Source organism: Vicugna pacos, unplaced genomic scaffold, assembly GCF_048564905.1.
Source record: "Vicugna pacos unplaced genomic scaffold, VicPac4 scaffold_20, whole genome shotgun sequence".
NCBI classification, from domain to species: Eukaryota; Metazoa; Chordata; class Mammalia; order Artiodactyla; family Camelidae; genus Vicugna; species Vicugna pacos.
This window is the reverse complement of record NW_027328741.1, coordinates 41,860,863-41,932,399: the sequence shown is the minus strand read 5'-3', so window position 1 is coordinate 41,932,399 and position 71,537 is coordinate 41,860,863. Positions and strand designations below refer to the sequence as shown.

Below are 71,537 nucleotides of genomic sequence, written 5' to 3'. Positions count from 1 at the left end.
ACAGCCCAGGTCAAAGCTGGCTGGCTGGGATGTGGAGAGCCGGGGAATGGTCCTGCTGCCCGAGGTGCAGCCCATGCTCTCTGGGTATGTCTTTTCCCTCCCGGGTGTCTGAGCTGAACAAGGTCCCAGTCTGATCTGGCAGAAGAGGGTCGAGTGGACAGAATCAGCAGTGTTCCTGGCCGAGCAGGGCTCTGAGATTTCCAGTCCTGGTCAGCTGCTGGTCACTGTCATTGCAGAGTCAGATACCACATACTGAACAGAAGCTAATGAATAAGAACACCAACGCCACCTCCCCAACTGAAGGGCTGGTGTGCCACTCTTCTGAGGGCCAGCACAGGCTCCAGGTGGGTCTGGATATGGAGGGGTCCCCATCACCATGGCCCACAAATCAGTGAGGCAGGCCTCCGACCCAGACATCACCCAGGGCTCTCCCAGGGACCTACCCGGGGCTGACGGGTAGCTCAGCACACCCGGCTCTGACCTGGAGCACATTGCCCACCTCGCTGTATGTCAGGTGGAGGACCAGGAGCCCCCGAAGTAGATCCCAAAGGTCAGAAATGCAGGACTGGTGCCTATGTGTAGGCGAGGGAGGGGTGAGGGCTGGGCCACACAGGGAGGTGTCCCCAGAGGCTACTGTTGGGACCAGAGCAAAGAATGGTCTCAGACCACCTCTCTGGAATAATTCAGTCACAGAACACATCCTGTGGGCACTTTCTGGGTGGGAGCTGTCTGGAAATGTCTGTGAAGGTTTCTGTCTTTCAAGAGGCACATGGAAAAGGAGGCAGGTGGATAAATTTTTCCTCTCTCACAGCATAAGCTCTTCCACAAGACTTAAAACTCTCTCCACATCCAATAGTTACAGAGGAGGCAAGGGCAGGGGAAGATGTCAGAGACCAAAAAAGGGCGATCTGTATTCAGCAGGAGACCACGAGCTCCCTCCTGCCGCTCCTGCAGCTTCTCCTGAACCTGCTTCTGCACCTGGACTGCTGGGCAACCGAGATCCAGTTCAGGCATCACCACCACCATGGGTAGAGCCCCTCTGCACCCACCCACACCTTCTTCTCCAAAATGTTCTCCAAAATCCCACCCTCAGTTCCCCCCAAAACTTGACGTCCCTTCCGCTGGAGATGTATTTGTTTGGTTTTCTTTAGTTTCCTTTGTTTGTTTCACATCATTTATGGCATCCTTTATTTTTCTTTTTAGACTTTCATGTAATAAAATATAGACTTTTCCCCTTTTAAATTGTGCAATTCAGGAGAATTAGGGGCATTCACAATGTTGTGCGACCATCACTACCATCCAGTTTCACACTATTTCTTTCCTCAAAGTGAAACCATGGATCCAGAGAGCGCTCTCCCCTCCCTCCTCACCCAGTCCCTGACAACCCCAAGTCCTCTTTCTCTCTGCGTGTCTTTACCTCTCCTGGGTGTTCCCTTTCAATGAAACTTTATGAAAGTTGGCTTTTTGTGCCTTCCCACATGTATTCACCTGGGGCTGGTGATTTTTTTGTTTTCACTTGAAACAGCATTTTTATTATTTTAAGGGGATATCCAGGGGGATTAAAGATGTGATGTACAAAATGAAGCCCTTTTAGTAACTCTGTGCATAATCTCAGTGTAGACACTGCTGTTCCCCCTGTGACACCACAGCCAGAAGACAGAAGGGAGATGCTTAGCTCTTCCTGTGATGAAAACAAAACCAAACAAATCAAAAAAATTACAAAAAGCCCAGAAAAAATGCTTGAAAGACAAACCACATTCTGGAAAAAGCATTATTCATAACCCAAGGTTGAGGAAAATTTTCCCATCCCTGTAGTCCAAAAATCTTTCAAAACCCAGTGTTCTAAACAGAAACAGAACAGGCATGGGCAGTTCCAATGAGGGGCAATACAGGTGGCCAGTGTGTGTTAGAGATGCTTGACCTCTCAGGGGAAAACACAGGCAGACGGAAACACTGCAGAGACAGCACCAGTCACCATAACACTGGTGGGTCTTTAGTCAGGTGACAACCAGCCCTGGTGACAATGTAAGCAGGCAGAGGCTCCAGCAGATCCCCTGGAGGGAAGAGTGAAGGGACGCTCCTCTTCAGTAAAACAGGGTGCAGGAAATATCAAAGGGCCACAGATGAATCTCTTCCCCAGAAGTTCTGATCCTTATAGTTCATCCCACTAAAATCCTTACACACCTATTCAAAGATGCCTTTTCAAGGGTGTTCATCACAGCACTGGTTGAAACAGTCGGAATTAAAGCAACACTAATGTTGATGGAGAGGGGATGGGGTCCATTCGTTCTGGTTCATGTGGATGAATGAATGCTTTGCAGTTGGAAAAGTCGGTGCCTGGTCTCAACCCAACGTCAAGGGAGGCCTCAGGGTGGAAGTATGCAGACCCGTCTGCACCCAGGGTCCCATCTGCATGACCACATATGTGTGAAATCAGCATAGATGGAAACTGATCTAATTGTGAGTGTGTGAGAGAAAGAGATGGAGAGAGACATACTGAGAGACACAGAGACTGAGACATAAGCACCAAATCATTCATGACAGTCACTTCTGAGGGTGGAAATTACAAATCTCTTCTCTTTTAGGCAATATTTCCATTTTTTGTACTGTGTCTGTATTACTCTACTAATTCTAAAAGGATTAAAATCCTATGTTAATGTGACCCATTCATTACTCATCTATGGAGTAATTAAAGTACATTAATCCTATTTTTAAAAGAATTTGAAGCCTTCTTAGGACTCAGTTCCATGTCAGCTCCATGGCAGCAGAGGTTCTCCAGGAGGTCGTGTCTCTTCTGAATCAGCATCCAAAAGGGGTGATGAAGAAGTACCAGACTTGGACACTGAAGACTACAATAGATTAGAGATTCTGTTGAGAGAAATTAAGACCTACATTTACAGAGAATAATCCCATATTCATGGAGCAGAAGGCTTCATTCTATTAAGATGACAATAGTCCACGAATAGATCTAAGGACTCAAAGAATGCCTACCCAGATCCCAGGTGGTCTTTTGCAGGAATTGACAATCACTCTAAAATTCACGTGGAAAATCCAGGGGCTCAGAATACATGAGTGAATCTTGAAAAAGAACAAATTTCGAGGAATGGAAAGTCAGATGGAACACATGGTTATTACAAAAGCACTTTAGCTGAAGATAGCTGAGATTCAATAGATGTAGAAGAAAACCTGTCATGGAATCCAATTCTCTCCTCTCCCTTTGCCTTATTATGTTAGTTTGATAACAAAGCCTTTAACTTTCACCATTTAACATGGTAGTTACTTTTCTGGTTGGCTCCTGTGTGTGTATAAATAAACCGTTTCTTTCGTTTATCTCCTCTTTATTTCTGTGGGCTCTGTGGGAGGGACTCTGGATGATGGGGACCTGCTCTTTTCTCACCTCCTTTAGTGATATCTTTTGTCCACGGTGAAGTGATTAAAAAAAAGAAAAGACGCATTGGTTTTGGGTCAGGATTAGAAAATGTATACCTTTGGGGACCCCCTGGAGGAACAAGGGGGTTTAATACTGCTGGGAGAATTTACTGGTTGTCTTGTCCAAATGCCTAACAAGTCACTATTTGCAAGTTTTTTTTTAAAGATTCTTACCCAAAAACAGATACCCTATCTAAACCACTTGGATGACCAAATAGAAAGAAAAAAGGAGAATCATGTCTGGCCTAAGAACACTTCCTTAACAAAACGGAAGGACACAATCAGATTCAGAGCAAAAATTAAAATCCATTTATACAATCTACCCTCCCACTCTTTTGTACACTGTCCTTAGGTTACCTGCCAGATGGCGCCCTGGAGAAGGCCTTTTGCCCGGAACTCGTGCTCATTTTCAGAGCTCGGCCAAGTGGGAGGTTGGCCCCAGGGTCTGAGAGGGGCTATGTGTGAAACCTTCTCTGCTGAGACCCAGTGGACTGAAGGGAACTGTGTGCTCTGAGGGAGAGAGAGCACACAGATCCTCTGTGGAGGCATCTCTGAGACCACCCCAAAGGCACACAGCTCTGACTCTGGACACGGGAATTTTTGATTGGCATCTTAAGTGGAAATCTCCTGGATAGAAAGAAGCAGATTCAAGATGTTGCAATTGGACGGGCAGGTCGGCCTCTCGAATATGTCGATGAGGAGGACACGCAATTTTCTGCAGAAATAGGAACAACCATCCCTCCTCTGCTGACTTCATCTACAGAGAAACAGAGACGCGGCTCTAGGGGGAATTCAACACCCACCAACACTTCTTACCGACGTCAACGTCCCCACATTATTCTCCTGTCAGGTCTCTGCACAAAAACTGTGGCTCAGCCCAAAATATCACATACCCATTACCCTGAACCACTCTGTGTCTGTGTCCAACTTGAGCATTAAGACCTGTGACACCTGGCCAGTCTGCAACATCTGACTGCGGCATCCGGAGGGGCAGTGACCCGCCCACCCGCAGCAGAGGAGAGCTGCATCTGACCCCGTGTTAGGAGGAGGCGAGATCTGCTTGCCGACAGGTGCTGGGAGCAGTAAAGGAGAGGGCACCAACGGAGGGCATATGAAAACAAGCTGAGCTTCCAAAACAGGACGAAGAAAGAAGGACATCGCATTAAAAGCACACAGACTCCAGGAGAACACCGACAACCCCCTTTTTTTGTTGTTGTTGTTGTTTATTTTTTGTTTGTTTGTTTTTCTTTAAATCTGTTTTTACCTGTTCTATTTTCAATTACTCTCTTAATTTTTACTTCTTAATTCATTTCTATTTCTCTTGGGTTTTAATGTCCTGTTATTGATTAGACACAAGCTTCAAATACATCTATTCATCTCCCCACCCCCCTTTTTTTTTAAAGGTTTTAAAAGGACGTCTCAACCCGATTAATTCTCTGCTTCAACTCGCTCTTCTATTATTCATTATACACTGTTTTCAAACCTTCTTTCTCCCTTCTTTAAAAATCTTTCTCTCTCTCGCTTATTATTTTTTCTTTTTTCCCTAAGTTCTATTCCTAAATAGGCATTAGATAGATAAAATTCTTAAGATCCAAAATAGACAACTGATACTCTATAAACCACAGTGCCAGAGAGGTATGAGCAACATGAAGAAGCAGAGAAACCTTTCCCAATTAAAAGAACAAGAGGAATCCCCTGAAAGAAAGATCAATGAAATAGACATCGATAGCCTACTAGATCAAGATTTCAAAAAAGGAGTGAGCAAATTGCTGAAGGAATTAAAAGAGATAGTGCTTAGAGATATAAAATATGTCAAAAATGAAATTGAAGCTATAAAGAAGAGCCAAGCAGAATGGATAAACTCATTGACAGAGATGAGGAATGACCTAATAGCTGTGCAAAGCCGACTAGTTAATGCAGAGGGACAAATTAGTGATCTACAAGACAGGGCAATAGAAAGCACCCATTCAGAAAAACTACAAGATAAGCAAATAAAAAATAATCATAATAGCATAAGGAACATATGGGATAATATAAAGCGTCCCAATATTCACATAATAGGGGTCCCAGAAGGGGAAGAAGGATCAAAGGGGATTGAAAAGGTTTTTGAAGAAATCATGACTGAAAACTTCCCAAACTTAAAGAAGGAATCAGATATCCAAGTACAGGAAGCTCAGAGGGTCCCAAACAGGAAGAATCCAAATAGACCCACACAAAGACATATCATAATCAAGATGGCCAGAGTCAAGGATAAAGAAATGATTCTAAAGGCAGCAAAAGAATAGCAAAGAGTGAATTTCAAGGGAACCCCCATAAGGCTCTCAGCTGATTTCTCTACACAAACACTACTGGCCAGAAGGGAGTAGCAAGATATATACAAAGCCCTGAAAGAAAAAAAAGATGCAGCCTAGGATACTTTATCCAGCAAGGCTATCTTTTAGGATAAAAGGAGAAATAAAGAGTTTCATAGACAAAAAAAAAACTGCAGTAGTTTAGCAACACTAAACCCATGCTAAAAGTAATATTGAAAGGGCTATTCAAAATAGAAAACCAACAGGATGCTACAGAAATGAGAAACTCACAACTGGAAAGGTGATAACTCATGAACTACAAATAAAGAAAACACGAAATTATAAAAGAAAACATACAAATCACTGAGAGTGGGAGAGGGAGGCAGGGAAATATGGAATTTTTTTTTGTTTTTTAAACTTTTTTTAAAATTAGGATGGGTTTGAGATCATGTTACTACCAGTTTAATGAAAACAGTTATAGTAATGGGTGAATAGATTTACAAAAAATGGTAACCACAAGTCAAAAATTTACAAGGGAGTCACAAAAATTAAATAAAATCCATGATAATACAAAGGAAAATTACCAAACCACAAAAGGAAGAAGAAAGGAACAAAGAGGATATACCAATTCAACAGCAAAGATAAGTTCAAAATGGCAATAAACACACATCTATCATTAATTACTGTAAATGTTAATGGACTAAATGCTCCAGTCAAAAGACATAGAGTGGCAGACTGGATAATAATGCAAGAACTTTCAATATGCTGCATACAAGAGACCCACATTAGGGGGAAGGACACATATAGATTTAGAGTGAAAGGATGGAAAAGGATATTCCATGCAAATGGAAAAGCCAAAAAAGCAGGTGTTGCAGTACTGATTTCAGACTAAATAGACTTTAAAACAAAGGCCATAAAGAAAGATAAAGAGGGACATTTTATAATGACTAAAGGAGTGATACAAGATGAAGATACTACACTCGTTAATATATATGCACCCAATATAGGAGCACCTAAGTACATACAAGAATTACTAACAGAGATAAAGGGGGATATTGATGGGAATACAATCATAGTTGGAGATTTTAACACTGCATTAACATCACTAAACAGATCTTCCAGACAGAAAATAAACAAGGCAACATAGAAATTAAATACTACAATAGAAAAACTAGATTTGGTGGATAATTTCAGAGCATTTCACCACCCAAAAATAGAATATACATTCTTTTCAAGTGCACATGGAACATTTTCCAGGATCGATCATGTCCATGGACACAAAAGAAACCTCAACAAACTTAAGAAGATAGAAATTATCTCAAGCATCTTTACTGACCACAATGCCATGAAACTGGAAATCAACAACAGAGAAACAAAGGAGAAAAAAGAAAAGCATGGAGATTAAACAATATGTTATTGAAAAAAGAATGGATCAATGAGGAAATCAAAGCTGAAATTAAAAAATACCTTGAGACAAATGATAATAAAAACACAACCACTCAAAACCTATGGGACACAGCAAAGGTAGTGCTAAGAGGGAAGTTTATAGCGATACAGGCCTTCCTCAAAAAAGAAGAAAAATCTCAAATAAACAAGTTAACCCACCAACTGAATCAATTAGAAAAGAAGAACAAAAAGCCCCAAAAAGCAGCAGAAGGCAGGAAATAATAAAGATCAGAGAGGAATTAAATACAATAGAGATTAACAAGACCATAGAAAAAATCAACCAAACCAAAAGCTGGTTTTTTGAAAAAGTAAATAAAATCGACAAACCTCTGGCCAAACTCACAAAGAAGAAAAAAGAGAGAGCACAAATTAGCAAAATAAGAAAGGAAAATGAAGAAATTACAACAAACAAAATAGAAATACAGTATATCATACGAGAATATTATGAAAAACTATATGGAAACAAACTGGATAACCTAGAGGAGATGGACAAGTTTCTGGAAACATACTGTCCACCAAAACTGAATCAAGAAGAAACTGAACAGTTGAACAATCCGATCACTAGAAAGGAAATAGAAATAGCAATTAAAACCCTCCCTACAAATAAAAGTCCAGGACTGGACGGCTTCACCGTGGAATTCTAACAAACATACAAAGAAGAACTCATACCAGTCTTTCTCAAACTCTTCCAGACAATTGAAAAGGAGGGAATACTCCCAAACTCATTCTATGAAGCCACCATCACCCTGATACCAAAACCAGGCAAAGGCACTACAAAAAAAGGGAATTATCGGCCAATATCACTGATGAACATAGACGCCAAAATCCTCACCAAAATTTTAGCAAATAGAATCTAACAACACATAAAAAAGATTATATATCATGACAAAGAGGGGTTCATCCCAGGGACACAAGGCGGGTTCAGCATACGCAAATCAATCAATGTAATACATCACATCAACAAGAGAAAGGACAAAAACCACATGATCATCTCAATTGATGCAGAGAAAGCATTTGATAAAATTCAACATTCATTTATGATAAAAACTCTCGCCAAAGTGGGTATAGAGGGAACTTATATCAACATAGTAAAAGCTATATATGACAAACCTACAGCCAGCATAGTTCTGAAGAGTGAAAAACTAAAAAGATTCCCACTAAAATCTGGGACAAGACAAGGATGTCCACTATCACCACTCCTATTCAACATAGTCCTGGAAGTCCTTGCCACAGCAGTCAGGCAAAAGAAAGAAATAAAAGGGATCCAAATTGGAAAAGAAGAGGTAAAATTGTCATTATATGCTGATGAAAGGTTACTACATATACAAAACCCTAAAAAGTCCACACAAAAGCTACTAGAGCTGATTGAAGAATTCAGCAATGTAGCAGGTTAGAAAATTAACGTTCAAAAATCAGTTGCATTTCTTTACACTAATGATAAATCAAAAGAAAAAGAAAGTAAAGAAACAATCCCCTTTAAAATAGCACACAAAGTAATAAAATATCAGGGAATAAATCTAACCAAGGAGGTGAAAAATTTATACAGAAAAAACTATGAACCATTGATGAAGGAAATTAATGAAGACTTTAAAAAATGGAAAGATATTCCATGCTCTTGGATTGGAAGAATCAATATTGTTAAAATGGTCACACTGCCCAAAGCAATCTATGGATTTAATGCAACCCCTATGCAATTACCCTGGACATATTTCACAGAAGTAGAACAAATCATAATAAAATTTATATGGAACCATCAAAGACCTAGAATTGCTAAAGTATTACTGAAGAGAAAGAAAGAGGCTGGAGGAATAACTCTCCCAGACTTCAGACAATACTATAGAGCTACCGTCATCAAGACAGCATGGTATTGGTACCAAAACAGACCTATAGATCAATGGAACAGAATAGAGAGCCCAGAAATGAACCCACAAACCTTTGGTCAACTAATCTTCGACAAAGGAGGTAAGAATATACAATGGAATAAAGACAGTCTCTTCAGCAAATGTTGTTGGGAAAACTGGACAGCAGCATATAGAACAATGAAGCTAGAACACATCCTTACACTATATACAAAAATCAACTCAAAATGGATTAAAGACTTAAACATAAGACAAGATACAATAAACCTCCTAGAGGAAAACATATGCAAAACATTATCTGATATACATTTGAAAAATTTTCTCCTAGAAGAAATAAAAGCAAGAATAAACAAATGGGACCTAATGAAACTTACAAGCTTCTGCAGAGCAAAGGAAACCAGAAATAAAACAGGAAGAAAACCTAAGGAATGGAAGAAAATTTTTGCAAGTGAAACCAACAAAGGCTTGATCTCCAAAATATATAAGCAGCTCATAAGACTCAATAAGGAAAAAAATAAACAACCCTATCCAAAATGGGCAGAAGACCTAAACAAGCAATTCTCCAAGGAAGTCATACAAATGATCAAAAAGCACATGAAAAAATGTTCAATATCACTAATTATGAGAGAAATGCAAATCAAAACTACAATGAGGTATCACCTCACACCAGTCAGAATGGCCGTCATTCAAAAATCCAAAAATGACAAATGCTGGAGAGGATGCGGAGAAAGGGGAACCCTCCTACACTGCTGGTGGGAATGCAGTTTGGTGCAGTCACTATGGAAAACAGTGTGGAGATTCCTCAAAAGACTAGGAATAGACTTACCATATGACCCAGGAATCCCACTTCTGGGCTTGAATCCAGAAGGAAATCTACTTCAGGATGACACCTGCACTCCAATGTTCATAGCAGCACTATTTACAATAGCCAAAACATGGAAACAGCCTAAATGTCCACCAACAGGTGACTGGATAAAGAAGATGTTGTATATTTATACAATGGAATACTACTCAGCCATTAAAACCGACAACATAATGCCATTTGCAGCAACATGGATGATCCTAGAGAATGTCATTCTAAGTGAAGTAAGCCAGAAAGAGAAAGAAAAATACCATATGAGATCGCTCACATGTGGAATCTAAAAAACAAAAACAAAAACAAACAAACAAACAGAAACAAAGCATAAATACAGGACAGATATAGACTCATGGAAAGAGAATATAGACTTGTGGTTACCAGGAGGTAGAGGGTGGGAAGGAATAGACTGGGATTTCAAAATTGTAGAATAGATAAACAAGATTACACTGTATAGCACAGGGAAATATACACAAAATGTTATGATAAATCACAGAGAAAAAAAGTGACAATGATTGTGTATATGTCCATGAATGACTGAAAAATTGTGCTGAACACTGGAATTTGACACAAAATTGTAAAATGATTATAAATCTATAAAAAATGTTAAAAAAAAGACCTGTGACCGTTACTGTGAAATCGTGTCCCCCTTTCAGCCCATCTCCCACCATCATCCCAGCCCAACCTCGGTGTCTCTCTCCAGGTCAGCAGCACTCTTCCCACTGGCTTTCCATCAGCTTACCTTGCCCTGCTTCCATTGCTTATTCCCCATATGTTACCCAAAGCGGTCTTATTAAATTATGAATCAGATCAAGTCGTTCCACTTTGCAAAATACTCTCGTGATTTTCCATTGTATTCAGAAGGATATCCAGAGTCCCTACCAAGGCCCCGTGTGATCCGGCCCCTCACCCATCTCTGCAGCCTCAGGTCTCACCATTCTGCTCCAGCCCATCTTCACCGCCCAACGGTCCCCACCAGGACAACTGTGTTTGTAATTCCAAGTCTCGTACTTACACTTCTCCCGGCCTGGGAGGCTTTTCTTGTCTGTTACCTACGTGGCTTATTCTTTTGCTTCACTCAGGACTTTGTTCAAATTATTTTACCCTCAGAGAGGACTTATCTGACCACATTATTTAAAATAGCACACACATATTTCCTATTCAATCATTTTCTCTCCTATTATATTTTATGTTTCTTTGTGGCAATTATTAGTACTTGGTAGTACATAATATATTTATTTGCTTACTGATTTATTGTCTATCTTTCTTACTAGACCTATATTCACGGAATCACAAATAAATGTTTTAAGCAGTAACTTTCAAACCACCTTTAAATGAATTCTTTTATAAGTTGAGAATTTCAGAGTTTTTCACGGGTTGCTTAGGGGAAAAAAGAGAAAGGATTCAGGTGAACTATGTTATTAAGGACCTGGGAGTTTATTATTTATTTTATTCATAGTAGTGTGTATCTGTTAATCCCAAACTCCTAATCTAGCAAAAGACAGAGCTTATTACTATGTATAAAATGTTTCTTTTTGCTTTTAAAGTTGGATTTTTTGAGATCGCTTTTCTTCTTTGTTCATTTTCTTTTTTTGAAAAAGAATTTTTCTTATTATTTTTTTACGTTGAGTTACTGGAAATTGAACCCAGCACGTATACTACCCCTTGAACTATACCCTTCCTTCCAAAGACAATTATTTTTATACTTTGACAATACCATACTGAATTAAGAATTTTTTACTCCATTTTCCCTTCAGAGTGTTTATAACTGAGGGAGAGAGTCAGAGGAAGCCCTGGGCCATCCCTTCCTTCTCAGCGGTATACTACACAGCAGAGGAGCTTGGCTGTCTCCAGGCCCAGCTCACCTTTCTGCTCTGAGGGCCAGGCCACTTCTCTAAACAGAGGCGTGTTGGAAGCAGCAGAAAGCCAACTAGAGGGCAACAATGACAAAACTAACCCACCTGCAGTTGGACATAATCTGCTCTGAAACGAACCTCTTAAATCTCTTCTTCCTTTAGTGGATGGTTTTCAAAAATATTCCCAAGGAGATGACTCTCACTCTATTTTTCTGGATTTCTTGGGCCTTCTATGACTTTAACTACAGGCTTGATTTTCTGCACAACGTCTGCAGGGAAGCCAGGCAGAAAACTTGAACAGACCCTGCAGGCCATGGCTGAGGCCTCCGGTCAAAGCATCCTTGTTGTGCAGAGCCTACATTCATGGGGTCATTTTCATGACTGCTGTAATTAGTTCTCATCCAAGTGTCCAACCGGAAATGTTTCTAGATGGAAGGTGGTCTGACGCAGATGAGCAGTGGGGATATGGGATGCAGATGGCAGACAGACTGGAAGGAGAGAAGGGAAATGTTTCCTCAGGCCTCAGTTTGGAAGATTTCTGATTTTCATATGGACATTAAACTGGGTCTGGCTGAAGCGCCATTTGCTCTAAGATGGCGTGATGTACACGTATCCTTACAACTTCTAAAAAATATGTTGAAGTTGGACGTGACAGCCTAGGGGACAGACAGCTTAGAGTGACACGTTCCAGGATGCCTATGATCTCGGGCTCAAAAAGAGGAAAAGAATACACATATTTTGCCTCTGTAGTTCTATGTGAAATTATTTTGACCCCTGCCGGATGGTGTAAGATCAGAGTTCATGTAGTCTTTCTTACGTCGCAAAGACGACAATTCTTTTTGATGAATCAGCAGACTTTTTCCGATGGCCCGGGGTCTGTGCCAGACATTAGCTGTCTAGACAAATACCACACAGCCCCCCATCCCTCAAGGAGATCATAGTGTGTCGTGGAAGAGACAAATTTAAATAGGTTTTCAAAACAATGTGGTAAGACTCACTTGGCTTCATATATATTGCATGTTCAGAGGGGCTTTTGCACTGCCTGGGGCAGGGTTCTCTAGAAGGTAAGGAAGGTGTCAGAGAGGAAATGCTTTCTGCACTGACATCTGAAGGATTCCAGCAAATCTCTAGACCAGGAAAGTGTGTGGTGGGGACGGGATACTCCGCAGCTTCTGTGTCTCGTGCAGAGGTCTGGTCGTGTCTAAGAGCACTTTGCACTTAGGGAAGGAAGGTCAGTGAGGCTAGAGGCTGTGGGGAACTAACGGAAGCTGAGGCTGAAAAAAAGCAGCAACTAGATGATTAGAAGGTGTGACATTAAATCAGGGAGCGTGGACTTCCTCACATACGCCGCGGGGAATTCTTTGGGGTTTTAAGGAGGAGAGTGACACAGATTAGTCATTAAAAGTGAGCAAAGTGGATTGTTCACTCTAAAGAACAGCACTGGGGAGACTAGCAAGGGGTGTAAATTAATGCAGTGGGAATCAAGAAGCAGGGACTTAGTTGGGGGATATTGAAGAATAGAATTGTAGTACTGACAGGGGTAAGGGAGTAGAAAACTCCCAGATGTATGTCACGGAAAACAGATGGGATAGTGATGCCATTGTTTGAAGAAGTAAACCTAGTTCTGAGCGAGTGTAAATTCAAACACACAGAGCTTCAGATTTTTATGGGCTAATGAAGTGGGAATGTCTACTTGTCAATTATAAGTATATTTCTGGGACTGAAATGAAATGTCCTTGCTGGAAAAGATTTGACAGTTAATCAGTGGACAGAGAGAAGTTGAAGCCACGGGAATAAATGCCACCCACTGACAGTTTATCAGAGAAAAGGGAAGGAGGGCACTTCTGGTTCAGAAAATATGGCAGACCAGAATCTTGAAGACCCACTCACTAAAGACACATAAAATCATAGGACACAATGCCGCCAATCTTTTGTTTTTTTTTTTTTATACAGTCACCTTTATTGTGGTATGATTCCTGTATAGTAAATTACACATATTTTACATGTACTATTTGATAAATTTGATAGATGTCTACACCCAGAAAACCATCACCACAATCAAGATAGCTAACATTTCCATAACTTCCCAAGAGGGAAACTATTCCAATTCCCATATTTATCCCTTCTCATCCCCTTCTCTCCCTGGTAACCGTAAGTTTCTTTCTCTATGTCTGTGGGTCTGTTTCTCTTTTGTATTTAAGTTCATTTGTGTCCTTTTCTAGATTCCACATATAAGTGATATCATATGGCATTTTTCTCTTTTTCTGGCTTACTTTACTTAGAATGACTATCTCTACATCCATTCATGCTGCTGCAAATGGCATTATTTTGTTCTTTTTAATGGCTGAGTAGTATTCCTTTGTATAAATATACTACTACATTTTTATCCAGTCAACTGTCGATGGACACTTGGGTTGTTGCCATGTCCTGGCTATTATAAATAGTGCTGCTGTGAGAATTGAGGTGCATGTGGCTTTTTAAATTAGAGTTTTCTTCTGACATATGCCCAGGAGTGGGAAGTCTGGATCATGAGTTAAGTCTATTTTCAGTTTTTAAAGGAAATTCCACACTGTCTTCACTAGTGACAATGCAACCCGTTTTGTGAAAGCAGAGCCATGCTCAGAAAGTAACGGGTATTTCTAGGGGCCAGACATGAATCGCAGTGAGTGTGGCTTGTTCAAGAATCAGAGGGCAGTCTGTCAGGGCTGGAGGAGAGTGACAAGGGAAGTGTGGTACAGGTAGGAGTCAGACCACGTGGGGACATGGCAGGCTGGGATAAGGAGCCTGGACTTCCAGTCATCCCTTGGTAACCATGGGGCACTGGTTCCAGGACTCCCCCCTGATATCAACATCCATGGATGCTGATGCTTCTTGTAGAAAATGGCATAGGACTTGCATGGAACTTATGTGTACCCTCCCATGTACTTTATATATATATATATATATATATATATATATATATATATATATATATATAAACATTTTTTATTGAGTTATAGTCATTTTACAATGTTGCATCAAATTCAAGCTTAGAGCACAATTTTTCAGTTATACATGAATACACACGTACATTCATTGTCACATTCTCTTTTGCTGTGTTCTCCTGTGCACTTTAAATCATCTCTAGATTACTCACTGTATCTAATACAACATGAATGCTATGTAAGTAGTTGTCAGTGCATGGCAAATTCAAGTGTTGCTTTTTGAAACTTTCTGTTTTTTCAAGAATATTTTCAAATAACAGTTAGTTGAATCTGCTGGATAGGGAGCCCCTAGATACAGAGAAACCCCAAGCTCTTCCTTTCCACCTCCTAAATTTCCACTGCAAACACAGAAGGAGTCCAAACATAGAACAGCGCCATCTACCAGCTGGAAATGCTGAGGAATTCCTTTAGCTTATGTAGCGCAGGAGAGAAGGTATAGGGACAACTAGTGGGAAAGGAGGGCCTGCCTGGAGAGGAAGGAGGAAGGACCGCAGTGGAAGCCAGCTATTACCCTTACTGGAGCTAGCTGATAGCAGTGAGGGATGCCGAGGAACTGGAGACACGTCACGTGGGGGGCAACCCTGGCCACCATGTGCAGGGTTCGCATAGCTGGGACCCAGTTTGCAAGATCAAAATAACAAGGGTGGAGAGGGGCTGCCTCAGCCCCGGGATCCTGACAACGGCCACAGCGCCGTGACCCCAGCTAATGCAGCTCCCTTAGGAAGCCAGAAAAAGGAAACTCTGAGCCAAAATATTGCAGATTCCACCGCAGCCACACGGATAACTAGATCTCTAAGCTGACAAAATGTAACCACCAGAAACAGGAATCTTTCCTTTTCTCTTCATTTGGACCTTTGGACAGGGAGCCACACATCTCTGAAGGGAACCATCTTTAATCCAATAGAGAGCTCACTTTTTCAGGAATAAGCATGGAGAAAAAGAGTGGGGTGATGTTTTAAAGCGGAAGTCAAAGCGGAAGCCCATCTGAGAAATTGTAAAAACATGCATCTCAATGAATCCGAGTTATGGCGAAAAGAAGGAGGAAGGTTAAGGAAATCTCTATCCACCAGACAAGACTAGCCAGCCACACAAAGACAGCACTTTAAATGAAGAAATCTTTTTTGTTTTTTTGGTGATAAAAAAATGCCATATTTTAAAACAAGGCTTGGGCCACAACAACACGCTGAGAGTTGTTGAGGAGGAGAACATAAAGCTGCATATGGACATGAAAGTGTTCCAAGTCCACTGCTCGAAAAAACTTAGTGAATCTTACGTCCAGTTGATTTGAAACTCCCGATAAGGAAATAACTCAAAAGTGGGAAAGACATATTATTAAATAGTGGTAGTGAGCAATGAAATCCAAGAAGGTTATACCTATATTTTCATTGTTAATATAACAAACTGAAAGCAACTGTCTAAAAAGTAGCAACTGGAGGACACATACACACACACACACACACACACAAACGCACACACACACAATCTGGAACAGCAGAGAGTTAAAATATGCTAAATTTATCATTATTGAGGAACAGGATCTAATAGATTATTTCATTTTTGATAGTGTTATAGGAATACTGGTCCAATTACATATAAAGTTATGAACTTAGAGATGATTTATAAAAATTTAGAGAGAATTTTCATTAAAAGGCAATATAGCTCCAAATCATTTAGGAGAAAATTAACAATAAAAAAATTATTCAATCCAGCTAATATGGAATAACAGAGACCATATTTACCATCCTAAAATAAACCACTAAATGGATACAATATATGAAGCAATGATTTTTAAGAGAGGTGAAAACGATCATCCACTAGGACCTTGTCCTGCCACCCCCATACCAAGGCTGCTAGGCCTCCTACTGCCATCACCAAGAATGTCCACCAAGAGGCGACATTTCCTTCCTCTGTTCCTACTGCAGAGCAGTCCTTTTTCAGGTTTTGGCAGGCAGCTCCCAGAAGTGCTCTCGTGGGCCTTGGTCCCTTTTGGCCACCAGCAAAGGGATCAAGGATGAGCAGTAAGCCTCCTTACTCATCCAAGACCTAGGAACCTATCTGAATTCTGAGCAGGACTTCACTCTTGTCTGCTGTCTGGTACTCTCTGCCCAGCTTCCCGAGCCCCAGGCTTGGGCAGCCTGCACGCTGGCCACAGCCCATCAGAATCTGTTCCCCCGCCAAGAGGCCACGCGTGATCATGAGCAGGGCTCCAGGCCTCTGGAGCAGCATGGCTTGGACTGCGTCCTGGCCCTGGGCGCGCGAGCTCCATGCCCTTGGTTGAGTCAGTTAGCATCTCTAAGCTAAGTTTCCTTATCAGTAAAGTGAAGACATATCAATATGGAAAAAAAATCAGACTCGGGGGGGAATAAATTTCTGGTGACTGAGATTTTTTAAAATTTTAATTATACAGCAAAAGACATCATACAAATTTTACTACTTCAGAAATCTAAAGGACAGCTTCTACTGTTAAAACTAATGCATGTACGTACACAAACACACGTGCAGACACACTGACTCGGCTCCACATACTTCCCTACACACAAACGTACATGGACTCATGTATCACACACACACCTACCATACACACAACCACACACGTCCTCAGACGCACACACAAACATAGCATACTCACAACCACATACATCCCCAGGCGCAAGCGCTCACAGCCACACACACACTCACAGTCATGTACCACACAATTCCTCAGGAGCGTATGTGAGCACACACACGTCATACACACCTTTGGCGTTATTCTAAATCAATTTACAATTGAGGGTCTCAGTGTCCATCGTTTTATCCGCTCAGAAGATCCTGTCTTCGGGGAGTGAAGCAGGAGCCCCTCCTCTCTGGAGATGGTCTTTACCACTTATAGTCTCAGTAGAGCCAACATAACTGCTCTGGACCTTTGGAAGTGCAGTTCCAGAGCATACCTGGGAGCTCACATCCTATATATCTAAACATTTTAATTGCAGGAGGTTGTAAGTTCCTGCCTTTACAAATATACATTCATTGTAAGGGGAAAACCAGGTTCAAAATTAGAATTCCCAGACCCCGGGGAGTCCTGCAAAGAAAGTGAGCGTGCGGGGAGAGCTGATTCTCAGTCTCTGATCACTAGCCTGACCCTTTTCTTCCCAATGCTGGGTCCATCCCTTGCCACAAGGGGCCTTGGATGTGCACAGGGGGACACTCAGATTTCACGTCAGGGCTCTGCATATACCCTCCATGCAAACAGCTGCCCTTTGGCCTCTCTGTGGGTCCTGGGAATTTGAACTCCAGGGAGAGCCGGTGCAGGCACTACAAATGGGTCAGGGGCTGCTGAGACGGGGCAATCGGGGTCCTGGGTTTCTAGAGCACAGGATGGAGCCAATGACCATGTCCCATTGGCCCTGCTGACCCCACCCGATGGAGGGCACGGCCAGAGGAAGTGTCAGGGCCAGGGGGACCCTCTGCAGTGCAGGACCCAGGGTAGAGGGCCCCCTTGCCGGGGTCTAAGGAGAGAAGCCCTAAGGAAAGGTCTGAGGAGGCTGTAAGGTATCCAAATTCCCATTAATTAAAAAAAAAAGCTTACCACAGGCGTGCGAGGGAAGGGTTTTGTTATAACAAGGGAAGGCACTTGCCAAGGTCTGGCCATAGAGGGCTGGTGGGTTTGCCAGGTTGATGAGGAACTGAGAGGCCGTTAGCCTCCCCTGGGTCTAAACACTGCCTGAATTCCTCCAGGTGACACTTAAATGCAGTGAGACTTGGAACCCTCTCAAGTTGTTAAAATATTCATGGTGAGCCAGTCAACTCTCTCCTCATTTTTGGCTATGAAAGCACGATAAACACAGGTGGGAATCTCCTCAGCCTGTTGGTTGGTTCATTGTTCATCTGGCCCCCCCTTATTGTAGGAGCCTTTATCACATCACCCAGGGCTGACCCATCTCAGGATTACAGCTGATTTTCCGCAGGTGGCATCACTTGCTTTTGACACGAAGGAGGCATGTTAGCCACCTCCCAAACACTGAGGCTTCTCCTGGGAGGAGCCTGCAGACACCCAGTCCAGCCTCTGCACAATGATACTCCTCAGTGTCACTCCCAGCTTGCTGCCCTGGTCTCTAACTCTGGCCAGAACCTCGCTGGATTGTCAGTAAATGTCACCCATTACACCACGTCTAAGCTTGGGGTCCAGATGTGACCATGGTTCTTATTTTCTTTCCATAGATGGATTGTTTGATCTTCGTGTAATCGTGTCTGCAGGAAGGCCAGTACCGCCCTCTTGAGGCCTCCCTGAGCCGCCTCTGTCTATAACTGTCCTAGCGCCCCAGGGGATCGGGTCTGAAGCCTGGCATTCAGACACGAGGATGACAGCTGGAGAGACAGTAATCCACTCCTGCTGTGGCTTCTGCTGAGGTTCGATGTGGCCATGAAAACGGATCCCACAGGCCCTGACTTCACTTTACTCGCTGCAGGGATGCTCCCTCACTGCCACGTTCCCCCCAGAGACCGAGGGCTTTCTGCTTGTTCCCGAAGGCCCCACCACTGAGGCGGCACTGGGTCCAGTGGAATGTCCAGCCTGGTTCTCCGCCAGCCCTTAGGGCTTTCGTGGGGCCTGGAATATCAACTACCCTCCCCTTAGGGGCCAGTTTGTCCTTTCCAGCCAACAGACCTAGGTCATAAGCACTTTAACTCACCTGAAGGTGTTTTTCTCACTTCAGGTGCAGTGAGGACTGGGTTTCTTCACACTTCAAGTGCCCCCGGTCTGGATGCAGACAGTCTGGCTCTCCCCCCAGGCCTGCAGGTCCCGGCCACACCTGCTGCTGGTCACTGAGTCTGTGCTGTGTTCTCTTCCAGGACAAAAGGTGCACTCTGCCCCCACCCCACCCCACCAGCGGTGGCAGAGGCGGCAGACAGGCAGGTGAGCTGGGGCATGAGACCTTGCCCGCAAATCAGTGCCCCAGAGGCCGCTGGTGACTAGAGGGACCCCGGGGCAGAAGGCAGCATGGGAAGGGTGGAGGAGGAAGGTTCAGGATAAGGAGATGAAAGGGGGAACTGATAGCACTGTGAGGACCTCGACCATAAAAGGGAAGAGAAAAGACAGTGACAGCTGGAGCGGTGTCGGCGTTAAAAATTGCAGGCTATTTTTTTAAATTTTACTAATTACCAATATAATTGACAGATTTCTTATTTTATTAAAGATAATGTGCCATGTCGTATAACAGGATATAGTATGTTATTATTTATTAAATAACACATAATAGAAGATATACTAGCATATTATGTTCTGTTTATTTATCAGATTGTATATAATACATATATAGGTGTTTTTATACATAATATATAATTCATGCATCTATATAATATATAACCCATAATAAATAATGTAAGATTATGATTAATATATAACAAGATTACATAACAATAATGATGTAATTTTACCCATTGTATATCTTGGTTCATGACACATTCTCATCTTAGTTGTCTGTCAGAGATATTTACGTATTAAAATTAATATTATAAGACACAGTTATGAACATATTACCCAGCATCATAACAGGAATATTGACAGTGACATACTGTGTCCTCTTTCCCTATCCTGCTCTTGGCCTCTTCTCAGAGGAAGTAACCAGCATCCTGAATCCTGGCTTACCCTTCTCTTATGTTATATTCACACACACAATATTTAAGATCGGTTAAAACAAATGAACTGCAGGTACGTGCAACTAAATGGATGAATCATACACTCTATGTTAAATTGAAAAAGTAAGCCCTAGAAGGTAGCCTATAGTGTGCTATGCTTTTAACTTTGTAAATATATGTCAACTAAACTCACTAAATTAAGAACAACTACAGCTAGAGTCCAGGTGGGAGAGGGACAGATAAAAGGTGAGGTGAGCAGATTTGCTGCAGGTGAGCGAGTTCCCTTCAAGTAACATGTCATTCTCTCTGAAGCAGGAGGCAAGGCCATCTGCTGGGAGTCAGGGAAGAGACAGAGGGAAGCTTAGAGGTGTGCAGAGAGCAGAGAATGTTGACACCACTGAGTGATAAGTGGGGAAATGTGCTCACTAGAGAAATCCTGGAGGATTACAAGGCAGTGGCAACATGATGGGCATTGATTTGTCGTCTTAGAAATCTGTGCTGGGAGAGCCTGCTGCCTGCAGGCTCAGAACAAATAGAGCTGGGTGAACCGAGATAGAAGTCGTCCTGGTGAGGAACTGGAAAGATCAAGGGTCAAGGGGGTTTTGTTTGTCATAGAGTGCTGACTGTGGATGCAGAGATGGAAGTTGAGGAAGTGGAAGTAAGAGCAATGTGGACAGGCAGGAAAGTAGAGGAGTCAGTGCTTGATGCCCCAGTGAGGGTGAAGGAGGGCCAGGGGGGCTGGTGGAGAAGCAGCCGGATGGCTAGAGGTGGGCACTTAAAGGAGAGAGGCTGGAACTGGTATGGAGACACGCCCGGGTATGAGCCCGGGGGTAGGGTGAATGGGGGGTGGCTGGCTCAGGCTGACGGAGAGGAAGACCCTAAAATGACCATACTGGGTGGTGGAGGGAGAATCAACTTTGAAGTCTTGCTGGTAGGAGGTGAGGCAATACAGAGTTGGTGGTCCAGGTGCTCCTGACTGAGGCAGATGAGCAGGGAGGCCAGGGTGGCAGGCACTGCTAGGAAAGGATCTGGGTTTTCTAGGTGCTCCCAAGAGAGGAGGAGCAGTGATCTGAAGGTGGAAAGTGAGCACAAGGAGGTCAATCCAGGCACCTGATCAAACAGGGGGGTGTGAGGGGGCAAAGCGTCAACTCCAGAGATGGTGGCCCAGGAAGCAGGGGCCACAGGTGAAGTGAGGGGAAACTCAGAGAAGAGAGGGAGAAAAGGCTTCTGGGTGTAGGGGGAAGAGAGGCCCCAGGACAAAGGAGCACAGAGGCACCGTGATGAGGATGGACAGGCTCTATGGTGACACTGCAGGGGTGGCTGGATCTTTGTCCTGAGGGCTTAGTTTGGGGGGACTACTGACCTCATGAGGACACCCCTCTCAGCAGCCTGGACATAGGCTCTCGCTCCTGAGAGCTGTGTGGCCACCACTATTCCCAGAGGGGCTCTGCCTCCATCTTCTCTTATCAGACTTTCCTGCCCAGCCCCCGACCACCAGTGAGGGAGCCTGGGCCTCGCAGCTGCTTCCCATGGAGGGACACAGGCTCCTCGGAGAAGCAGGCTGATCTTACTTTTCTCCGTAACCTAGGGCCTAGCAAAGCGCCAGGCCAGGTGTGGGCCATGTAGGGGCTCAGATACTTACCAAACTAACTCAAAGCAGTAGAATAGCAGAGTAGGAGGAAGTGACCACTGAGCTCACAGAGTTCACTGCCCACACCCCCATTCTACAGATGAGGAATCAGAGACAAAGCGGTGAAGTAGCCTTGGCCAAGGTCACACTGCTCTTAAATGCTGGCTGTGTTGGGCATGCCAAGTGATGAGCTGCAGTGAAGGGGCTGAGAGGGGGCTCTGGGGCCAGACAGCTTGAGTTCAAGTCCCATCTCTGCCATTTATTAGCAGTGTGATTAATGAATGTCCTTACCTTTAAAGTGGAATTCATACTGGTGCCAACTCATTGAATTGTCGTGAAAAGAGCGTTCCTGCAACAATAGGACAGAGTTCTCTAAGGGTTTGCTGTTGCTTTGTTTACTATTATTGTCACCAAGTGAACCCTGAAATGAAGAACAAAGGCAGCAAGAATTTTTATTTTAAAGGATTTTAAAATCCTCTGATGAATGTTTCATTTCATCTATTCAAGTTTGCATTTGACCCTTATTAAGGACTACACAATGGATGACTTTTGACGCAATCTTGCTTCATGTCTTTAATTCTCACTAACGACACAGGCTATTTAACAGGCAGCAGTTTCTTTTCCAGGAAGAGGGACAAAAGGCTAAAAATGACTCAGTGTCTCTCGGTCCCCAGTGAGTTGGTTCTGACCTGCCAACCCAGCTTTGGGGATGTGCCCGCTCCCCCTGGGTTCGCTGAGCTGCCCCGCAGCCTCCAAGGGGCACTATATCCCCACACGAATCCAGTCTCTTGGTTCCTATCTTTGCTTCAGATCCCTCAAGGACTGCCCATGACCCAGGGCCCCATCTGCCCCACCAACCTTGGCTGCTGGACTCCAGGACACTATCCTGGGTCTCAACCATCCTCTGTTCCTATGACAGTCCCACTATTCTACATTTTGTCCTTCATGTGTGGGCTCCTGTGGCTTGCCACACAGCAGGGGTCTCCCCGTCCTCCACCTTGGGTAACTGCATTTTCCTGCATGGTGCCTAGCGAACCCGTGTGGAGGCAGGAAGAACACAGAACAACAAGTGCTCAGAGGGGCTGCCTTTCCCACTGCAAGGGCCCTAGAGAGCTTTCTCCCAGCTGGTTATTCACAGGCACTGAAGCTGTGGAATCTCGATCTCACCAATTTAAAGGGCATCATCACTAATTACAAAAGCAATCATTTCTTCAGAAGCAAAAGGAGAAAAGACTTTGTGTTCCTCACCTCCAACTTTTTCCTTCCACCTTCAGATGTTCCTCATCTCCGGGCAAGGGTAGAAAGCAACTCACAGAATATTATTTTTGAATGTTTTTTCCCACTTTGAAGATTGCTTTCCCAGTACCGATGAAGGCTAGAATGGTTTAGCTTTCCAGGACTGAGTATTCAGAGGCTTGGGGGGGGAGGTGAGATAACTCAGCAATATTGAACCTAACAGAGACATTAAAGGTTCTATTCTAACCAGAAAGGAAGCAGGACGCTATAGAAACAGGAAAACCATAATTGGAAATGCAGTAACGATTTACAAGAGAATAAACTTAAAGATGTAAAAATGAAAAAGGATATCAAAATAAAAAAATGTGGGAATGGGAGAGGGGAGCAAGAAAATATAAATTTTTTTCTTTTTTTTTTCTTCGTTATTCTTAGGATGTGTTGGAGCCTATGTGATTATTAGTCTAAAGGAAATAGATATAGTAATGGATTGATATATTTGAAGAATAAGGTAACCACAAATCAAAAGCATACAATAGAGTCGTAAAAAAACCAAAAAGAAACACTCAAAATGGCTTAAAGACTTAAATATTAGACAAGACACTATAAACTTCTAACAAGAAAACATAGGCAAAACACTATTTGACATACATCTCAGGAATGTTTCCCTAGGGCAAACTAAGCAACCCAAGCAACAGAAATAAAAGCCAAAATAAATAAATGAGACATAATTAAACTTATAAACTTTTGCACAGCAATAGAAACCATAAGTAAAACAAAAAGACAACCTATGGAGTGGGAGAAAATATTTGCAAAACATGAGACTGACCATGGCTTAATTTCTAGACTATATAAATAGTTCATACAACTTAATGAGAAAAAAATAAACAACCAAATCCAAAAATGGGCAGAAAAACTAAACAAGCAATTCTCCAATGAAGACACACAAATGGCCAATAGGCATATAAAAAAATGCTCAATATCGCTCAATTATCAGAGAAATGCAGCTCAAAACTACAATGTTATCATCTCACAACAGTCTGAATGGCCATCATTGAAAAGTCCACAAACCATTAATGCCGGAGAGGCTGTGAAGAAAAGGAAACTCTCCTACATTGTTGGTGGGAATGTAGTTTGGTGCAGCCACTGTGAAGAACAGTATGGAGATTCCTCAAAAGACAAACAAAACAAAACAAAACAAAAAAAAAACCTTATCACCTAATCCAGCAATCCCACTCCTGGGCATATATCCAGAGGGAACCTTAATTCCAAAAGATACCTGCACCGCAATGTCCACAGGAGCACTGTTTACAATGGCCAAGACATAGAAGCAATCTAAACGTCCACTGACAGATGACTGGATAAAGATGTGGTATTTAGATATAACAGAATATTACTCAGTCATAACAAAGAAGGAAATAAGGCCATTTACAGCATCTTGAATGGAACTGGAGATGATCTCAATAAGTGAAATAAGTCATACAAAGACAAGTATCATATGATATCATTTATATGTGGAATTTTTAAAAAATGTTGCAAATGAACTTATTTATAAAACAAAAACAGACTCACAGACTTATAAACAAAACTTAGGAGTTTGGGATCAACAGATAAAAATTACTATATGAAAAACAGACAAACGACAAGGATTCACTGTAGAACACAGGGAACAGTATTCAGTATCTTGCAACCTATAATGGAAAAGAACCTGAAAAAGAATAGGCTATGTATATGTACAACTGAATCACTATGCTGTATACCTGAAACTAACAAAACAGCTGTATATCTGAAACTAACAAAACATTGTAAATCAAACACATTTCAACTTAAAAAAATTGATAAGCTCTAAATAACTTTATTCGGAGAAAATCTTGAACTCTTCCTTCTTAAAAAACTTAAAATGGGTAACTTGAGCAGGACCAAATTATACTGGATGGGCAGTTACATATCTTCTCTAGCACGGGTCCGTTGCTACACACACACATTGTGTTTGCCTACAGGTAAGAACAGCCCTGAGTGCACAGGGAGTGAGTCCTTCTCGGACAAGGCCTCAGTGGCAGTGGCCTCCTTGTCACCGCTCCATCTCACCAGGAGGCCAGGGTTTTGACAGGTGAGGGGACATAGAGCTCATACATTTCAAATTGATTTCCCGAAAATACTATGGAAAAACCAAATTCACCTGCAGTGTGGGAAACATGAGCAGGGCCCCTAAGCAGACAGACAAGCCCAAAGTAAGATGGCCCGATGTTCAGATCAGAACCAGGACAACGACAACCTGGCCCCAGTTAAATGACCACCACCTCACCTGCAATGAACTGCTCGTATTCAATGTCAGGGATGTTTCTATTGAGACTTGGGAGGTCAAAGGAGTCGGACCAGGGAATCCAGACCTCGTTGATGTCGGGGCTCTGCCAGTGGTAGAGGTGGCCCCAAGGGGATAGCACCAGTACCGGCTCCTCCATCTTCAGCAGGGTCTTCAGGAGGAAGGCAATGTGGATGCAGACGTTCCTATGGAGGCTGATGCCCTCTGGAGGGTTCAAGTCACACAGAAGGTACCTGGCAGGGAGCAAAGGAGAGCGGGTCTTCAGGGCCAGGCCTCTGCACAGGAATCCTGGCTTAGATAGAACAGATACAACGGGAATCCCTGCATAGCCCATGGCCTAGACTCCAGAAACATTCAGCAGCTTCTGGTTTATAAAGTGGAGGCACTGCCCACCCATCTCCATGTGGTCAATTACTTCAAGTCCGGGAACAGTTGCGGAAGAAATCTTGGTGTCTGTCTAACACCACTAAGCACCTGACTAGCACCTGAGCACCCGTTCCCCAGGGGCTCTCAAACTTCTTGTTCTACAGAACCGTATACAATCTTAACAATTACTGAGAACTCCAAAAGGCTGTCATTTATGTGAGTTAAATCTATCAATATTTCCTGTGTTATAAGTTGAATAAGAAGTTAGAAAAAGTGTATGAATTCACTTAAAAATATTAACAATCTACTGTATGTTACCATTAATACTCTTAAACTAAATTTAATTCTATTTTTCAAAACAAAAATCATTAGTGAGAAGAATAGCAGTGATTTTAATTTCTGCAAATCTCTTATGGACTGGTGAGAGCTGAATTCTCCTATCTGCCACTGCATTCCCTGTTTTGTGATATCACAGGCCAGGGTTTCCCTGCAAAACCCCACAGGAACTCGGGAGAGCAAGAGTATGCAAAAGGCAGGTGACATCCCGGCGTTTCTTTGAAAATGGTCTTGCACCTCAGTGGCCTTGGATACACTTTGATAACTGCTGCCCTATCCTAGGCGAGACTCTTCTACACTAGAGCCAGGCAAGGGTCCTGGATTCTGTAATTAGTTACGGCCACCACAACCCTCCCTTCTCTGTGTGTTTCTCACAACCTCCATTACTGCAGATGAGGATGTAATCCTCAGCCGGGGCCTCTAATCCCAGAAGACTGCTAAATTCAAGAGAGAGCGTCCAATCTGCCATCCCTACATCCCGCACAGTTTGAGTCAAGCCCTAGATAACTGCTTACCGGCACTAACCCTTGTCTTACTCCTGAGGTTGACAGAAGGAATCAAGATCTGGATGGGACTGAAATTTCCCTGCAGATAAACAAGGCTGATAAACAACCCCATTCCAACATCTGATTCTGGGGCTCTTCAAAACCCGGGTAAGGCCCCGCTTCATCTAAGATGGGTCCTCCGCCTGCCCTTCCCGGGGGGTTCTGGGAGGCCACGGCCACCAAGGGCGACCCAGACTCGCGGCCCTAGCCCCAGGGCCTGATGGGGAGGAAAGCTTGAGGCTGTGCCCAAGCCCTGCCCCGCCCCGCCCCAACACACTCCCAGGCACCACAGCCCTCCCCGGCCAACACCCCTACCCCGATCCCATCCCGGTTCATGTCCACCTGCCCCGCTGACGGCGCGGAAGTACGTTTACCGTCTGTGGGACGCCGCCCCAGACAGGATGTCGGCCGCCGACTGACCAGGCCAGAACTAGTCGCCAGGCCAAGCAAGCCGCCATCCCCAGCAGCAAATGCCGCCATGGGTCCCAGGCAGTTACACACTTCCGGAGCCCGCTCCCCGCCCCAGAAGCGCACGCTGGCCCGCGCGGCGCGCGGTGCCTGTAACCATGGTAACGCCGCGGGGCCCTCCCCTAGCGCTTGCGTCGTGCATCCTCCCGAGTCTAGATGTGTGAGGGCAGAACTTGCGGAGCCAATGGGAGCCAGGGCGCGGCCAAGACGGGGGTGGGGGGAGGCTTTTGGGATAGCTGGGCGGGGCCGTGGAGGGCGTGGCTGCGCGGAAGTCGTGACCTGCAGGTGTCGCCGCCCGGAGGCTGGGGCGGTGCTACCACCAGTGGGCGGGGCAGAGGGGCAGCTAGGCAGCGGGGCAGCGAGGCAGCGGGGCGGGGGCACCCTCACATGTCCCTGTGTGGAGATCAGCCGGGGCTCCGCGGCCTCCGATTGCACTGGACGTGGACCCAGGCTACCGGTGGGCGAGAGAGAGGGCTGAGCCCAGGCACGCACGGCTGGCCAGGTAGGGCACCTGAAATGCAGATCCGCCAGGCCCGCTGCCGGCCTTGAATACGCGCTGCTAGGCAGTTTCCAAGAAGAAGGGATCTGTCATAAGATGGGAGGTAGGGCTGGGGTGCCAGATGCCGGGTTGTGTGCAGTCTCAAAGGAGAGCCATGGTGAGAGGGAGCAGAGCAGCCCCTGTGTTGGCGGGGCTGTTTGGGGTATAGGTTGGGGGTGGTGTGTGCCTTGCTCTATGGTCCCCCAAGAACCCTCATTCCAGAGCAAAGTGCTCTTCTCCCCCCGCCCCTCACTGCACTCCCTGCCTTCCCCAGCACCACCTGGGGTGTGGTCATGTCGGGGAAGGGATTGCCCAGGGAAGGGGCTCATTCAGGGGCAGGGGCAGGGGCCACTCAGCAGGGATGCTGGAACTGACTGCGATGAGGTGCTTCAGAACTCCCCTGGGATGGGTTTCTAACTAGTGGGATGGAAGGGCCTCTCCTTCCTGGGGTGCAGTTGGGGGAACTAGATCCATCATGAATGTCAGCCCTGAAAATGGAGGTTGCGCTACATCCATTCCTAGAACGAAAAATCAGGCCTCTCCAGCCAAGGTGACTCAGAAAGTCATTCAGCAATGTTCGGGGTCCCCAGTTTAGGCTTTCAATTAGAGCTGAGCAGCTCAGGAGGCCAGATCCCTGTCCGTGGCTCCAGGAGTAGGTTTTCTGCTTGGGGACAAGATCCTCACAAACACCTGTGTCTTTGTGGGTCACTCCCCTCTGACAAGCTGGGAGGCAGGGTGCAGTTGTGAGAAATCGTGTTTCCATGAGTAGAGGACCACCAAGTGGTGGGGGCACAGGAGACAGTGAGAAAAATTCCCACAGCCTTTCTGGAATCAAAAAACTGGCAAAGGTGAAAAAGTGTATAATTTGTTTTATTGAACAGGCTGCTTATGTACGTTTGGAGGGCCAGGTTCAAGGACTCTGCACCCCTCCAGGACAATACCCTCAAGAGAAGAACAGACAGAGTAGGAGGAGATGTGGGGTTTCTCCCAGGAATGAGGCAGAACAGGGATTTCTGCAGATATGCAAGGAGACCCCGACCACTGAGAACGGGGTTACAAACTCACGTGACCCCTGTCGTGTGTGGCTTGGGCTCTGGGTCTGGCCTGATCATGTATTCTTCCAGCTGAGTTCCAGAAACTCAGAGGGTAAATTTAGAGGGGCTGCGCTTGGAACTCGGTGTGGAGACGGAGGGTCCTTTACCCTGAGTCTCCTCAGCCTAATCACTGTAGCTGAGTTCCAACACCACCCAGGCCCCCAGGGTGGCCGTGGAGGGAGAGCAAGCCTGGCAGGTGACCCAGGGGTCCCACTGCTGTGCCCCTCCCTTATCTTTGTTCCCTATCACCCCGGAAGTTGCGATTGTCTCATGTCATGGTGACAAGCCTTCTCTCTTCTCTGTCAGATGGGGTTCCCATCCCTGCTCAGTCTTCTCTCTGCATGGATGCTGAAGGACCAGGCTCACTTGAATTTCTGAGCTTGAGCAGTAAGGTGGAAACAAAGAAACCAATGGAAACAAAGAAACAAGTGATTGTGGCAAAGCTCCCCACCACAGAGAAGCTGCCCTGAGTGGAAGGGAGGGTGTGGGCATGCCCATTTGTTTCCTGTCTCCCAGTGCTCTTTGCTTTCTTATTGCAGACCTGCATGGTTACAACAAAATAATCTGCAAAACTGAAAATATTTACTCTCTGACTTTTACAGAAAAGGCTGACCAGCCTCTGGTTCCCGTACCGGTCAAGTGATTGGAGTATCTTTCTAGTTTGGAAACATCTAGGCAGGCCCAGGTTTGCAAAATCCTTTAAGAGTAGTTGCGGAGTTTTGCTTCTAAACATTTTGACGGCTGTACACTTCTGAGCTGAGGTTGTGCTGTGTAATTCTGAGCCGGGATTTTCTCAAACTGTTTCTCATTTCTTATACCGGACACCCCTAAATTCCAAGGGGAATGGGATGTTAAGGAAGCCATGGAGTTTAGGAAAAAGATACAGATTTCATTTCCATATAAGCATCGATGTATCTCCATCCTAGGCAGTATCGGTTCTGTAGGATTGATAGGGGAACTAAATAGCAGCCAAATTTATAGAAAATAGTGGGTCATTGGGTACACAAGTTCTTCTTTTCAACATTTTGGTAATGTTTGCAGTTTAAGATGACCATTCCTGAGAAACAGGCAGCCACTTAGAATGAAATTGTATTTTCCCTGAACCATACTCAATTTTTATTTCATAAACAGCAGGAAGGGCAATCACACCTCCAACACTTGGGGACCTCAAAGATAAAATGTAACTTTCTGAGAGCACACTCCCCACCTCTCCCCTTGCTCTTTTCACTGTCCCATTGTCCCTGAAGGCTCTTTCGTATCTTCTGCTCATGACTCCAGTAACTTCCTCCTCTTTCCTCAGCTGGTAAGTTTACTTTTCTTCTTTGACCAAGCAAACTGAAGCCAACAGAAGAGAAATTTCACCAGCAACTCCCAGCACATCCGCTCGCCTTCTGATGTCTGTAACCTCACTCTCGCTGCCCCACCTCTTATTACAGGTGACATCGAAAGCCAGAGCATTCAAAAGTCGCCAGGGGGGCCATCCATCCAATCTTCTCTGGGCTGTCACTCCCACATCCATCCTCTCTGTCACTACCTGATCTATTTTTTTCTCCTGCTAGTTGTCTCCTATCAGTATATAAAAGTCCATCCTCTTAAAAGGAACAAACATCACTCCTTGACTCTAATTTGCCCCACCAATTGCAAGCCTATGTCTTTGCAGCAAATCTTTTATGAGTAGTTTAAACTCACTGTCTGCATATTCAGTTGAGCCATCCCCTTTTGCACCCACTCTGGCTTTTCCCCTGATCCCTTGCTGTATGGAAACTGTTCTGTCAAGGCCATCAGTGACCCCACGTTGCTAAATATAGTGGTCAGTTTTTAGTCTTCATCATGCGTGGCCCTTTGGCAGCATTTGACCCAGCTCTTCCATCCTTCCTTCCCCGTGTTCCTGCTTTACTTAGCCTCCAGCCCATCACTCTGCTTTCAATCCACTGGCTGGTCTTTTGCCAACGTCTCCACTTTTTTCCAAACATTTACTACGAATGTGCCCAGGAGTTGGGTCCTGGGTCTCTCCACTATCTCTCTGCTATACATTTGGTGGAAGCAACTAGATTTGGAAATTGACATGCCATCAATTTCTCGATTTGTTCAAAACTCCCTGATTGGCCCTTTCCATTTGGAACTCTCTCCCTGATACTCATATTATTTTTCTTTCATTCATCTTGCTTTCACATTCATACGTATGTTCTACTGTGTAAATTACTTTTCCAAATTTTAAATCAGTCCATAAATATCATGTAAAATGCTCAGATCTCTATTATTTCCACTAAGATGCTAATTCGACCATAGAAAATTTTTGCATTTCTGTATTTATGACAATAAAGTGAATAGTATTTCTACAAGCCTCACAGTTAAACAGTGTGTTTGTTTGGGGCTATTATGTAACATGAAATAATGATACATCAACATAGTCCTTTTTCATTTAATTTTATGTAACACCAAGATGAGGTTTTTGCACTGAAGACTGGTATTATTGAAATTTTACCTACGTTATGGACAGTCAGTTTCTGTGAAAGCCCTCATTTCTCCCCTTTTCTGATATATTTTCCATTTGGATATTATAACATATAACTTGGAATGAAATAAAATTACAATTTCATTCACATAATAAAATTAATACATTCAAATTATATATTTTAATGTTAAAAAGAAAGAAAAAAAACCCCCAGACTCCTCTACCTATTAGGCATTTCTGTGGCAATATCTAATAGACTTCTTAACCATGACATTGAAGAACTGAGCTGATTCCAGCCCCTTTCCACCTGCTCAGCCCCATCTTGTCCCATCCCCTGTGGATGGAGAGGACATCCATCCCATTTTCCAGGTCCAGATGTTGGAACCATGTTCTTTCTCTCTCTTTCTCTTACACACACACACACACATACACACACACACAGCAAATCCAGCTTGTTAGAAAATTCTGGCTACTCTGTCTTCATTAACCACCTACTCCCTGTTCCCCACCCTCCTAGGAGCCACCTTCAGCCTCTTCCTGGACACCAAATAGCCTTCTTCTTCCATCTTTGCTTTTCTACAATCTCATCCACACAGAGTCAGAGGGAGCCTATAAAAGCATACATTGAGGGGGTGGGTGTAGCTCAGTGATAGAGCACATGCTTAGCATGCATGAGATCCTGGGTTCAAACCACAGCACCTTCACTAAAATAAATAAATTACCCTCCACCCACAAAAAACCAAAACAAAAGCATAAATTGGACATCACCCATCCCATCAAAACTCACCAAAAGGGTCACCATTTCATTAGGAGCCAAAGTCGTCCCAAAGTCTTCGAGGACCCGGCGTGTTCTGCCTCTCCGTGCACACTCTTCCCGTCATTCTGGGGGCCTCTGGCTCCAGCTCTTCCTTATTCCTCCGGATCTATGCTGCTTCAAGTTCATTACTCTGTGAGATCTGCCAGGAATGCCTTATTCCCTCCTGCCTGCCTCGCACCCCACCACCATCACCTGAGTTTGCTCATACCACTCTTATTTTTCCCCAAGCTCTTGCTACCCCCAACATGCTGCCTGTTTCCTCTGCTAAAACTCTGAGCCCCCAGTGATGGGGAGTCGTGTCTATTTTCTTGACTAATAAAGCCCAAGAGCCTTGGGATCGGGTCTAGTTACTAGATTCCCATATGTCGTAGGAGCTTATACAGATTTGCTGAATGAATGTAGAGGTCCTGGTCCAATCTGATGGAGCACTTGTGTGTCCTGCTGAAAGAATAACTCTCCTTTCCTCCTGAGGGGGGTGACCACTTCCTTGGTGATCAAAGGCAATATCTATTATCTTTATGCTGCTAACATTAGGCGGGGAGACTGGGGGATCGTCATTTATATTTTAAAATTTGATTCACTCTGCAGATTGTCTTCTGTCTATATACCCTTTTGAGAAACCATTTATGAGTGATCATTCTTCCATCAGATTGAACAGGATCCAGGGGGAAGTACCAAGCCTGTCCCATCGGTCATCCTGTGTGTCATGTCCTGTGACCCAGTGGATGCTCAGCACGTAAGTGAACCGACAGGAGTGAGTGAAGAGATGGGAGCATCTCATTATTGTTGTGGCTGCACTCTGTTCGATGCCTTGAGATTTGGGGGTTTAAAAGTGCGAAGGGGAGAGGCCAGGTCCTCTGTGCTCTTCCTGAGTGCCCTGGACTTACCCATTCCCCCAGCCCCCTCTGGGCAGCCAAGACCAGGAGCTGGGCCACCAACGATTGTGTTGATCAATAATCCACCTCACCCAAAGTACGGGGGTATGAGTGGCCAGCACAACTGGTTGTAGACTCTGGAGTCAGGTCCTTGGAGGAATTCCTCACTGAACGATGTTTTGGACCTTTTATTTTTCTCTATAGCCTCCAGCTGAAGAAACAGATTACCTTAGATACATGAAAGGTGAGGACACATATTATCCCCATGGAGCCCAGGTGGGGATGGGAGTCTGCTGTTTGTACAGCCGTTGGGCTCGTGTTGCTTTGGGCATCCCTGTGCCTGAACTCCTGCAGTACACTCGGTGGTAAGAACGGGGTGCCTGGCAGGGAGGGAAGCAGGTCGGGAGACTGCACAGCTGGGGAGACGTTAACTTGGGGTGAGCGGGAGCCGGCTGATGCATGGCATCTCGGTGCAGGGAACTCTCCACACTCAGAGAGGTTCCCACTCCCGCAGGGTCCCTTTGATCAGGGTGCTGGATTGTCAGCAAAGCAGGGTCCCTGTGAGGATCATGGTGCCTTCAGGCAGTGGGAAGTGAGGGGTCCAGTGTCACTTACATTAACTGTGCACCCGAAGCCAACCCCCGTATCTTTCAGCCTGTTTCCTAATCTGCATAACTGGAATGATGTTAACCATCCCGAAGGTTCGTTGATGGGCTGGGACACACTAGAAAGCCAGGAGCTGGAATTCCTCTGTCCCCTGATTGTTAACCTTCCTTGCCACTATTTGCTCTCACAAGCTCAGTCTCTCTGTCTCTCTCTCATTCACTTGTAATTTTCTCTCCTGCTCTGGTTTCATTTGATTCCCACCCTCCTCCCAATCCCCAGATGAGTGAAATTAATTTCTGTGTGTCAGTTCCAAATTCCCGGGAAAGATGCTCTGTCCCCTCTGGATTGGTTGTCCAAACAATCAGTTGCAGCCAGAGGAGTGAGTCCCTCTGTGACCAGTGGAGGGGTTCTACCCAGCCCCCAGCCACCACTGTGGGAGCACATAGCTCTCCGAGGAGGAGGTACTGGCTGTGACTTGGTATCACTAAGTGTGAATTTATGTCTCCTCTTGCCCCACCTTCATCCTCCTAAACAAAGATGAAAATTAAACACTCTCGGGATTTGTGTCATGGAACACTCAGGGATCCATGGGGCTAAGAGGGCTGGATTCCCTGCTGAGTGTAAGGGGATACAGTGACTCCCCAACGAGAGCCTGTAAAGGGAACAAAACCGGCCCCACCGTACACTTAGGGCTCTGAGTCCACGTGACGTTGAGCCAGGCTTCTGACTACAGCTCAGAGGTCTGGTCCGACCAGGTTAGTCTTTGAAACCAACCAGCTTTGGATTCCTCAATCCTTCCCTGAGGTTTTACCTGAACCACAAGCTTCTGTATCTCTGAAGACAGATGATGAGGACCCTTCACGTAAGGCATTTGCACAGCCCTGTGCGGGAATTTGTGCTGCACGGTCTGCCCAGCGAGCTGACCGAAGTTGGTATTTTACTGATCTTAGAAATAATCTGGTTTCCTGATGCACTATTTCACTGAACAAGCAACAGAAGCCACCTCTGGCTGATAAAAGCAAAAAAGGGACTTAATGAAAAGATACTGGGAGGGTGCATGGAGTGGCTTGGACCAGAGCCGACCCGGGGGCCGTAAGAGATGTTGGGGAGCCACAGGCACCAGGCTGGGCAGGGTGCTACCGGGCCCCCTGCTGCCCCAGCAGGGATCCCCCCTCCTCCTGACCCTCTACCTCACTGCAGGTTTTGTCCCGGCAGGGCCAGGTCACACTGAAGCCACCAGCACCTCAATGGGGAGTTGGCCCCGTCTCAGCTGAGGGCATGCCCAGTGTGGGGAGGTGCCCAGTTAGAGGAAGGCGGGTCCCCTACTATTCCGAGTTAACATGCAAGTCAGTGCCCATCACTCAGGAGAGCCAGGCTGGTCAGACTTCATTGTGGTGACTAGGCCGTCTGAGTTCACTTATTACTTTTTAGGTTGGAAGGCCCAAGAGGGAGAAAAAGTGGAGGTACTAGTACTTATTTTATATTTCCCATGTACCAGGTGCGGTAAGCAAGCCACTTCAGACAAGGCCCAGAACAACCACATAAATAGTCCACGGAGCAAGTCGTGCAGTCAGGCCTCTGCAGCCCCGAAACCCGTGTCCTCATCAGTTCCGTAGTTACCAGTGGAAGTTGTAGGGATTTATGGGACTGTGTGCTCCTCTGGGGGCTGGGATGTGTGTGTTTAAATCCAAATCTTCAGAAACTCGGCTAGAAACACAGCCACTGACTTTCTGCATGGAGGCAGAGGAGGGGAGGCTTCCAGCCTCTGGTCCAGCTTGTGAGGAGCTCAGAAGTTGCTCCTTCTGTACTGAAAACATTACCAGAGCTGAGGGAGCTGAAAACCAACTGCTCTTCTTAGATCCACAAGAAAACAGGGGGAAAGCTGCTCCCAACACAGAGAGGCAGCCGGGCAGGCTTGGAGAGTCACAGCTCCCAGGGAAGGACACGCTTTTGTAAGAACCCAGGGGTCAGGCAGATTTAACAGGTCCCTGAGGCCAGCTGGAGGCTCAGCGTGGGGAAGTCTGAGTGTGAAAACTCCAGGGGGCCAGTCAGAGGGGCCCCCTACTCTTTTTCATACATTTTACCTCCAGGACCGTACCCTGTTCTCAGAGTGAAGATCATAGGAAAACTCTTCATGCTTCCTGCCAGGAAAGGAAAAAATAGCTCTATTGAAATACACCCAGAACATTCTCTTCCATTGTGGGGGGTTGTGTTTTGCTTTGTTTTTTTTTTTTAATTTTTAGTGAGAAATTATTTTACCAGAGCCTAACCTACCTAGGGGAAGGGAAAAACCTTCTGTGTCACCCAAATTGGGGTGGGGGGGAAGAGACACACTTGTGGAGGTCACAGCTCAGGGCACAGGCTCAATGAGAATAAATCACAGGACTACAGATGCCCTAATTTGTCCCACTCCCACAACACCTTACCTCCATATCAGTAGGGCCCCTGTGCAATGACAGGAATAAAATTAAAAGAAGTAAATGTCTCAGGAGTGTCTAAGGAAAACCCAAAGACAGCGGGGAGATGAAAACAAGGACACACAGGCGGCTTTAGCCTCTCGCACGAATAGCTGTAGCAAACTACACACAGCCAAGCCCCAGTAGATAAACAGAAAACCTCACAGAAGAAAATGTTTATTTTTGTTCTCTTACCCAGTGCATTCCATGGTGCATCCTCGCCTAGAATGGAGTGGAAGCAAGTCCATCTCAGAAGGGACATAACTGAAGAGGGATGGCTTTCCAGACTCTGAAGGGCAGAGAGAGCACCAGCCTGGGTTAGAGAAAGGTGAGGGGTGGGGTAGGGGGTGGGCTACCTTCTTCCCCAAATAAGGAACCTTCCTGGGGCCAGCAGAGTTGGAGGGAGGGCCATGGGGTGGAAGCAGCCAGACTTCTTCCTGAGAAGTGATAGGATGCCTCTAAGGGACCTTTCAGGTGCCCAAACTGGGTCCTGACTGTGGGAGCCAGTCGGTCTGCCTCAGAGCCCAGGACAGAGGTGGGCGCACAGCAGGCCGGTCTTACTTGGCCGGATCCATTTCACTTCTCCGAAGCCCTGTGTAAAACATGAAGCGTGGACGGCCTGGTGAGCACAGCTCTGCCCTCAAGACCGGTTTCAACTCCTCTCTTCCCAGAGAACAGCATCTCTGAGCCCGTCCTGGGTGACCTCACAGAGATCACCCTAGTGGCCCAGGCTAGTGACCGGGAACATGTACCTTCCTGCAGCCAACCACAGACGTCCACTGATGCATCATATACTGGCAAAGATGTGAGTCCCTTTGCATTGGTCTAACAGCAGAGACTCTGCCACAGGCCCAAGAGGTGGTGTGTGGGACATGCAGGGGTGCAGGAGTGTACGCAGTGCAAAGGTGTAAGTGGTGGCAGGGGTGCAGGGGCTGTGGAGGGTGCAGGCAGTTCAGGGGTTTTGGGGGTGCAGGCAGTGCAGATGTGCAGAGAGTGGCAGGGGTTCAGAGGTACAGGGAGTGTAGGGGTGCAGGTAGGTGCTCAGGCACGTGGCCAGGATCAGAAGGCAAGTGCACATCCTCGCAGTCAGCCTGACCCCGGGAGGCTAGTGCAATGGTTTGGGGCGGCGGCGGCGGTGGCGGCGGCGGCGGCGGCGGCGGAGGGTGGGAGGCTGCACGGGGAAGCCGGTCAATTTCTTCTCCTCCGTGCAGCCTGGCCTGGGGGGTGGGGGGGTTAGGTCCGGGGGCGGCGGCAGCGGCAGAGGAGCGAGGCGGGGATGCACCTGACGAACTGGTGGAATAGCTAGCTGCCTTTTCCTGGCTGCCGGGCCTGGGAGCGGCGTCTGCTGCCCCAGGTCGCCGGACACACCTGTCCCACTCAGCTTGCTGAGTGGGGAGAGTGGAAGGTGACATTAAGGGGCGGGGCCCACGGGGGGAGGGGTGCTGCCACGGGGTAGCAGGTCAATTCGCTCCGCTCTCCCCCGCGGGGGAGCCTGGGAGCGGCCTCCGCTGCCCTAGAGGCGGGACGCCGGTCTCCAGGTGAGCTAGGTCCTGGGAGGCGGGGGCAGCGGCGCCAGGGGGATGGGGGCCGTTCCAGGGAGCTGCTCCATTTCTTCTCTCCCCCGCGGCCTGGCCTGGGGGCGACCTCTGCCGCCGGAGATTTGCCTGAGGTCCGATTCCAGGTGAGCTTGCTCCTGGGAGATGGGTGCGGTGCGGTCAGGGAGCTGGTAAGTTTGTGGCTGCGGAGATAGGAAGGCTGCCCCGCAGTAGCTTGTGGATTAGCTCCATGTCTGCACCGTGTTGCCTGCAGGCGGCCTCTGCTGCCCCAAGTTCCGGGACACCCCTGTCCCACTTAGCCAACTGGGGGCGGGAGGCAGGGTAGTCAGTGTGCAGGAGTGGCTGGGGTCTGGGGCTTACAGCGGGGAAGCGGGCCCATTTGCTCCCATCATCCCCGCGGCTTGTCCTGGGGGCGGTCACTGTTGCCCTGGGTTACGGAACACGTGTATCCTAGTCAACCTGACCCTGGGAGGCGAGCGTGGTACGTTGGGGGTGTTGGCATCAGCGGCGGGTTTTCCCATGAAGCCGGTCCATTTGCTCCCATTTCCCCTCATGGTTTGCCCTGGGGGCGATCCCTATTGCCCCAAGTTCGCCGGACGTCCATCTCTAGGATAGCCTGCTCCCTAGAGGAGGCCACAGTGAGGTCAGGGTTCAGGAGCGGTGGCTGATGCGGGGGATGGGGATGCCTTGGGGAGTTGGTGGATTAGCTCCCATCTCCCCGATGGCTTGGTGTGGGAGTGGCCTCTCCTGCCCCAGATCTGCAGACACACCTGTCCCATTCAGCCTGCTGGGGAGGGGCCCCCTGGGCGGTGACTTTAAGTTGCGAGGGTGGAGACGGCGAGGGTAGAGGACCCTCAGCGCGGAGCTTGTCAATTTGCTCCCCTCTTCCCCGTGGACAATCCTGGGGGCGTCCTCTGCTGCCCAAGAAGCCAGATGCCAGTCTCCAGGTAAGCTTGCTTCTGGGAGGCGGAAGCGATGAGGTCGAGGGGCAGGGGCAGCTGCCACGGCCTGCTGCCCCGCCCTGCTGCCCCGCCTAATGGGGCCACTTCTTCTCCTTTCCCCTGACTGACCTGGCCTGGGGACGGCCTCTCCCGCCCAAGATTCGCCTGACACACCACACCAGGTCAGATTGCTCCTGGGAGGTGGGCGCGGTGAGATCAGGGGGTGGAGAGGAAGGGGGTTCAGCCTATTGCGAGCTGGAGGATAAGCTCCCATCTCTCTGGAGGCCTGACGTGGGGGCGGCCTCTGCTGCCTCTCGTTCTCAGGTCACCCTTCTCAGGGTCATAATGTCCCGCGGGTGCGTTAATTTGCGGGGGTAGCGGGGTGAATGCGAGGTTATGGAGACTGTCACTTGGGAGCTAGTAGTTTAGCTCCCATCTCCCCAGCAGCTTGGCCTGGGGGCAGCCTCTGTTGCCCCAGGTCTCAAAGCACAGTTTTCCTGACAGCTTAGCCACCGGAGGTGGGCAGGTTGTGCTGAGGGGGCGGAGGCAACATCCAAGGCAGCGACATAGGGGGCTGTCCCAGGCCAGCTGGTCTATTTGTTCCCATCTCTACCTTTGCTGCCCTAGTTTCACAGGACGTCCTTCTCCAGGTTATCCTTCTCCTGGGAGGTGGGCGCAGTGCATGCAGCCCAAGGTCTGGGCTCTCCCCTGGGGAGGGGAAGAACTCTCTTGTTCTCTTTTGTCTTTATTCTTCAGGGAAGGAGTTCCTTGACTCAATTCTTAATCCTGGGAAAGTGTAGCCTGTGTTACGGAAGAGCTGCTGGACAGTGTGGTTTCTAGGTGGGTTTTCACATCAGCTGATGCCCAAGGCAGGCAGGAAAGCTATTACTCAGAGCTTCTTAGTGTGGAGTTGGGGGATGGTCCCGCTGTCCTCACCATACTTTTTAAAAATGTGTTAGTCCCCTGTTTTTCCTAGGTGACATTTTAGGTTAATGGGTCACAGATTGCTGGCACACTCATCCCTGTTCTGAAACATCTTTTAAACTTGGGTGAAGTGATAAGTAGGGGAAGAAGATGATTTACTGAAAGGTAAGAATACTTAAATATGCATTAAAGCTACATTCTGTCAATCTTTCTCAAATGATTTTTCTCTGATTCTAAATCCACGACCTAGTGAATTTTATACTCCTGTGTAAATCGTTGACCTTCACATCACATTTGTTAAATGGTCAATGAGAGTTTTAAGTAGATTATTCCTGAAAGGAAAAGCTCAGGCTTTTGAGAATTCCTTGTCTGATATCACCCAGGCAGTCACAGTATAAGACAGAGCTGATATAAAAATCCCTCAGCTGCCTGACCTGCAAGGCTTCTGGGATTACTGATCCCTGAAATGCAGGTGACTCTTGATGATATTCTGGGGGATGGTTTATATGATCAGATTCTTCCAGTCCTGTAAATGGGTTCCGTGGCCCCAGCCCCGGGAGAACTGGTCATAAGGGCCATATCGTGAGGGGTGGAATGGGAAGGCAAGGTGTATGAGCTGGAATCACTGAGATTCCACACTCGCTAAACACAGACTCCAGAGCCTAATTGTTGTCAGGTTCTGTTCTGGATTTGAGAGTGTGTTCAGACATGATTCTTGCCCTTCAGGAGTCACTGCCTGGGTGGAAGTAACCTTTACATAGATCTGTGGAGGATGACATTTAAGTAGATGGGCTGTTATGATTCTCAGTGTGCCCAGGCTTGCTCTTCCAGGCACTCGTGGGAGTAACGAGAGTCATGTTATTCACTCATTCACTGATTTATTACCCTTGAATTGATCATTCGTCCCACAGTAAGTGAAACAAGGTATCAGAAAGCTGAGTTTTGTCCCCTCTCCTATCACTGATTGTATCTGTCTGTCGGGCACCCTGCGTATGCATTGTGAAATGGTGGTATTTCGTGCCCAATGGGGCAGCACTGTCAGTTCTGAGAATCGGGGGAGTCTCGTGGGTAGGACAGCACCCTGACACACATGGCAACCTCCTCACCACGTGAGACAGCATTGTCGATGCTCAGGTGACCCGATGTAGATGACGATGTTAAACCTGAGCGTTTTTAGTTATCTTGGCGACTCTGAAAATACAGACTACCTGTCCCTACCACTGAAGACGCTGAGTGTACCCCAGAATTCTGCATTTTAAGAAGTACTTTAACTAATTCTGATGAAGATGATCTGAGTGTCGCATTGAGAAAGAGTGTTGTGCAATACAGCAATATTGAGGATTCTCAGGGAACGATGTCTTTTCAGGATGGTCCAAGGGCCCTCACTTGAGACTTTGCCTTGGGTTTAAATTTATGTGTTCAGAAATGATGTCTCTCACTTCCAGTGCTTGTAAGCGTGCTATGTGCAGGGACTTGCACTCAGTAGATGGCAAAAACTATGATTCTTCAGGTCACCGAGCTAGAGTGTGAGCGATATTTTATTTTGGTTTTCTTTATAACAATGCAGAGTCTCCCGAGAAGAGATTCAGACTGAAAAGCTTTGTGTCAGACTTTGGAAGACCAGTGGTGCCCAAGGTGTTCTCTGGCAGCGCAGTGATGAATCTCGGTTCCTCTTTCACTGCTACGTCAATGAAGTGGACCACTTGGACAAGGCCAAAGCTGGCATCTCAAACTTTGCCATTGACAGTGATTTTCGGCTCCAGGAATCCATCAGATGCAGCAGGCGGCCAGAGGAGGAGCCGAACAGGCTCATGAAATGTGACATCCCCAACTTAATCAACACGGAGCAGAACTCTTCCTTTGGGGAAGATGATCTCCTGATTTTGGAACCACCAATTGTTCTAGAAGATAAGCCAGTTTCTCAGACCTCACACAAAGACTTGAATTGAGAAATGTGCTTTGTCAAGTGTCTTTCTGAAGATGTGAAGTCTGTCTTTGTATGGCAGGAATTCCCCATTCACAAAATTGTATGTGTTTATGTCTGAGAGAGAGAAATGGAGACAGAAGAAAGATAGAGACAGAAGAGTGCCCCTTCAGAAGAGAGCTATTTAAGGTGAGTTTTTGTGCCTTTAAAAACATTTGGGGTTTTGGGGGGAACAAAGTATTTACACTTTCTCATTCTCCTAGTTGGAAATCTTGGCCCCATACTCAGTGTTAGCGGCCTTGAACGGGGGTTGGAACGGTGTGTTTCATCTGGTGCTGCCACTTCCACGCTCTGCCTTTAGCACGTTGCTTTGCCTGTCAGGGCTGCCACCCTTTTAACTGTAAGGTGAGGAGTCTGGAGTAGGTGATCCATCCCAGCTCTGCTGTTTTGCAAATTTCTGATTTCATATTCGGATGAGGCTGGGATACACCCAGAGCAGTATAAACCAGGCCCTACCTCCTGCCTATTGCTGGGGCATCCCTCAGGTCTGTGCCTTCTACTCAACCCTTTATTGAGCCCAGCTTTTGTCAGGAACCGAAGTACCTACCGAGATGGCAGGGGACGTCTCTCGTGGTCACGGTGGCCATCATTTCTATTGGTTGTGCTGAAACAGCTCTTCTGAGATCCCCCGGCCACCCTTGCTCAAACCTGAGGACAACACTGTCGTTTCTTTCCTAGGAGGAAGATCAATGCATGGTGTACATTATGACAATCTTGTGCCCAGGAATGCACGGGAAGTTCTCAGCTGAGTGAGGGGAGATGCCTCTGTGTCCCTGTGTCCCTGTATCTCTATCTGCTCACAGCGCCCTGCCACCGACTACTTAGCAAGAAAAGTGCTATTCACTATGATGTGTGTTTTGCAGACGTGTAGGTGATAGTCGTGTGACTCCTGTGTGGGCTTTGAGCTGGGATGTTGAAGAGCTTATAAATATCTCATCAACATGTATTTGAGGTGGCCTGGTGCCACACAGACTTGATTTATGAAGGCGTCAAGCCTGTACACGGTTTGGAAACAACTTGGTTTTGATCAGTTCCACTGCATGCATGACTCGCTGCTAATCTCTGGGTGTTTTTTTCATTTTAGATTTGTTCACCCAGTGTCTTGCTTATGCTGAGAAATACTTTTATTTCACAAGAATATTCTCTGATTCTTTGTTTTCACACATCAAGTTTTTTAATTCCTTTAAAAATTGTTCTGTGTTTATAATGCCTCCTTATTTCTATCATCTCTAGTTTCCCAGTGGCCTGAGCCATTCATCAAATTTTATGTAGGAACCATTCCACCAAAAGAAATCCCCTCGTCATAATACCTTTTGAGGAAAATATTATTCTTTAAGTCTCTAACACTAAATCTTAGAACAAGCATGGAACATTTCTTGTAGTTAAAACATGTTCATGCAAAAAGAAACTTGATATTTTCATTGAAGAATGTTGATTTTAATAACTTTTACTAATGTGAATATTATTATTCGTAATTTAAGTAACAAAATAAAATCACAGTTATTTATTATTAAGATTGAAAACTATTTACACAGTCTCTCAATTAGAAGACTGAAGTGTATTTAAAAGATGGAAAAATACCCATGATGACACCATCTTTTTTATTAACTAAATATCAAGAACTGTGCAGGGTTAAGATTTGACCACCTGCAAGCTGCCAAGTTAGCATGAGGTAGTTTGTGGATGCTGCCAGAAGACAGGACACTCCCCCAGGATCAGAGACAAAGAACTTCCTGCCAGCAGAGCAGGCAGCCTGTGGTTCATGTCCATGTTGGTTCCTGAGTTCCTTTCCTATTGCTGTTGTAACAAAGGACCACAGACTCAGTGGCTTAAAGTAACACACATCCATTTTCTCAGTGTTCTAGGGTGCAGAAGTGCGAAGTCAATGTCAGTGGGCTAAAACCAACGTGTGGCCAAGGCTCCGTTCCACACCGAGGCTCTTGGGAGGGATTCATCTTCCTACCTTTCCCAGCTTGCAGAGGTGCTCACACTCCTTGGCCCAGGGCCCTGTGTCACTGTGACTTCTGCTTTCACTTCACATCTCTGTCTCTGACCAATCTGCCTGTCTCCTCTAAGGACCTCTGTGATGACGTTTGCTTTCCCACAGTGATCTGCCATCCCAAGGTCCTTGACAGTCACACCTGCAGAGTCCCTTTTGCCATGCACAGTGACATATTCCCAGGTACTAGGTATCAGACAGTGGACATATTGGGGGCCATTATTCTACCAAGTTGTTCTTTTTGCCCCAATGGTTCTTGTCCATCCCACATGCAAAATGCATCCACCTCATCCCAACACCCTCCAGAGTCTCATTTACTACAACATCAATTCAAAGTCCAACATGTAGTCTAACTATTATCAGCTCAAAAGCCTAAATATTTTCATCCTCATCACCTAAATCAGGCGTGATTGAGACCCTGGGTGTGATCTTCTCTGCTCAAAATCCTGCAATGGCTTCTCATTTCACTCAGTGAAGAAGCTAGAGTCCTTATGGTGACCTTACAGCTTTCCTCCCCCTCCGCAAGCTGAGCTCATCTCCGGTTTTCTCCATGGCTCACTCCACTCCAGCCACACTGGCCTCCCTGCTGGCTCTTGGGGACATCAGACATGCACCCACAGGCCTGTTGCCCTGGCCGGTCTCTGTCAAAGTCATATGCTGAACCCCCAGGACTACATAACATGACACCATTTGGTAATAGGGTTGTTGCAGATGTAATTGGTTAAGAAGAGGTCATTAGGGTGGGCCCTAATCCAGTATGACTTGTGTCCTGATAAAAAGGGGCAATGTGGGCACAGACACGTGTACATGGGAGATGACGTGATGAGATGTGGAGAGAAGACGGTCGTCTCCAAGCCAAGGAGAGAGGCCTGGACCAGCCTCTCCCTCCCAGCCCTCAGGATGAACCAGCCCTGCTGACACCCTGCCTGCAGACTCCCCGCCCCCAGGGCTGTGAGACAGTGAGCCTCTGTGATTCCCGTCACCCAGTGTGCGGTGCTATGTTAGAGGTAGCTCAGCAACTAGCACCCCCTTCTGAAGGTCTTCAGTAAGGCCAGCTCTGGCCATCTCATTTTAAATTGGAAACTGCCTTCCCCTTGTCTCTGCCCCAGAAACTGCCTCTCTCTGATCATATTATTTCTATCACCTTCTAGAATACCATATATTTCACATGACTGTCACGACTGTAGTTTATATTCTGCTCTTCCTCACTCCTACAGGGACAAGGATCCTTATTTGTTCACTGACGGTCCTCAGGTGTCTTGGCCAGTACTCGTGGCACAGCATCAATACAAATTGGCCACATGCAGGGAGGGATGATTCCTTACATTCACAGAGGAGTGAACGAAGATTCCGGGGGACTGAGTGTTTCGCTCAGGCACAGAGCTGGTAAGTGTCAGGCCAAGGTGGGTTTCAGGTACCTATGAACCTGAGGGAGGCTTGAGTGATTACCTTTCCATTGATAAGTATTTCTCAGGTGTCTCTTTTTCTGGCTCTAACTTTTGACCTCTTTCTGTTATTTTTCTAAGCTTTCAACCAGTTTTAAGTTTCAATTATGCTTTGTCTCAGGTAAATGAAATCTGTAAATTTTTTAACTCATTATTTGTTTCATCTAAATATATTGTGATTAGTGATAATGTCTTATTTCTGGCATCTTGTTTTGTGATTTCTATTTGCTTTGCTCTGCTTTTCTCCTGCCTGTTATATATCTTGCAGTCATGGTTAAGGGCAAGGCGTCTAGACACTGCCTATCTGGGATTGATTCCCTCACTTGCTAACCATGTAACCAGGATATTTAATCACTTTGAAACTCAATTTCTTCATATACAAAAAGTGGTACTATACACCTCAAAGACTGTGAGCATTTAGTGATAAAATATATGAAGAACTTAGAATAGTGACCGGCCTATTTTGCATTCTTCATTTTGACTTCTGTATTTTCATTCTCTTTTAAACAATTACATTAGAGATTACTGTTGAATTTTAATGAACACCCTAGATATTGAAGATTAAAATGTTACTTAACTCATACATTGAATTTTATATACCAAATGATATCTGTATTTTGTTTCCATAAGTTCTGTATAGTTCTTAAAAAAAATTGATCTGTTTTCTTTTTCATGATGTCCTTATTGTTCACTATGTTATATAAGATTCATTTTATCTTTTTTAAAATTTTTTATTGATTTATAAACATTTTACAATGTTGTGTCTAATTCCAGTGTTCAGCACAATTTTTCAGTCATTCATGGACATATACACAATCATTGTCACTTTTTTTCTCTCTGATTTATCATAATATTTTGTGTATATTTCCCTGTGCTATACAGTGTAATCTTGTTTATCCATTCTACAATTTTAAAATCCCAGTCCATCCCTTCCCACCCTCCACCACCCTGGTAACCACAAGTCTGTATTCTCTTTCTGTGAGTCTATTTCTGTCCTGTATTTATGCTTTGTTTTTGTTTGTTTTTGTTTTTGTTTTTTAGATTCCACATATGAGCGATCTCATATGGTATTTTTATTTCTCTTTCTGGCTTACTTCACTTAGAATGACGTTCTTCAGGAGCATCCATGTTGCTGCAAATGGCATTATGTTGTCGGTTTTTATGGATGAAAAGAAATCCATTGTATAAATATACCACATCTTCTTTATCCAGTCACCTGTTGATGGACATTTAGGCTGTTTCCATGTTTTGGCTATTATGAATAGTGCTGCTATGAATATTGGGGTGCAGGTGTCATCCTGAAGGAGATTTCCTTGTGGATACAAGCCCAGGAGTGGGATTCCTGGTTCATATGATAAGTCTATTCCTAGTCTTTTGAGGAATCTCCACACTGTTTTCCATAGTGGCTGCACCAAACTGCATTCCCACCAGCAGTGTAGGAGGATTTCCCTTTCTCCACAGCCTCTCCAGCATTTGTCATTTTTGGATTTTTGAATGACGGCCATTCTGACTGGTGTGAGGTGATACCTCATTGCAGTTTTGATTTGCATTTCTCTGATAATTAGTGATATTGAACATTTTTTCATGTGCTTTTTGATCATTTCTATGTCTTCCTTGGAGAATTGCTTGTTTAGGTCTTCTGCTCATTTTTGGATTGGGTTGTTTAATTTTTCTTATTGAGTCGTATGAGCTGCTTATATATTCTGGAGATCAAGCCTTTGTCGGTTTCACTTGCAAAAATTTTCTCCCATTCCGTAGGTATTCTTCTTGTTTTACTTCTGGTTTCCTTTGCTCTGCAGAAGCTTGTAAGTTTCATTAGGTCCCATTTGTTTATTCTTGCTTTTATTTCTTCTAGGAGAAAATTTTTGAAATGTATGTCAGATAATGTTTTGCCTATGTTTTCCTCTAGGAGGTTTATTGTATCTTGTCTTATGTTTAAGTTTTTAATCCATTTTGTGTTGATTTTTGTATATGGTGTAAGGGAGTGTTCTAGCTTCATTGTTTTACATGCTGCTGTCCAGTTTTCCCAACACCATTTGCTGAAGAGACTGTCTTTATTCCATTGTATATTCTTGCCTCCTTTGTTGAAGATGAGTTGACCAAAAGTAAGTGGGTTCATTTCTGGGCTTTCTATTCTGTTCCATTGGTCTATATGTCTGTTTTGGTACCAATACCATGCTGTCTTGATGACTATAGCTGTATAGTATTTCTGAAGCCTGGGAGAGTTATTCCTCCAGCCTCTTTCTTTCTCTTCAGTAATGCTTTGGCAATTCTAGGTCTTTGATGGTTCCATAATTTTTATTATGATTTGTTCTACTTCTGTGAAATATGTCCTGGGTATTTGGATAGGGATTGCATTAAATCTGTAGATTGCCTTGGGCAGTGTGACCATTTTAAAAATATTGATTCTTTCAATCCAAGAGCATGAAATATCTTTCCATTTTTTAAAGTCTTCTTTAATTTCCTTCATCAATGGTTTATAGTTTTCTGTGTATAATATTTCACCTCTTTGGTTAGATTTATTCCCAGATATTTTATTACTTTGGGTGCTATTTTAAAGGGGATTGTTTCTTTACTTTCTTTTTCTGTTGATTTATCGTTAGTGTAAAGAAATGCAACTGATTTTTGAACGTTAATTTTGTAATCAGCTACTTTGCTGAATTCTTCAATCAGCTCTGGAAGCTTTTTGGTGTACCTTTTAGGGTTTTCTATATATAGTAACATGTCATCAGCATTTAATGACAGTTTTACCTCTTCTTTTCCAATTTGGATCCCTTTTATTTTTTTCTCTTGCCTGACTGCTGTGGCTAGGACTTCCAGGACTATGTTGAATTGGAGTGGTGATAGTGGGCATCCTTGTCTTGTCCCAGATTTTAGTGGGAAGTTTTTGTGTTTTTCACCGCTGAGTACTATGCTGGCTGTAGGTTTGTCATATATAGCTTTTATTATGTTGAGATATGTTCCCTCTATACCCACTTTGGCGAGAGTTTTTATTATAAATGGATGTTGAATTTTATCAAATTCTTTTTCTGCATCGATTGAGATGATCATGTGTTTTCTGTCCTTTCTCTTGTTGATATGATGTATTACATTGATTGATTTCCGTATGTTCAACCAGCCTTGTGTCCTTGGGATGAACCCCACTTGGTCATGATGTATAATATTTTTTATGTGTTGTTGGGTTCTATTTGCTAAAGTTTTGGTGAGGATTTTGGCGTCTATGTTCATCAGTGATATTGGCCTATAATTCCCTTTTTTTGTAGTGCCTTTGCCTGGTTTTGGTATCAGGGTGATGGTGGCTTCATAGAATGAGTTTGGGAGTATTCCCTCCTTTTCAATTGTCTGGAAGAGTTTGAGAAAGACTGGTATGAGTTCTTCTTTGTATGTTTGGTAGAATTCCCCAGTGAAGCCATCCGGTCCTGGACTTTTATTTGTAGTGAGGTTTTTAATTGCTATAACTATTTCTTTCTAGTGATCGGATTGTTCAACTGTTCAGTTTCTTCTTGATTCAGTTTTGGTGGACAGTAGATTTCCAGAAACTTGTCCACCTCCTCTAGGTTATCCAGTTTGTTTCCATGTAGTTTTTCATAATATTCTCGTATGATATTCTGTATTTCTATTTTGTTTGTTGTAATTTCTGCATTTTCCTTTCTTATTTTGCTAATTTGTGCTCTCTCTTTTTTCTTCTTTGTGAGTTTGGCCAGAGGTTTGTCGATTTTATTTACTTTTTCAAAAAACCAGCTTTTGGTTTGGTTGATTTTTTCTATGGTCTTGTTAATCTCTATTGTATTTAATTCCTCTCTGATCTTAATTATTTCCTTCCTTCTGCTGCTTTTTGGGCTTTTTGTTCTTCTTTTTCTAATTGATTCAGTTGGTGGGTTAACTTGTTTATTTGAGATTGTTCTTCTTTTTTGAGGAAGGCCTGTATCGCTATAAACTTCCATCTTAGCACTACCTTTGCTGTGTCCCATAGGTTTTTAGTGGTTGTGCTTTCATTATCATTTGTTTCAAGGTATTTCTTAATTTCAGCTTTGATTTCCTCATTGATCCATTGTTTTTTTCAATAACATATTGTTCAATCTCCATGCTTTCCTTTTTTTCTCCTTTGTTTCACCGTTGTTGATTTCTAGTTTCATGGCATTGTGGTCAGTAAAGATGCTTGAGATAACTTCTATCTTCTTAAAATTGTTCAGGTTTCTTTTGTGCCCAAGTACATGGTCGATCCTGGAAAATGTTCCATGTGCGCTTGAAACGAATTTATATCCTATTTTGGGAGTGTAATGCTCTGAAAATATCCACCAAATCTAGTTTTTCTATTGTAGTATTTAATTTCTCTGTTGCCTTGTTTATTTTCTGTCTGGAAGATGTGTCTAGTGATGTTAATGCAGTGTTAAAATCTCCAACTATGATTGTATCCCCATCAATATCCCCCTTTATCTCTGTTAGTAATTCTTGTATGTACTTAGGTGCTCCTATATTGGGTGCATATATATTAACGAGTGTAGTATCTTCATCTTGTATCACTCCTTTAGTCATTATAAAATGTCCCTCTTTATCTTTCTTTATGGCCTTTGTTTTAAAGTCTGTTTTGTCTGGAATCAGTATTGAAATACCTTCTATTTTGGCTTTTCCATGTGCATGGTATATCCTTTTCCATCCTTTCGCTCTCAATCTATATGTTTCCTTCTCCCTAAAGTGGGTCTCTTTTATGCAGCATATTGAAGGTTCTTGCTTTATTATCCAGTCTGCCACTCTATGTCTTTTGACTGGAGCATTTAGTCCATTAACATTTACAGTAATTAATTATAGATGTGTGTTTATTGCCATTTTAAACTTATCTTTGCAGTTGAATTGGTATATCCTCTTTGTTCCTTTCTTCTTCCTTTTGTGGTTTCATAATTTTCCTTTGTATTATCATTGATTTTAGTTAATTTTTGTGACTCCCTTGTAAATTTTTGGCTTGTGGTTATCCTTTTTTTTAATCTATTAACCCATTACTATAACTGTTTGTATTAAACTGATAGTAACATAATCTCAAACCCATCCTATCGTTAAAACATTTAAAAAAGAAAGAAAAAATATTCTATATTTCCCTGCCTCCCTCTCCCACTCTCAGTGATTTGCATGTCTTCTTTTATAATTTCGTGTTTACTTTATTTGTAATTCATGAATTATCACCTTTCCAGTTGTGAGTTTCTCATTTCTGTAGCATTCTGCTTCTTTTCTATTTAGAATAGCCCTTTCAGTATTTCTTTTAGCATGGTTTTAGTGTTGTTACCAAACTCCTGCAGCTTATTTTTGTCTGTGAAACTCTTTATTTTTCCTTCTATCCTAAAGGATAGCCTTGCTGGATAAAGTATCCTAGGTTGCATCTTTTTTTCATTCAGGGCTTTGAATATATCTTGCCACTCCCTTCTGACCTGTAGTATTTGTGTGCAGAAATCAGCTGAGAGCCTTATGGGGGTTGCCTTGTAACTTAATCTTTGCTTTTCTCTTGCTGCCTTTAGAATCATTTCTTTATCCTTGACTATGGCCATCTTGATTATGATATGTCTTGGTGTGGGTATATTTGGGTTCTTCCTGTTTGGGACCCTCTGAGCTTCCTGTACTTGGATATCTGATTCCTTCTTTAAGTTTGGGAAGTTTTCAGTCATGATTTCTTCAAAAACCTTTTCAATCCCCTTTGATCCTTCTTCCCCTTCTGGGAACCCTATTATGCGAAGATTGGTACACTTTATATTATCCCATAAGTCCCTTATGCTATTTTCATTATTTTTTTATTTGCTTATCTTGTAGTTCTTCTGAATGGTTGCTTTCTATTGCCCTGTCTTCTAGATCACTAATTCGTTCCTCTGCATTATCTACTCGGCTTTGCACAGCTATTAGGTCATTCCTCATCTCTGTCAATGAGTTTACCCATTCTACTTGGCTCTTCTTTATAGCTTCAATTTCATTTTTGACATATTATATATCTCTAAGCACTATCTCTTTTAATTCCTTCAGCAATTTGCTCACTCCTTTTTTGAAATCTTGATCCAGTAGTCTATCGATATCTATTTCATTGATCTTTCTTTCAGGGGATTTCTCTTGTTCTTTTAATTGGGAAAGGTTTCTCTGCTTCCTCATCTTGCTCATACCTCTGTGGCACTGTGGTTTATGGAGTATCGGTTGTCTAATTTGGATCTTAAGTATTTTATCTATCTAATGCCCATTTAGGAATAGAACTTAGGAAAGAAAAGGAAAAAATAAGAGAGGGAGAACGAATTTTATAAGAAGGGAGAAAGAGGGTTTGAAACAGTGTATAATGAATAATAGATGCGCGAGTTGAAGCAGAGAATTAATCAGGTTGAGACGTCCTTTTAAAATCTTTAAAATATAAGGGGGGGAGATGAATAGATGTATTTGAAACCTGTGTCTAATCAATAACAGGACATCAAAACCCAAGAGAAATAGAAATGAATTAAGAAGTAAAAATTATGAGAGTAATAGAAAATAGAACAGGTAAAAACAGATTTTAAAAAAAAAGGGGGGGTTGTCGGTGTTCTCCTGGAGTCTGTGTGCTTTTAATGTGAAGTCCTTCTGTCTTCGTCCTGTTTTGGAAGCTCAGCTTGTTTTCATAGGCCCTCCGTTGGCGCCCTCTTCTGTACTGCTCCCAGCACCTGTCGGCAAGCAGACCGCACCTCCTCCTAACACGGGGTCAGGTGCAGCTCTCCTCTGCTGTCAGCGGGCGGGCGGGTCACTGCCCCTCCGGATGGCGCAGTCAGATGTTGCAGACTGGCCAGGCAGGAGGGCCGGTCGTGCCCCCTCCCAGCACCTCGGTCAGGGGCTGTGTTCCTGCCCGACAGGCGGGGGGCCGCTCTCCCTCTACCTGCGCCACCGGTAGCTCAGCTGCTCTGTGCAGCTGCGATCTCCGCCCTGATCGGCGCTCCGCACTTGTGCTCCGGGAAGACCGAGGGACAGCCTTGTCCCTGCTCAGGGCCAAAACCCAGCTCCTTCTTTGTCTTTGTGAAGCAAGTTCTCTGAGGGACCAGGATGGAAGGATCCTATCTGCCCCGGGATGTAGGCCCGTCTCAGTCTGGCCCTTGAGGCTGCTAAGCCCTTCGGTGCGGATGCAGGTTTCGCCCCCGCCCCCGCTTGGATGCTCAGCACCGGACGATATGGCGGCTCTGCCTGAGCCCCACCTCTCTTCCCCCAAAAAGTTTCCGTGGGTTTTCAGAGATGGGGGTATGCAACCTTCCCCCCAAGAGCACATCAACCTTGCTGTTTTATGCAGGGCCCAGGTTGTTCTGCCCTGTACACCCACAGCCACGGCGCTCAGCCACTTGCAGTCCCCTGGGGCTGCCTCCGTGCAGCCGCCCCCGTCCTCCGCCCGGCTTGTGCAACATGGCCCTGCCCGCCGCTGCCGGCCCACGTCTCAGGCTGGGCTTCGGGGGTACGCTCTGTGCCCGTTTAACATAGTTCTCTCAGACAAGGGCTGCTCTGTACAGATGCGAGCCCCGGAGGTTCCCCCTCCTCCCCGCTGGCCTCTTAGTTGGAGAGGGGAGACCAGCGAGCGAGCGTCAGTCCTCCTTTGCCGCTCCCATCCCGCGGGAACCCTCCCGCGGTGCTTTGCCTTTTGTTCTTTCTTTTTTCCTTTTCTCCTACCAGATTTTTGGCATCTTTATCTTTTGAAGACGGCGATGTTCTGTCGGAGTTTCGCAGGTGCTCATGTTGGCTGAGTGGGTCTGTAGATGTGGGTCTTGGTGTATTTATGGGAGAGGGTGACTTACGAGCGTCCTTCTACTCCTCCATCTTCTCCGTCTTTTCAGATCCTTTATTCACTTTTTAATTGAGTTCTCTTTTTATTGTGGATTTGTAGGAGGTTTTTTTTATTTGAAGATACAAATTCCTAATCAGATAAATGATTTGAAAAAATGTTCTCCTGTCTGTTGTTTTTTCACTTTCTGGATGGTATCCTTTGAAGCAAAGTTTTACATTTTGATGAATTCCAATTTATCACTCTTTTCTTTGTTCTTTGTGCTTTGGGGTAATAGTTAAAATCTGAGGTATTTTATTTAAACGTTTATATATAAAATAACTTAATTCTTAGGACCATTCAAGGAGACGGGTGCTGTTGTTGCCCCAGTCTATGGATAGGAGACTGAGATGCAGAAAATTTCACTGACATATCAGTGTCACAGCTACCCAGTGCTGTGGGAGTTCAGACCCTCATGTTTGTCCCCAGCATCTGTGATGTTCACCAACATGCTCCACTCCTTCCTGGATTCATTAATGAAAAAGTCTTTCCTTTTTTGATTTCTTGTTAGTTTGTTTTCTCATTGGGGACCTCATCCCTTCATTTTCCTTGCAGAGATCAGTGTAGGTTTATTTTAGGTCTCATGTAGGCGGAAACATTTCTATCAGTTTACTTCTTTTTTACTCACTCTCGAGTGATGATTGATGCTAGTTGACCTAATCAATTCATGCTCAAGCCTTTCCTGCTCATCACACTCACTAAAAACAGAGCCATGACTTACAGAATGCTCAAAGAAGAATGTACCTGAGTGATTTTATTTTTCTAACAATCAAACCAATCAAATAAAAACCCCGGTGTTGACACAGATTATAAGCCCTCCAGAATAGGGTCACTGTCTTCCTTGTATTTCATTTGTTTTGTCACAGTGTCTGGATAATGCCTTGCTGTCCAACAGTTTTGTGAGGATATGGTGCTCGTGAATCATTGTAAGGACAGAATTTTGACAACAGACTGTGTTGTTCATTTCACGAGGGAAAAGATCATATATTAATACTGCTCAGATATATTTAAAAATTAAACTTGGAATTTTGAAAAGAGTTCAAGAAACCATACAAAGATCTTTTCCACTAATTTTAGGTCTATCTTAGACACATTATGGTTATATAGCAGAGTAACTTATCAACTAGATTTGACAAGAGGTGTGTATTATTGATTATTTGTTTTAGTTGAAATATTCTACCTGGGATAAAGTAATCAATGCCCATAAATGAACATATATGTTTGTATTTCTATGCAACATGGGAGCAGACTTCATATGTTTCTATATAATATATATGACTGTGTGTTTTAATCTGTCTGTCTGTTTTTATAGTTTTTCAGCAATGTTGTAACTTTAGAATTCTTCTAAGATATGCACTCCCGATACTACTGCAGTTTGTACTGTGTATCCTGTCTTATGCATGGGATTCCACTGTCCCCTCAGTGAGGAATTTCCTCTCCTATTGAGTTAGTAGCAGATTTAAAGGAACTGTGATATCTAGGCCTTTGCTCTCCATGTGTTTGCTGTGGGCTGTCAATCACGATTTTCCCTTTGAGTTTTCATTGTTCAATTAGAATTTTTGAAAATAACTGTTAATATGTTTCACCGGTCTCCCTAGAAACTTGATGTATTTCTGCTATTCGGTTTTCAATTTATGAAAATTGTAAATGCACACTTGTTTTAAAGTAGTCCCTTTGATTTAAAAGATACCTTACTTTATATTTTTCTTATTCTTTCAGGTATATTCATTGTACACAATTTAGAAAATAAGGATAAACACAGTAATAACTTAAAAATGGCCTCTAATATCATCTGGAGGTACAGCTGTAGGGTTTGAAATTGAGAATTACAAGTCCTCTCACGTTGTTCTTCTTTTTCAAGTACGTTTTGGTTACTGAGACCCTCGAATTCCCATATGAATTGTAGCAGCAACTAGTCAGTTTCTGCAGAGGAGCCCGCTGGGATTGTGATGGAGACCACGTTGAATATACGGATCACTCTTGGGAGCACTGCCATTCCAAGAGCACTTTCTTTTGATAGAGGAATGTGTGTGGAGTGTCTGTCCTGGTATTTAGGTCTTCTTTAATTTTGTTTCAACAATGCATAGAGTTTACAGAGTATTATTTTACTTTTTTTCTTTGCCTTTATACTGAGGACAAGTGTGCAATGTACCGGGATCAGAAGTGTATTTGAGCCCCGCCACTTGCTGCCAACATGGACGCTGCACTCTTGCTTTGCCCTCTGTAAAATCTTGCATGAAATGAGACGTCGGTAATTCTCTCTTGAATGAATGATTATATGATTGTTGGATGATGCTTGAGAGTCCTTGTGATGATGTCATTTTCCCAGCCTTTCCCCTCTTTTTAACTATGCCGTTTCTCTTCCTTTCCTCCAGCCTGGTTTTCAGCCTGCCTGTGGCATTGATTTTCCCTGTCTGTAAACTCATCCTTTCACTGGTTCATGATAATGTTAAATGGGGACTGCGAAAACTTTCTAGATGACAAGAAAGAGCAAATCGATTGCATGCTAGTATTTTTAAAGTGTGTTATTCTTTTATCGATTGAAATTAAATCAGGCTGACCCCCTGAGCCCTCCCGTGAGCTGTTTTCGCCTTCCTACATGTGATAGTGCTCTTGTTGCTGCATGTGCCCTACCCCCAGTCTTGGTTTTGGAGTAGAGTAAGTCACCATCAGTGGAGCCCTCTCTTTAAAAGTTGAAGAGAACATTTGCCCCTTCTCTCTCATTGGGGACTTGGATGAGATGAGGTACCAAATAAAGAATGGAGCCCCACCTCATTCTGACCCCTGCTCTTTCCGTTGCTTTCTCCAGGGGAAAAGAGCACAATTCAACAATATAAAGATTAATTGTGAGCTAATGAGATAGACAAGACAACCGAATATTTATTAAATATCCTTTCATGTCGGAAACAAATGGATTATACACACAAAAAGCACACAAAGCACGGTAGTAACTTGATTACAAATGTGGGTCCGAGTTCAAGTCCTGCTCTGGAGTGACCAGTCCTGTGAGATGGAGAACTGGTAGGTCAGCTTAGCCTCTCCTGGACTTGTTTTCTGTCCTGCAGGGATGGGGCTCCCAAGGCATCCCTTCCCCCGTAAATGTGCTCAAGGGTGTAAATGACGTGCGTGGGGAGCCCCAGCACAGCTGCTCATTTCTCCTAAGAGCAGGATAGAATGGATTTGCGGAGATGGCTTTATGACCACACCGTGTAGACTCTCAGTGTTCCAAAGGGATGCTTTGTGGTTTGGAGATGGGATTCTCACTTCTGTAAATACCCAATGATTGTGTTATAGCGCTCATCTGATTTGAATCTATTCTTTAGAAAGTACATATTGTAGATAATATTTTCCAAGAATGCGTGCTTTTTTCTTTTATTATTTATAGTTCTACCCTCTCATCTCTTGGTGTGACTTTACATGGAATCCTGGAAACAGCCCTAAGCTACTTGCCTCTTCACACTTCTCTGTGGTGGTTTTCTTACCTGACTAGAAGAGGATTTTATATAGGAAATTTTCTTTGTTCCCCTTTTCTTGAAGTCTCTCTGTCTGTCTGCCCATCTCTCACCTGTCCATCTGTCCATTTCTCTACCCACTCATTCTTCTGACTTGTTCCAAGTAGCACTTCAGGCAGCTTAAAGAAGAACAGATGCCAAATAAACAGGTGAGAAAATGGGGCCAAGTTCAGACAGTGAGGTTAGGAGGCAAGCCTGTGTGAGGGTTGCAGGCGTGAGACACACGCCTCTGCCCTGTGCCTTATAAGATGGACATCAAGAGTGTGCACGAGGCTCCCAGCAGACACAGGGAAACAGGGTTTGTGGGAGATGCTCGCTGGCTGTGAAATAAATAAGTGGCTAAGGAGAAGCCCAACCTTTCCAGCTACTAAGGCTTAGGAGAATATTTTGATTGTCTTCCAGAATCAGAGTATTTCATCTTTTATTTGTCAGAGTTCTACATATAGTTGGTTACATTCTATACCTGGAAATTTCTCCCAAACTCCTTCCTACGTGAGTCCCATGGCTCGGGAATGGGGCGGTTCTGCTCATTGACTGTGTTTGGACAGAAAAAGAAAATGACAGCCTCCAAGGAGCCTGGGATTTGTCAGTTATGTTTTGTCAGTGCTGTAGATTTCAGAGAATGCTTTCACAGTTTCTCTCCATCTGAGGCAGCAGCGTGCTCTCTTAACAGCATTAGGAGCTCAGTGCCACGGGATGGTGGGGGCTGACTGCACTGCCGTCAAGACATCTAAGGTAGTCACTACAGGCGTGGTGCTTTTACATATGCATTTCATATTCTTTAATAGAAGGTCTCAACAGGAAGTTAATTAACTGAGTTAATTAACATTTAATAAATATGATGCTTTGTTGAAAAGACAGTTATAGGCAAAATATAAGCTGTAAAGATTTTAAGAACAGTTTCATTACTGAAATTTCATTAGGGAAGATTCACAGTTTATCTTATTTATGCCTCTCTTTTAAAGTAACAAAGAAACAAGACAGAAAAAGCAGAAGATGATTTCTGTTCTTCCTCTCGGCTTGCAGGTGCCCTCACCTCCAGTGGCATCCATCCAGACACCAGCACTGACACTGGCCGTGCTCAGAACTGCCTCAGCCCTGAAGACACAACTGACAAATAGAAGGGGGCCACGTCCTGTTACAGCAGGTGATCTCAGTTTGTGGGTCGTTATGTAACTGCGCTGTGTTTATAAGGATCGCCCTTTCTACATTGCGTGACGTTGCTGCGGTGTCTCCTAGTTACTTGTTTCTGTATGTACTCGTGTATTTTCTCCAATGAGTGGTACTACACTTCTTAAAATGTTTTTTTAGATGAAAAATAGTGTATTTAATATAATAAGTCTGAGAAAAGGGACAAAATGGACTATCCTGGTCCCACAATTCAGAGATAATAATTAACACTTTAACATCTATTTTCTGTTCTTTTCGTCAGTGTGTATCAATTATCTCATAAAAACCAGCGAACACGCTGGGCCTCTTTACTGTGTGGAGACTTCCATTTTCCATTTGGCTTTTTATGTGTTTTTCTACAATATTCTAACTCCCCTGGCATGATTTTTAATGACCAGTATAGCATTCTGTCTTGTGGAGACATCGTCCATTTTACTTCGGACTTAAATTAACCTTTAAATTCCAAGTATACTTTACTGAAATACCAAAAAGAGAACTGTGGTGGTACCGATAGACCCCTATATTACTTCCCCTTATTTCCTGAGGGTAAAAGCTGTTGACAATGTGGTATATATATTTCATGAAATTTATGCCTATATATATATATATATATACACATACATACATAGATACATACATGAATCTGAGAAATCCATGTATATGTGTGTGCATATATGCTTTATTGAAAAATAAGGTCATACTATATGTTTTCTGCAGCTCGCTTTATTCACTCAGGTGTATATCATAGACATCCTCCCAATCCAGAATCACCCGGTCCTTTCAGATAGAGTGGAGGGGTCCCCTGATGTGCAGGTGTGGTCTCCTGTGCAAGGACACATTTGGTGGGAGATTGCTGTGGACAAGACCCAGGACCACGCTGAAACTCCGGCCCCCTGAGACACCACAGCTCGCTGTGATTTACTGCATAATTTTCTTGATGGTGGACACTTAAATTTTCTCCATTTTCCACTGTCAAAAAGATGTTTGACTGGCATGCTTCTTCTGCAAATATTCCTGTGATCTCATATGAGTATTCCTCTAGTTAAGGCTTCTGGAAATTTAGTCCCTGGATGTGACATTTACATTCATCACAGGCTCTTTTCAAGTGACTCTAGAAATTCCTTCTCCAGTGGGGAATGAAAAGATGTAGAATAACTTATGTAACCAATTCTATATCGCTGGATATGATTTCAGTTCATGTTTTCTTCCCACCATTGTAAACAGTGCTGTGAAAATATCCTGATGACTACATCTTTTTGAACTAAATTTTTCTAAATTAAACGATTCCTAGAAGTGGAGTTGAGTCTGTGTGTACACACGTTTTTCAGAGTTTACATATGCATTGACATGTCGTCCTCCAAACACGTCGCTCACAGTTTGTTCTCTCACAGATGGACACTAGCTAGAATATCTTTTAAAAATATTTGCCAATATGATGAGCAAAAGTGCTTTTTCATTGTTTTAGTTTGCATTTGATGACCAGTGAGGTATTCAGCGTTTTTCACTTATTAGCCATCTGACTTTTAAAAAGTGAATGATCCCTTATGTCCTTTGCACACATTTAAGTGAGGGAGCTTCTTGCTGCTTTGTGACAGCTCTTTGTATGTTATGAACAGTAACCCCTTGACTTTATCAACATGTATCACACAGCTTTTACTTGTCATTTCTTGCCTTTCATTTTGTTCAGTAGGTTTACTTTTGTTGTGGCCCAAAGTATACTTAAGTTAGTAAATGTCTTCTTTTTGGGTTTTATTTTTGGTATTATTCTTAGAAATACTTTCTTATAACGGTACAAATCTCTTCTGTAGGTTTTGTAACCTCTAATTTGGAGATGATAATAGTGCTTGTTACAGTGAAAGGAAGTTGAATTAATGTGAGCAAAGAGTTGTATTCGTTGTTATTAGTACTTTCTAATATTCACATCACTTTCTATAATTTTTCTTGTGGTCATTATGACTGGAATAGAATTTGTTCTTTCCAGGTGATTCTCTGCCCCAGGAGAATTATTGAATTCATACTTTTCTCTTTGATTTGAAATCCCACGTGTACAAAATACTTATGTACACTGGAGTCTATTTTTGAGCTCATGGTTTATTTCTGTCAAACTTACTTTCTTACTCCAGCGCCATATCTTACAAAATGTAAAAATTTATTTAATATCTGACAGTGCAATTTTTTTTCGATTCTTTTCTTCCATCCCAAATTTTCTTGGCTAGTATTATGACTTAATTATTCCTGAAGAATTCTAAAATACTTTGTTCAAGTTAAAAAAAAAAACAGAAAAGTGTTTTCATAGGATTTTTTAAAAAGTTTTGAATTATCTTTAGAAGAAATTTGATCTTTACAAAACTGCTTTCCTCCATGCAATATGCTGATGTCTCTACATTCACATCTCTTACTTTACCCCTAAGTACAGTCCTGTAGTTTCTCCATGTAGAACATGGGCATTATTTTTGAGTTTATTCCTGATAATTGTTTATGTTTTAGTTAATTTTCTAAGTGAGAGCTTTTTGCTATTATATTTTTTAAGCTGTAAAAACTGACACCTAGGAAGGCAGATTCGGTTTGTAAATACTCACTTTGTAACTTGTCATTTAAAATTGTAAGTATTAAATACTTGTTGCAGAATCCTTTCTTTTCTGTTTTTCAAAATTTGTATCCAAGATTATCTAAATGGTCACAGCTAAGTAGTATAGGTGGGGAGACAGAAGGAGAGAGGTATTGTGGCTCATGTGCAAATTGTGAGCAGTTTCATGGCTGCTTTTAGGCTTGAGAAGCCACATAAGAGCCCAGTTAAGACCAGGGATGGCTTTGTATGTACTTGAAAGCCAGCTTTCCTGCCTTTATGGTGAAGCCTGGTGGGCGTGGCAGGTAGATGAACAAGGTCCAATGGAGGTTATTGGCTGCACAGAGCACTGTGTCTGTGAGAACTGGAGACCATCGCCATGGCAAATGCTTGGTGTCAGGAACACTGCAGGGGAGCTGGGGAGCCTGTGTGTTAAGGATTTTCCAGCCCTGGGAGTGAGAAGAGCAGACTCTGCATTCAGATCTGAGTTTGAATTCATCCTCTCTTGTTTACTGGTCCTCTGACTTTTGTCAAGTTATATACACTCTTTCAACCCCTGTTTTCTTGTCTCTCAAAATAGGATAATTATGGCCTGCTGCTAGAGTGTTTGATCTGGGTAAATGATTTGTGTCTATAAGATGCCACGTACTGTCACAAGTTCAGTGAGAAATGGGCTATTGCCTCTTCTTCTGCAACTCAGTGCTCGACAAGTCATCGGAGGAAATCCAGTCCCTAATTTGTGTGTGATATAAGTAGGAACAAAATTAATGTCTTGTCTTTCACTAGCAGTATTCTTACTCCTTTGCTTCATTTACTTCTTTTCTTCTTTCCTTACCCCTTTCCCCCCTCCACCGAAAGAACCTGAGACTCTCTCAGAACAATAGATTCCAATTACTTTTAAGGTTGTCTCATTCTCATGAAATAACAGTAACATAAAAAAAACTGTACACATCCCAGAATTCATTGTATTTGATTTAGACACACACGCGTGCACACGCACACACACACACACACACACAATCAGGCTACCTCCCACTTACTGAGGGGGAAGAACCACTTATTCTGAGTTTTCATTCACTGACCGTGAGAGCAAAGTGTCTTACGCAGACTTTCACCTGGCTTCGTGCATGGTGTTTTTAGTTGGATTTCTGCTTTGTGGCCATAGAATTATTCTCCTAATAGAAGAGAGGAAGTGGAGACATAGACATTCTCCTGAGATATTGGTGTCATCATATTTGAGTTGGGAAGGACTTAAGACAGCAGAGAGTCATAACTGTTTATGGGTGTGAATCCATGATAGTGTAACTTGGACAAGAACCTGGATCTTCTGCCATCGTGTCCAAGCGGGTGAAGAGGTAACTTGTTGGGGGATGGCAGGGATCCTTCTTGCTTGATTTCCAGGGTCTTGCTAGTTTTCATTGCTCACCTGCCTTTACTTTAGGTCCATGTGGCCTCTCATGGGAAGGTCACTCTGTCCTGATAAATAGAGTTACTTATCAGAAAAAGCTCTGGACCCACTCGTATTTCCCAGTTTTTTCTGCTGACCTGCTGACACTTTATATAAATGAGATATAAGAAACTACTTGATATAAAATCCTTTGTGTTATCGTTAGCCCTCGAGTTCCATAGGAATGGGGTCCTGTCCCAGGCTGTCTAAGACTAGATCTGAACAAAGATAGGGTGATAGGATGTGCTGCTGGACCCTCAACAATCAAATGTGATTTCCACCTTAGTTTTTAGAATCAGGCAGATGAGCTCAAAACTTGCCTTTACCAGTTATTAGCTTAGTGAACTTGGGGAAGAAACTACTTTTGTGTGTACAATTTTCTTTGTCTGTAACTAAGCTCAGTATTTATTTTAAGGTTTTTGTTTTAGAATTGAATGAGCTAATTCCCTCATTTATACCTAAAATACTGATCGCGTGGTTCTATGATGGTGCCTTGGTTGTTGATTACTAAGGCACTCGGCGTTGAGAAAGGGGGTGGGTGACCACTGGATTCTAAAGCTTATATTCCAGGATATGCTTGTAAAAGACTGGATGTGCAGTGGATTTTTAGTAAATATCCATTCCTTTCCTAATCTGCATTGATTGTGTATATATCTTTATAATAATATATGAACATTTTTAATGCAATTTAAATCTTTCTGTAGTATTTAAAATATATAGCTGTAACAAAAATACGTGAAATTAAAGGATTTCACTTTTATTTTGTTTTCAATAAGCAAAACAAAATAAAATAGAAAAGAAAAAGTGTTTTGAAGGAGCAGAAATAACTTTATTTCTGTAGAATCAGTTCCCTATGATAGGTTTTTTGGTTGTGTTGTTAAACAGCATATAAAATTGATAGGTTGTGACATACTGGAAATGAGGAAACAGTGGAGACATACTGCCACCAATGCAGTCATTTTATTACCAAGTCCAAACTCGTTCCGCTTGCTGCATAACAGGCCAATAAATCAGGAGATGAAGTGTTGGAGCAAAGAAAAGTGACTTTATTTGAAAAGCTGGCAGACTCAGAGGATGGCATACTGATATCCTGGAGAACCCTCTTCCCCAAGTCAGAATTCAGTCTCCTTTTATACTAAAAAGGCGTGGGGGTGTGGTTGGTTGTTGCAAACTTTTTGCTGTATGAATTGTTTTTCTTTGGAATCCTTTGTTCTTGCAGCCGTCCATGTAGGTCAAATCATGGTGCCTCTGTAAAACCTCCAAAAGAAATCAAAGTTTATTCTCTATTTTGCAACGTGCCATCTCTACATAAGTGCAGAAGAACTAACATCCTTAAAGATCAAAGCCCGGAGAATAGTCTGTCCTGGATATTTCAGTCTAAAGGCAACTTTCTTTTATAAAAGGTGCAGAGCTAGCAAGTCTGAGCCTAAAAAACAGGGCACAGGTTAAAAGCCAAAGGAACACATCTAATATGGAGTCAAACTTGTTCTTTTCTATTACAATTTTTTTCCATCTGATAAATAATTTTATTAATAAATATGGGCAATTTTTTTTTATTTTTGCTTCTTAATAACGGATAAGTGGTCCAAATACATTTTTGTGATCAGGAATGCTGTGCATGCCTTGGGGTCACAGCAAACTCTTATTGGGAGTGGTCGGCCCTTCAACATGCCTGATGCCCTGTGAGTGTTGGTGAGGGTCCCCCTAAACAGGGGCTGTCTTCAGGAACCAGCATATGGGCATTGACCTCTGGAGACCTCTTTTTCAGGTGCGGGAAAATTTTTCAGGTACTGTGATTGAAAAATTATTCCAGCTGGGGATAATTAGGGAATAAAGGAAGAGAAAAAGGGCTTGGAGTAGAGTAGAAGAGAAGGAGAGAAGATCATGGAGCCTGGGGGCTTGGCAGCAGGGCCTCCGGAGAGAGAGAAGCAGGGGTGTGGAGGGGCCCGGTTCCAGAACCATCTCCTGCACCTGTCCCCGCGCCCAAGACACGCAGCCTTTAATTACCCAGGACTCTCTCGTGTCTGAACGTCACCCTGGTCAGAACCTTGAGAATCGAAATTAAGGGGTGGGCAGCACTAACCTAGGGGGTCACAGAGGACTTTGGTCAAGTGCACAGTGCCTTTTCTGGTCATGTGTCTTCACTTGCCCTTTATCTTTGGATCTGAGGAACAGGAGCAAGGAACTCAGAGAGAGATCCAGGAAGACATCTGACTGTGTTAGGGAGGACATTCACAGTGACACGGGGAGCAAGGACACTTGCAGCAAACTAAAATGACTTCACAACTATTGCATCAGAGCTGCAGGTGTGAGAGAGCCTAAGCCTGTCTCAGAGTGCAGGGGACAAGCGGAAAGGAATGGTAAAATTTCCACTGACAATTGAAATTTTGTTAAATAGCCTGCTACTGTTAATTGTATCACTTGAATATATGCAGGTGTATTTCTGTGAGCATTTATAGGTTCACACAACCCCATCAGCTCCTCTTGCCCCCATCGGGGATGGGCTTTGTCAAGCACAGTGCCCCTCCTGCTTGGGTGGGCCACTCTGTGGGTCCTTGCCTGGGGCAGGGCTGCTGCAGGGCACTGAGTCCCTGAGGCATAGCCTGTGAGACACGACAGGAACATCTCTACTCTTGACTGAGGGCCTCCTTTTACCCCTGCAGTGTTAGAATGCCGATGACTCAGTTAGAAAGATCCTTCGAAGCTGTCCGTGTCCTTGCCATCAAGAAGCGGAGCCTGGAAGCTTCCAAATTTCTCCAGAATGCGATCTATATTCACCTTCAGCAGGTGAGTGTGTGCCCACTTACAAGTGCAGGAATTACTGAAGTTTTTCTGAAACTTACTCACCATTATTCCATCTGTTTTTTCTGTGCTAGGATTCAGTATGGTCTGCTAAAAATTCTGGAGTCAGATCTTGAAACCCTGATGAAGAGGATTATTTATTTTATTTCTTTATATGATAACATTTTCTTTGAAAATTCAGAGTTTTCAGTTCTTTGAGGAATTTTTTTGGGTGTTGTACAATCAACTTTGCTCTTACCATCTTTGTGACCTGTTGATATATGCCTCTCATCTGGCTTCTGTCACTTGTGAGGCAGTTCCATTTGTGACCCTGTGCAGGATGTTCATGTTATAAAACATAAAGTCTGTAAAAGTACAGTCCCTTTTACTTCAAAGACATTCCACAATTAGTATTTAAATTTGGGTGTGGTTTTTAGAAGACAGTATGATTAGAACATGTAATTGCAGGTTGCTAGTGCAAAATCCCCAAATCAATAGTCTAGCTCAACATCTAAAATCTTTCTAATCTACCTTGGATTTGTATGGATAAGTGAAGCAGTTTGCTAAGAACACAAGACCAGGTTTAGATACAGGCTGGTGTTTCTCAGCAGGTCCTCCCAAGCTGAAGTTCTGCCATAGGGTGGGGCCGAGTGGAGAGGGCGGGTCCTGCCCTCCCTGAGCTGAGAGTTTCATGGCAAAGACATTCATCAGGTGAAGAACTGGGAGATTATTCTAAGAACAGTGGGTTTGAAAAGAGTCCTATAAGCATGGGACTGACACAGTCCAATTTGTCTCAAGTAGGGGAGAGTGTCTTTGGGGCCACTTGTGAGACTTGTGAGTCCAGGTGGTCAGTGTTGGTGGCTTCTACTTGAGCTGTGTGAGGGTCAGTGTGTAAAATTGAAAAGTTTGAAGGCATATTTAGATGGTAAAAAGGAAAGGATGAATGCTGTCTGTGAAGGTAGGATGCAGTAAGGCCCAGGTTTCTGGGTGGATTAATGAGATGGTCCTGCTGTTCTCTTAGGAGGGAAACATGCAGAGGGAGTTCTGGGGGAAAACTGATGAGTTCAGCTGTGGGTAAAGTGAAAGACTGTTAGATGTGTGTTCTGAGAGCTCAGGTGAGAGCCAGTAGTGAGTAGGGGGGGAGAGAGACTTTCAAATCCTTTTGTCTTGTGAACATACAAATAAGTATGAGTAATGACACACTTAACACCTCAGTATTCTGTTTTTAAAACCCAGTAACATTTTGTTATATTGAGGGCAGAGGTTCTTAATGTTTTTAATAGAAATAAAACAAATAGAAACAAAATAGTGGAGTTAATCAACATCTTAGAGTTGATCTGTGTCCTTGTATGTATTTTGATACCACATCTGTTTATTAGCATAATCTACAAAAGCTTGTTTAGCATAAGAGTTAAAAAGAGGGACGGGGCACACAATGTTGGGGTTTGAGGCTGATGTTCTTGAGCAAATTATGTAGCCTCTTTGTGCCTTAGTTGCATCTTCTGTGACTGCACCCGGGGCCCTCATCACAGCTGATTTCCTAGACCAGATGTTGGGAGGGAGGCTGCTGAAGGGAGTAAGAAGTGGCAACTGCTAGGGATACTGAAGAGAGGAAAAAAAACTGATTAAAGCCGGGAAACTGAGTACAAATACACTCAAATTGAAAGAATCCCGCAGTGTTTTGAGCCACTTAGCGTAAGGGAAACAAAATCACGTGGACCCAATTCTCTTGAGCATATGAGTATTGTGGGTGGGAGGGTGTCATCAGAAAAGGGTTGAGAAGAGGCCTTTTGGAATCCCTTGACGTTTCCAGTAAGGATGGGGCGCAGAAGTGAAAACCCCCTGCTTCACAGTGGAAGCTGCTGTTTTGTGTGAAACTGACCAAAGTTTGGAAGCCAGTCATCAGCGTTGCTGGCAAATGAAGGGACTTCTGGATTAGGTGGGGCACTTGCTGTGACTTCCAGGTGACCTGCTGGCTGGGGGCTGTGAGGCGGGCAGTAGGTTTGCAGGGTGACCCAGGCATAATCCCTGGCTCTGAGGCTGCTGGTCTGACTAGCAGACCTGGGCACCCGCAGTCCTAATGGGGCAGATTTGGATGTGGCCTGGGACACTTGCCGTGCTGAGGGTGAGAGGAGTGCTCCCCTGTGTGGGTGTTCCTGCGGAGAGTGGAAACGTCCTCCTGCAGGGGAGGAAGACCCTCTGAGCAGGGGGCCAGAAGCATAGGCAAGACCAGCCTGAACACAGAGGTTTTGGGGAGTCGGAAGTCATACAGTGGCCCGAGCAGCCTTGTTACTGAGAGACTGGAGGAAAAAGATGCTGAAAAGTCAGGCTAGGGTCCGACACTGTGGTGGGTTATGAGTGACAAGAAAGGACTGGTCAGGCAGGCACAAGAGAATTCTGTGGGTGTCCCAGCTGGTGCGTCCTGCCGGAGGGAGGAGCAGAGATATAGACTTTGCCACTTATTAGCTGTGTGACTTTGAGCAATATCACTGAACCTCTTTCTACATATATCTTGATCTGTAAAGAGACAATGTGACAAGCTCGTGTCATCAGAAGGCTTAGTTTAGCTCTGATCCTCTTTGTCCCGTTCTGTCAGTGTTGCCCTGCAAGTTTCTGCAGCGGCTGCTCTTACCCTGAGATGGGAGGGCATAGAGGGACATTGTAGTACACGAGGACAGGAAGGGGTTGCTTTAAAAGCAGACATGTAGCCTCCTGCAGTTGCAGACCTGCAGGCAGTTTGGTTGACAGTAGTGGAGAGGACTTGGGAGGCCTTAGCATCGTCTTAAAACCTGTTTTCCCTTGGAGACCGGATGTGACTTTGCAGATTAAAGTTGAAGATTTGGGCTTCTGTCAAAGCTGTTTTCAGAGATGGGTATATAAGTTACATATGGTATAAAATAAATGTTTTATTTAATGTGTGGGACTTTGCAGCTGTTGGGAACAGCTCTGTTGGCCTGGTCTCCAAGGAGGACAGTAGAGGTCAGCAGAGCGTGCAGGAGGGCAGGCAGACCATCTTACTTCTGCAGGCGGTTCTTCAGAGCAAGGCACTCTGTTGAGTTGACTCTTCTCTAAGTTTGGTCTGAGCAGACAGTAAAGTAATGAGTTCTGGTGGGATTGTATAATGACAGGAAGAAAGGGGAACCCGTAGTTTTTCTGGGCTAGAACACGCTTTTGGTTCCTGATTCAGTGTGTTCCATTACAGAATTGATGAGTTGTGTCTCTTCTAGGACTTGCTTTAAATAAACGCCCAGCCTAAAAGTGAAGAGTTATGTTTTATTTGGAGGGAGGACCCGAGCCGAGATGAAAGCCTCTCAGATCACTCTGAGGGACTTCTCCCAAGAGGTAGGGAAGGAGCTGGTTATATAGGAGCTTTACAACAAACACCAGGTAATTGGGACAATAAAAGTTTTCTTGTTATCTAAAGAAATCCAGGTATCTCAAGTTCAAGAATTAAGTGCTTTTCTATGTATGGGAATAAGGAAACATTTTGGTCATTGAATTCATTTCTTTGACAAGCACCTAGCTACCTAGGGCCAGTTTCCTGTCATTTCTTATTCTGAGTCCGCTCAGAGGGCACCACTGTGAGTGGCTGTGAGGCTGGGCTGCAGGCATGTACTCGCTGGGGGTGGCAATAGCCGCTGATGTCTTGGTTTCAGTATTCTTTGTTTACTGACATGGTTGCATTATTTTCATTCACATTGTAGTATTTTCATTCACAGTGCTCCGACTTGGTCCTAAATTCGACCAATATTTTGAGAGACATTTCATGACCAATTTTGTCCCACGGTGCTAGGATGGCTCATACCTAGTTCAGCTGAAGAAATTTCTGAGCTGCCATTCAAGGTGTTAGGTTTTTTATCAGGATCTGTTGATACTAAAAGTTCTCAGGATCGCCTGTCTTACTAGTTTATTATGATCCAAAAAATGTTTGCCCTTCGTTGCTCATTTCTATACCTAGAATCACACTATTACAATTATTTTATACAGGGTTATAAATTTTATCTAATTCTTCAAGATGTTTAGCCATCATCAATCTTGTAGACCTAGTTACACATTGGGAAATGTAACAGACAACAATTTTATAAAATAGACAGGATATAAGTAATAAAGCTAGTAACATTAATAAAGGCACGAGTAAGAATTTAATAGTCGAGGAGTTACATATTTGGGTTAAAATTTTGCTTGTGTTTCCGATTGAGTTTGAGTGACCTTATGAGAAATTTCTTATTTATGGTCAGGGCCAGAGCAGGTATTAATTGGCCAGGTGAGATCGCCCAACTTGTATGTTCCACAGTTGCCTAAACAGAAATATAATTACCTTTTTAAAATAACATTTCTGAGGGCTATCTAGTTAGAGCCATGGAGTAGGGAAACCCACCAAGGTAACACAGAAGTACTAGACATAGGTAATTTACCATGAACTTAACAATTGGAGTAGTTCATAATCAAAGGTAGGAGAAATTATCAAAGTAATTGGCATACAGTCCTGGTCCGGTGTCTTGGGTCAGCTGTCTAGCTCAGATGTAGTCTTCTTCTCATCCTGACCTGGGTAGCTTTTTCTCCATTTGAGCATTGTTTTAAGGTGAGCAGTGTTCTATAGGCCAGTGCACTGCAGGGGCTGTTTCTGATAGGAAATGAATCCGAAAGTCTGTTTCCTTCAGCTTTGGTGTGTACGGTGTATTTAAGAGTACCTGATAAAGGGTCCTTCTATTCAGGTTGGAGACAGTTCTTTAAGTCATGCCTGTTCCATGATGTATAACCCCCTGGCTGCAGGTCATTGGGCATTGGAACTTTACCCAAGGATAGATTACTGAGCATCAGAAACAAACCTAGAGTATCCTTTTCATAATTCAATTAAACAGAGCAATGTGACATAACAGCAAGGAATGATCTGGAATGTGTCTTATTAAATATAGACCTCAATTAACAAAACTAGAATTTAATATCCACTAAAATATAATCTTTTTTCTCTCTAAAATTACCCTAATATTTCTCAAATACAGCCAAATGAAGACAATTTGTTTACAAGTCTGATTATTTGATCATATAGGCTTTTTTAAATTGGCTGTGTTGGAACTTTTAATAACGAGTCTCAGGGTAGAATGTTAATAAGCTTTTCTAAGGCCAGGAAAGCAACATCAAGGGCTTGTCATGGGTTTCTGCCTTACAGATTTAGGTAAATTCTTTTCTCTTTAAAATCCCTAAAATATTTTGGGATTCCTATATCTGTTAGGAGATGAACTTCCTCGTTTTTCTGATAGAGCCACTGGGGACCTAAGAGATTTTAGTCTCTTGAGGGATCAGATAGAGGGAAAAGATAACACTTCCAAATCAGATTACATAGGTATAATTCATCAAATTGCTGTGAATCATAACTTGCTTAAGGAGAAGTGTTTATTTATGTCTGGGAAACAGGTTAAAAGCCAGTAGTATTTCAGACAAAATCAAAAATTATAACCATACTCACCAGATGTAACTAATTCTTCAAATCAGTTTTCATTAGACCTTTAAAATTTCTTACCCAGTTTAGTTCAGTGCTATAGTTTGAAATTTATTAGAAACCAGTAAATCTCCTTGAAGAGAAAGCACTTTGCAAAATCACCAGAAGGAAACAATTAACTGTCTATAAATGACAAAATATTTAAAAGCATGGTTCAACACCATTACACTAAAATCAATAAATTAACCTGCATACTATAACCAGAAATATGACTGGTAACATTTTAGATATGCCATAATTTTAGGGAGTCCATATAATATGTAGAATATCTATGTTAATAATGTTTTCTCATACAATATAACCTTTGAAGATTTATTATTCATTTGACAATACCATGTATTTAACATGCCAAATGAAATTTACTAATTTTAAATCTCTTTTTGGGATGTTTCAGGGGCACACTGTAGCATCCCAAACTTAACTGGAGATTAAAAGAACTTTAATTAGAACTTGATATTTGGGGAGCTTATTAAAATATTTCAAAAAGCTTGGTCAGATAAACATATAGATCACTGTAAAGTAGTACTTATTCATTAAGAAAGTATGTCAAAGGTAAAGGCAGAACAGATCAGGTAAGTGGTATAATATGCTTTACATTTTGTTACTGAAAGTGAATGAACATTTTAAAAAAATTTTGTCCTCTTAACAGAGAGAAAACCAAATCTAGTCTTGTACCAGCTTAAGTCGAAGATTCATTTACTTTGCCCAAGTTGATTCTAAACTTAGCCAATTCCGACTACGTACAAAACTCTTTCCTAAGGGTTCCTCTTCCACATGCCTTCCACAGCTTTCTATAGTCATATTAGTGTGTCCCTTATTTTCTGTTCTATTCAGAAGTGACCAGCTTCAGGAGAAAGTCACTATTTTTCATTAACAAAATATAATTTCATTCTTATATCTTCCTTTACACATTTATCTTACTTTCCTAGGATACTGAGATCATTCCCTTAATAATAGAGACTACTTCAGGGTGGCACCAACCATGTATTAATATTTCTAAACACCTTTATTTCTCTGTAAGAGGAAGTTAAATCTTAATTAATTCATGTTTCAATCTTATTTTATCCAAAAATAGCATAGCTATTTAATAAAATCCTATCATTTAACTTAAAGTAGCACAAATCTAGAATTTAAAGATACCAAACATTTGGAGATTATCTTAAGCATACATTTTAAAAATATATTTTAAAAATTTACCCTAAGCTCTCATCTCATTTGTATTTAATTTACTTAAAATTTTACCACACCACATTACTATAATATTTTTTGACAAATCTGCACCAGATATAACAGGATCTTATTTGACTTTCATTAAACCTAGATACAGTAAATGTAGTATACTTAATATTGATGACTTTAAAGATGTCTATATTAATTATAACATACTTAAACTAAACAATATCAAATATTATCTTAATATTGAATATTTTCCAGTTCACGTGAAGCTGAAATTCAATTTGGTCAGTTTTTATTTTAAAATACTTAATTTGTAAGCTCTTATTTTTTATGCCAATTAAGCAGAGCTCTTTGACTTTCATTTTTTTTTTTTAGCTGTAGAAATATCTCACATCTATAATGTGTACGCAGGCTTATAAACAGACAAAAGCTGGAGATTTCATAGCTTCACTTTAAAACTTACTTATGAGATAAGTATAATAATAGTTGGAGTAAACTGAATTTGCTTGCTCAAATCACTAAGGCTTACTGTTTATGAAAGAGACATTTAAGATTTCTTGACAAATTCTTAAGGATTCGTCAGAGTTCTGAGTTCTAAAATACCAAAAAATTCTTTGTTCTAAAGTTTTATCTCCTTGAGCTAATTAGGCTCAGTCCTAGGTCAC

At 43.5% G+C, this 71,537-nt stretch overlaps 1 protein-coding gene and 2 long non-coding RNA genes across 10 annotated transcripts; 2 read left to right on the top strand and 1 right to left on the bottom strand.

The window, feature by feature from the left end:
- Positions 1–20,623: 20,623 nt before the first annotated feature.
- Positions 20,624–27,353, bottom strand: LOC140693993 (GDP-fucose protein O-fucosyltransferase 2-like). Of its 4 annotated transcripts, none has more exons than XM_072957498.1 (4): positions 27,110–27,353; positions 25,503–25,753; positions 22,256–22,313; positions 20,624–20,662 (listed from the first exon to the last, which is right to left on the bottom strand). In XM_072957498.1, the coding sequence occupies exons 1-3, from the start codon at positions 27,223–27,225 to the stop codon at positions 22,270–22,272; spliced, it is 411 nt and encodes a 136-aa protein (XP_072813599.1). In that variant the 5' UTR covers positions 27,226–27,353; the 3' UTR covers positions 20,624–20,662; positions 22,256–22,269. The 4 variants fall into 4 exon arrangements, 3 of the variants coding, with proteins under 3 accessions (XP_072813599.1, XP_072813600.1, XP_072813601.1); XM_072957499.1 differs by having other exon boundaries at positions 20,639–20,665; XR_012069713.1 differs by lacking the exon at positions 20,624–20,662 and having other exon boundaries at positions 22,302–22,385; positions 27,142–27,351.
- Positions 27,354–27,529: 176 nt separating this feature from the next.
- Positions 27,530–41,526, top strand: LOC140693997 (uncharacterized). Of its 5 annotated transcripts, none has more exons than XR_012069717.1 (8): positions 27,530–27,737; positions 32,789–32,875; positions 36,276–36,404; positions 36,748–36,881; positions 39,330–39,413; positions 39,550–39,662; positions 41,065–41,132; positions 41,261–41,526. It is a non-coding gene; the product is annotated as an uncharacterized lncRNA (long non-coding RNA). The 5 variants fall into 5 exon arrangements; XR_012069719.1 differs by having other exon boundaries at positions 39,533–39,662; XR_012069716.1 differs by having other exon boundaries at positions 41,245–41,483.
- A 631-nt stretch (positions 41,527–42,157) lies between these two features.
- Positions 42,158–58,246, top strand: LOC140693998 (uncharacterized). Its single transcript, XR_012069720.1, has 5 exons — positions 42,158–42,230; positions 43,339–43,462; positions 44,698–44,866; positions 57,259–57,379; positions 58,120–58,246. It is a non-coding gene; the product is annotated as an uncharacterized lncRNA (long non-coding RNA).
- The last annotated feature ends 13,291 nt before the right edge of the window (positions 58,247–71,537 follow it).

Bases quoted from the DNA above. Each gene is read 5' to 3' on its own strand.
- LOC140693993 (XM_072957498.1), bottom strand. From the start codon at position 27,225: ATGGCGGCTTGCTTGGCCTGGCGACTAGTTCTGGCCTGGTCAGTCGGC. The intron at 25,754-27,109 runs GTGGACATGAAC...GCTCCCTGCCAG, and splicing joins CCGCGCCGTCAGCGGGGCAG to GTACCTTCTGTGTGACTTGA. The intron at 22,314-25,502 runs GTGAGGTGGTGG...CTATTGTTGCAG, and splicing joins ATACGAGCAGTTCATTGCAG to GAACGCTCTTTTCACGACAA.